The sequence below is a fragment of the Abrus precatorius genome, unplaced genomic scaffold, assembly GCF_003935025.1.
Source record: "Abrus precatorius isolate BTA unplaced genomic scaffold, Abrus_2018 Scaffold8, whole genome shotgun sequence".
In the NCBI taxonomy this organism is placed as follows: Eukaryota; Viridiplantae; Streptophyta; class Magnoliopsida; order Fabales; family Fabaceae; genus Abrus; species Abrus precatorius.
The window spans coordinates 7830722-7891669 of NW_020874428.1; the positions used below are offsets into that span (position 1 = coordinate 7830722).

Genomic DNA, 60948 nt, shown 5'->3' on the forward strand with positions numbered 1-60948 from the left:
TCTATCCTGGAGGTCAGGTTGCCCGATAACTGGAGAGGTTTAACGTTAGAAAAGTACGATGGAACGACTGATCCAGGAGAACATTTGGATGTTTTCATAGCACAAGTCAGTTTGTATACAGAAAACGAAGCCCTATGGTGCAGAATTTTCCCTACTTCTTTTCGAGGACCAGCTCTCAGCTAGTTCACCCGACTCCCCACTTTCTCCATCAACTCTCTTGCAACCCTTACACGGCGATTCAATCTACAGTTCGCCACAAGTCGCCCTCACCCCCTCACATCCCTAGCACTCGTCAATATCGCCAGGAGAAAGGAGAAACACTTAGAGCGTTTTGGCAAAGTAACTCTTTCAATTCATAATCTGGAACCAGTTGTGGCTATGCATCACCTCACAACTGCCCTCAGACCAGGTCCTTTTGTTAATAGCATATGTAAGAAGCCACCCATGGACCTAGATGAATTAAGGAGTCGGGCAGCCAAGTATATGCAAATGGAAGAACTAACTGAATACCGGAACCAAATCCATGTAGAAAGAAGGTCTAATCCAAGAGAGGTGGACAAAAGACAAGCCCTTAAGCCTCAACAAGAAAACAACGTCAGGAGAAATGAGGTTGAGAGGCCATTTAGAGGCCCCAAGTACCCCTCATATACTACCCTCAACACCAACCGATCTAGGGTACTTGACCAAGCCCTCGCAACTGAGATATTGAGCATGCCAAGGTGTGCTAATACCCCCCTCGGGCATACAAAAGTAAATTGTGCCGATATCATCGAAATAGGGGCTATACCACAGAAGAATGCATGGCCCTTAAGGATAAAATCGAAGATCTGATTAAGGAAGGGCACCTTCGAAGGTTTGTACAAACAAGTCCCACGGGTCATGCTGAAAGAAGTACAGGTCGGTATCCCCCACCCTTGCGAAGCTATGAGGATAAACAGACCAAACGACAATAGAGCCGGTCAAGAGAGCCTCCTGTGAGGCGATACGCGGAACAGGAGAAGTACCTGAAACGGGTTATTAACTCCATAGCCAGTGGATTTGCAGGTGGAGGACCCACAAACTCGGCCAAAAAAAGACATCTGAGACAAATTCGCTCAGTCAACAACGTATCGTTGGGTAGGAGAATTCGGATCCTCCCATCACATTCAATGACGATGACTTTCAGGGGATAGATCTAATGCAAGATGACCCAATGGTTATAAGTGTCGATATCCTCAATTGCACCGTCAGAAAAATGCTGATCGATCAGGGGAGCACGGCCGATATACTCTGCTGGAACGCATTCAGACAACTGAGGATACCGGAGGATGAACTCAGAGAGTATCACGAACCACTGGTCGATTTTTTTTGGGGAACGGGTAGAAACCCGTGGTTGCATAGACCTGTACACATCCCTCAGGTCAGAAAATGAAGGAAAACGCATCAAGGTCACCTACCTGGTGGTCCACGCGAATACTTTGTACAACATTATACTCAGTCGGCCATCGCTTAATAAATTGAAAGCCATAGTGTCTACTCCTCACTTGGCTATGAAGTTTCCATCAGAGAGAGGCCGAATCGTTATAGTCCATGCTGACCAAAAAACAATGAGAGAATGTTATTTCGCGAGTCTGCGCCTCAAACCATTATAAAACTATAGACAAGACGTCAATATCGTATCCCCTCGGCCAGAAGAGGACTTGGAGATCGAGCTGGATCCTAAGGTAGACGAGGGGTGTCGGATTGAGCCCAATGAAAATAAGCAGTATTTCCAGCTTGGACCAAAGCCTGAACAAGTTACTTATCTGGGGGTCGGCCTATCTGTACGAGAGAGGCAAGATTTTCAGAAAATATTGCAACATAACGCTGACTTGTTTGCCTGGTCAGCTTCTGACATGTCGGGCATAGACCCTGTATTTCTCTATCACCACCTATCGGTTTATAAGGGGGCCAGACCGATAGAACAGAAGAAAAGGAAGATCGGTGGCAACAGAGCGAAAGCAGTGGAGGAGGAAACTGGTAAGCTACTACAGGCTGGCTTTATCCGAGAGGTTAGATATTCCACTTGGTTGGCCAATGTAGTTATGGTTAAGAAAACAAATTGTAAATGGCGAATGTGCAAAAATTTCACAGACCTCAACAAGGCATGCCCAAAGGATGCATATCCCCTATCAAATATTGATACCTTGGTGGACGGTGCAGCCGGTCACGGGATACTCAGGTTTTTAGATGCTTACTCTAGGTACAATCAGATCCGGATGTATCCCCTAGATGAAGAGAAGATGACGTTTATCACAGACTTGACAAATTTTTGTTATCGAGTAATGTCATTCGGCCTGAAGAATGCAGGAGCAACGTATTAGACGCTGATGAATAAAATTTTTGAAAGACAAGTGGTAAAATGCATGGAAGTATATGTGGATGACATGGTAGTTAAATCTACCGCCTTGGAACAACATCTTACTCATTTAATGGAGGTATTCGGGGAGGCCAAGAAACATAGGATGCAGTTCAACCCCGAAAAGTGTACATTCGGGGTAGCCGGTGGCAAGTTCCTTGGGTTTATGTTATTCGAAAGGGGAATCCAGGCGAATTCGGATAAGTGCCAAGCCATCATCAAAATGACCAGTCCTCAGAATGTCAAGGAGGTCCAAAGACTTGCCTGTCGTATTGCTGCGCTAGCCAGATTTTTGCCCATAATGACAGACAGGTCTCGACCTTTCATTAACCAACTTAGAAAATCCCAAAAATTTAGTTGGACTGACGAATATGAAGCAGCCTTCATCCAATATAAAAAAAATTTAGCGGCACCATCTGTGTTGACAAAATCTAAGCCCGAAAAAGATATGATTATTTATTTGGTCATGTCAAATAATGCCATCAGTCCGGTCTTACTACACGAAACACCCGAGCCGGCCCCCATATACTTCATCAGCCGAACACTCCAAGGCCTCGAATCACGCTATTAGCTAATGGAAAAAGTGGTGTTGGCCCTAGTCCACACAACTCAAAGGTTAAGACATTACTTCCAAAGTCATTGGGTAGTAGTACGTACGAATTGCCTAATGGCAAAAATTTTGAGAAAACCGGAGTTAGCTGGGCGGTTAGTGGCATGGGCAATTGAGCTATCCTAGTTTGATATCCACTTTGAAACTCGAGGTCTTCTTAAAGCTCAGGTACTGGCAGATTTCGTCAATGAGTTCACCACCCAGAAGCAAGCCAGCACAAAGATATGGAACTTACATGTAGAAGGTTCGTCAAACCGACAAGACTGTGGAGCAGGAATAATTTTACAAGGACCGAATGCCGTAATGATTGAGCAGTCCATTCGGTTTGGATTCAAAGCATCCAATAATCAGTCCGAGTATGAGGCACTACTGGCCAGCCTCAGGCTAGCAAAGGATATGGGCGTCAAATGCATCATGTGTTGGAGTGATTCTAAGGTATTGCCGAACAGATCAATGGCACTTTTCAGGTGAAGGACTCGGTTATGCTCCAATACTACCAAGAATACAAGAACATACAAGAGGAGTTTGACGAGATACACGTTCGTACACACCTAGGACCATGAATGAACAGGCCGACAAGCTTGCTAAACTAGCGAGCCAAAGGAAACCAGGGCAATTACAAAGCGTCATTCATCAGGAGATCCATCAACCCAGTATTACTAAACAAGAATGTATGGACATAGAGAATATGCCTCAGAATTGGATGACTCCAATCGTTCAGTATCTGGCCAACAACAGCCTGCCAAATGATCCGGCCTCGGCTAGGAAAATAAGAATACAAGCAGCTAAATATACCATCCTCGGCAAAGACTTGTATAAAAGAGGAATTTCAACACCCATGTTGAAATGTCTTGATGAGGATTAGGCCAGTTACATAATGAGAGAAATTCACGAAGGCATATATGGGACCCACTCGGGGTGGACGAACCATAGCAGCCTAAATTTTGAGAGTCAGATACTTTGGCTGACACTATCCAAAGACTGTGACATCTTTGTAAAGAAATGTATTCCTTGTCAGCAGCACGGTCGTCACATACACAAACATGCCGACACCCTTCACCCCATCAGTTCTCCTTTGCCCTTCACCATTTGGGGAATGGACCTTCTCGGTCCTTTTCCCTTGGCAAAAGGGCAGTGCAAATTCCTGATTGTTGCCGTAGATTACTTTACTAAATGGATCGAAGCAGAGCCACTCGCCACCATCACGGCCAACAACATCCAAAAATTCACCTAGAAAAATATTATCACACGTTTCGGTCTCCCTCATGCCCTGATCACCGATAACGGGCTACAATTTACAGACCGGCGATTCAATGAATTCTTAGAAGAGTTGCATATTAAACACAGGGTTACATTTGTGGAACATCCTCAAACCAATGGACAAGTAGAGGCTGCAAACAAGGTCATTTTACATGAACTCAGGGGATGATTAGGTTCAGCGAAGGGGGAATGGACCGAAAAGCTGCTCGAGATCTTATTGGCTTATCGGTGTACGCCACAGACAACCACAAAAGAAACACCTTTAAGGTTGACTTATAGTACTGATGCCATGGTGTCGGTTGAAATAGGAGAGCCATCATTTCAAAGACAACAATTCAATGAATCAGCAAACGACGAATCCCTTGCAATTAATCTAAATTTACTGGATGAAGCGTGTGGTCAAGCAGCAATAGTCGCCGAAGCTACCAAAAGGATTATGGCAAGGAAGTTCAACTCAAAAATCAATCTAAGACAATTCTACGTTGGTGACTTGGTGTGGCGAATAACAGGGTAGCACATCGAGACAGGCGAGAAGGAAAATTAGCTGTTAATTGGGAAGGCCCTTTTCGGATAATGGAACGGCTTGACAACGGGTCATACAGGTTGGAGACACTGGAAGGGAAGCTAATACCGAGGACTTGGAACAGCACACATTTAAAGCATCACTTCAATTAAACATTTGTAATATGTAATCGGTGCACTCTTTTCCTCACCCAGGGTTTGTCCTCTTAAAAGAATGTGAAAAGGAGTTTTCCTGTGAAGGTTTTTAACGAGACACATTATCAATAAAATATCTTACACCTACTTAGTTGTCTTAAATTATTTTATCTCCCTCCCGAGTACTCATACTCGACCAAGGAAGAATTATTTATCACATTCCCTCCCGAGTACTCCTATTTGGCCAAGGAAGAACTATTTATCACATTCCCTCCCGAGTACTCCTACTTGGCCAAGGAAGAATTATTTATCACTTTTCCTCCCGAGTACTCCTACTCAGCCAAGGAAATATTATTTATCATATTCCCTCCCGAGTACTTCTACTCGGCTAAGAATGAATTATTTGTATCACCCTCTCCCGCATACCACTAGGCTAAGAACGACTCGTCTATCGCATTCCCTCCCCAGCTCTATTACTTGGCCATGCCTGAACATATTCCTAACGAGTACCTCTACTCGGTTCAGGTTGTTAACAACCCCCCAAATACTTAGCCAAGATCGAATCCATTTACTCTTACTAGGTCAAAAGCGAAACCTATACCGAGTGCCCCTACTCGATCAACTATTCCAACATTTCGTTAGCAGTTAATCACTTAACGGGTTGACGTCAATATTGCTTATACATTTTACTAGTCGGCTCAAGGCAATTTACAAAAACATTAGCGTTCAAACATTACTATTCAGCTCATAAGAAAATTCAAGAAAACATTGATATTCATTTGTCGATAAGTAATACAAAAAATTAGGCACTATCGGCCCACAAAAAAAAAAAAAAAACTATAACCCCCCTTCGGCGCCCTGAGGAGGCGGGGCATTCTCTTCACCAGGGTTCATAAGTTGACTTGGGACCAAGGCGTCGGGTTCTACCTCCTCATCCACTTCATCATAAGGAAGAAAGTTCCCACCAAAGAAGTCTCGCGTCAGGTCAAAACTGAAGCCCGATGGGATCTGGCAAAACTCAAAGGCTTGGTAGACAGTGTGACTAAAACCGGCTTCGTGCTCAGCAGCAATTTTTATGTTACACTCGTTGGTCAGTGCCTTCAGCTCGGTTTCAGACTTTTGCTTCTTCCTATTCACTTCCAAGCTCTTCCCCTCCAACTCCGAACTCTTTGCCTTCAGCTTGGAGTCTTTCACCTCTAGCGCCTCCTTGGCCGCCCGCAGCCAGTTACCCATGATATAGAAGTGCTCTTTCAACTGAGCAACTTCTTCCTCCAGGGACTAATTGGTCTCGACCAAACTTGATCGGACCTCTTCACTTTGGGCAAGAGCCTGTTCGGAGGAGACGAGTCAGCCTTGGACCCTTTCCAACTCTTGCAGGGGCTCCAATGCGAAGCTGCGTACCATCGCTATGGCCCGTGCCTAGAACTTGCAATACCATTGCCAACGAGTCCTGTGGGTTTGCCTATTTATCAGGACTCGTGCAGACTCTGATAACGAGTCCGGACACACCATTCGGTTAACCCGTAAGCCTTCAGCAAAGAACAATTCCAGTATGGTGTCAGTCGGTAGGGCAGTGGGGGTGGAGGAACCTTCCCCGCCACTTGACTCGGCATCACGCGCATGCTTGGGTCGCTTCTCCTTCTCTACTTCCTTCTCCTTGCCCTTGTTTTTTCTTTTCTTTGCCCGGCCTTCGGCAAGAAGTGGGTCTTGAGGCGGAGAACGAGCTTCAGTTACGAGGGGCAACTAATCTATTACTAGGTGTCGGTGAACCCAAGCTGGAGTACCCTCAGGAGCCTTCAGCTTAAGACCATGCCGATAACCCAATCTGGCTCCTCTCTATGCCATTAACCCTGCAATATATACAAGACGAGTCAATACAAACTGACGCTCATGCGCAACATACACAAATATATGAAACATACCATCCAGATCCACCTGGGGTTGGGGGGACTTCAACAAAAGAACAAAAGAGCGGGCAGGGAGCTCCCTAGGTAGAGTCTTTATATACTCCAGCGCCGACAATTCCTCAGTCGACAACATCTCCTTGGGATAAACGTCATAGCGACAAGGTACCCGGGTCCAATGAAAAGGAAGAGAGGTCAGTTTTCCTTGCAAAAAAATATTTTTTACCTATAGGGTTTACGGTCACCTTAAAGTAACCAGTTTTGAAACCCTTAAAGGATGTAGTATAAGGTTTGAATAGGGGCAACTCGGCCTGCCTTATTAAAGACACACACTTCGCCTTATCAAATGGACGCGTACAGAAAAAATGCAAAAATAAACTTACGCTAGGTTCTATGTAATGAAATTTACAAAGAACCCTGAACGCTTGCATGGCCTCCTGAAATAAATATGTGAACACAGGTGTTAATTATTCTTAACCAATAAAATTTAAATACCAAAGGTAAATGAAGAAAAATTCTTAGTTTATGCATTACACACACAACTTGCTCAATTTATTAAATCCCTCCTATTATTAATGTTTTCTAAAAAAAATATTTTTTAAAATAATATTTTTTATATAAATAATATTAATTTATTAAAAATATTTTTTATTTAAGTATAACTTTTCCTCTTCTCATAAAGACTTCAATTATTTTTTTATTGCATTAAGTATTGGTGGTATTTGATATTAGTTTATGGGTATTTAAGTGTTAATATCATCTAGCTACTTGAAAATTAATAGTAATATTAATGAAATTGATTATTTAGTTTATCATTATTACAGAAATGGTACAATTTGATTATCTTTATTTATTTTTTATTGAAATTAGTAAATATTGAAAAAAAATTCTTATGTTTACTGAAGGTAAACTTTATAAATAAAATAATTAATTTCTTCTATATATATTTTTTATTGATGCAATTTGATATGCTTCAATTTTAAGTTTATAGTATTAAGTAAAAAGTTATACTTACATGGATTAGGTCAAATCTACTTTACTAATATTAATGGGCAGCATGATGAAGAAGCACCGCACATAGAAATTAGCAACATGCCATGGGATTTCTGCATGCATTACTAAGATATGACTTTTTTCAAAAAAAATGTCATTGGAGTTTTCATGTGTTCATAAAGTGTTAATTTTTCAAACTCATCAATAGTGTTTCTAAATAATAAAAAATCGCTAATGATATTTTTATACTAGTAAAAGTCATCAATTACAATTTTTTTTTTCTAATCATTAGCTATATAAATGGGTTATTGTTCATTCTAATTTGTGCCAAATTGCTATTGTTCAAGTTTTAATTTCCTTTGAGGAAGAAAAATGAGTGAAAATATATTAGTGTATTGTAATAGTTATATTCTTACAAATAAGAGAGAAGGTGTGATATTGATATGCGAGCGACTAAATACATTTATATATTTCATTCAATATATTATTTTGAGAGCTAAAGAATTTGTTTTATTAGAATATTGGAGTTCATAGTCCAAAGATAGTAGAGAGAATCATATATAAGTGTCTAATATCAATTTTTAGAGGTTTTGTGCAATACCATGTAATTTCAGTAAGCAATAACAATAATTTTAAATAGATGTTTTGAATTCATCACTAGCAATAACATCACCCAACTCCTGAGATTGAGTTGTATATTATTTTTAAAGAAGTTAATGTAGCCTTTAATAAGAAAGGTGAGGACGTGGAGTTTGAAGTAGAATGAGAACAAAACTTTAGTGAAAAAGTGATGACTAGGACTTTGAAGTAAAATATGAAAGTGTTAATGATAGTGCAAATGACAATATAGATGATGATGAGTTCCATTTTTCAAACCAAGAGGTAGTCAAACATGTTGTTGAGGAGCCATAGTTGATACATGCTTTAGATCTTGAAGTCATGCACGTGGCCAAGTTTCTAGAATATGCAAACTTCAATATGTAAAGTTATTTTTATTGTAAATAAAAATGCAATTAGCTTTATTTTAATTCTTTTGTCTTTCTGTTTCATAGGTGATTCTAGTGTAAATAGAAAGTTGTATGTTGGAATGGAATTCAATGATAAAGAAGTTGTTATACGAGCAATTAAAAGTTACAATTTATCAAAAAAATAAGGCTAATAAAGTGTTTGAATTATAATCAAGTACATTTTATTATAAATGCATTACCTATGGCATAGATTGTAAATAACTTGTTCAAGCTAGTTTGACAAAGAATAAGTACTGTTGGGAAATAAGAAAATATAATGGCCTGCATACTTGTACCAGGGCTCATATTTCACATGTTTATAAAAAGTTAAATGTAAAAACAATTGCAAAAATGTATTACGACAATGATAAAAGTGGACCTTTCTATAAAAATAAAATATGTGATTATTGAGGTTCAGTCTTGATATAGATACACGACAACATATCGAAAAACATGGATGATAAAACAAAAGAGAATTGAAAAATTATTTCGTTAGTAGGAAGCATCATTTGAAGCTTTGCCATAGTGGTGTGTAGCAATCTGTGATGTTGTTCGAGGATCAATTGTTCAATTGAAAGTTGTAAAGGCCTACCATAATGATGAGCTGATTTTTAATGTTTGTTGAAATTGGGCAGTCGTAACAATACGACAAAAAATAATTTAAAAAAAATCAGTAAAGTTGTCATCAAAGTTTATCAAAGAAAATCTCGAAAAAACTTAAAATTTGATCTTTAAAACCAAAAATTGATTCGGTAGTCATTTATGTGTAGAGAAGGTATTAACACCCTACAATATCGTTTAAATAATGTTTACTTTGAATTAATTGTGTAAATTTATTATAATTTTGAAAAGTATTTATTTAAATTTTAAAAAATAAGTATTGCTATTTTTATTTTAAAGAAAGAAAGTTTAGTTATTAAAATATTAAGTTATATCTTAGAAAAGGAAGAAAAAAAATTGAAAATTGTTTTGACTTGACGGGTCTGATTCTTACTCCTACGTATCTTTAGGTGCAATGAGAAACTCAAAGTTACGTAGTTCTATCTAAAAATTATGAAGTTAATTGATTAAAATTAAGTTTAATAAAAGAAAGTTCATTTTGAGATTAAATTAATTTATAAGATAATATTTAGGATATAAGATAACGTGGTTATATATGTATCCTACCAGAAACAATACAAAATGGTGAAGAAAGATCACACAAGTATATTACAAATCGTTAAAAAATATTTTTATTTGTAAATAAAATATTTAAATTTATATTTAAATTATGATTAATGTTGAAAGAGAATTTAAGATAGCATAAGCTATACAAAAATCTCTTATAATTTTTGGACAATTGAAGATAATGTAAATGACACGTCGATGTTTTAAAAATTTGTATAGTAAAATGAAAAAATGATTGGTTATTTAATTTATCAAATTTTGAAATATGACTTAAAAAAATTAAAATATGAAATTAATTCCGTTTGATGAAAAGAACAAATATATTTAAATTGATTAATAAAGATAATCATTTAATGAAAAATTAAGATATCATTTGATAAATTTATATTGCATGAGACTTAAGGTAGCATTGGTACACAAAAGTTTTGATAATTTATAACACACAAAGGTAGAATTGTTACCCAATGACGTTATTAACTGTTGATTAAAAAATATATTTAATAAAGCATATTTAGTTAATTAATAAAATAGTTACTTAATTAATTAAATTTATGATATGATAAATTTATTTAAAATAAGTCTTATCAATGTACAAGAAGCCACACATCATGTTATAAGTTAGTGTAAACACTTTATTTATTTATTGTTTTGTAATTTAAAAAAAAATATAATTTATTAATCATAGAATAAAAACTAATACATAAATTTACATCAAATTATATTCACTTTGTGTATAAGTAGAACAATGACTATAATAAACGTACTAACAAGATAGGCATATGATTAAACAAAATAACATCAATAAAAATATCATGGAAATTATAATAAAATATTAAACTTTTAACATTATTCTTATCCATCTTATTTAATTAACTTTTACTATTTTATTATTATTTACACTAATAAGAACATTTAGATTTATGAATCCAAAACTTATAAAAATGCTAAAGTGAAAATAACAAAAATAAAATGAAAACTTAATACATAATCATTTAAAGACCATTATCTCAATGACATTAAGAAATCACGAGAGCAACCACTAGTAAGATATATATAACTATTCATAATGTATTATTACTGTTATATTATTATAACCTTTTATCAAAGTAAAATTGAAATATAGAAACAAAAGGGAGAGTGCTATATAGTCTAATCCTTTACCGGTGCACATGAAACTTGAAAACATGGATTTGGAATCTACAAACGTGCCAGCGGGAAAAGTAAGCCTTGTGGCTAAGAAGAAAAATCAGATGACAAACACATTGCCTTGCTTACGATTTTGAAAATCTATTTGTTGTTAACTATTCTTCAACAGCGAAAGTTTTTGAAGATTGGAGAAGAAAACTCTTTAATAAGCTCTCCTCTCTTCCTTTTTTGTAGTTTTTTTTTCTCTTTGTTGTTCAATGTTCTCCTCTCCTTCTTTTTTATATTCTCCTGGAGCAAACTTATTTTTTTCTTTTTTTTTTTCTATTCTTTCTCAGGTTGCTTTATATATTTTTTTGGTGCCTTTACTCTTTCTTTGTTGCTTTTTTTTTTTTTGTGATGCCCTCCCATCAATTTTTCGAGAGAACCCCTCTTTATCTAGTTGTTATCCTCTTTTTCTTTACAGACCCCATTCTCCCTTACCTCTTCCCTGTTACACCTCTTTTCATGTCTTTGTATGTTTATTTTTGCATATGATCCATACCCTTTTACTTTCGTTCATACATGTTATTCTTATTTTGTGTAATTTCAATCTTAACTAAATGCTCGCAGGCGACAGGAGCTTGTTTGCTCCGCATTTCACAAAGCTCACTTTTCTTTTTGCATTATTTATTTAAAATAAGGAAGAAAAGGGAAAAAATGTGTATTCACAGTGTTCAAATATTTTGTCTAAGTGTTTTGTAGTTTTGGTCTATGCATTAGAGCATTTAGACATTACAAACTACTTGTGCAAGTTGATGGGACACATTTATATGACAAATATAAATAAAGCTCTTTTGGTGGCAATTGCATAGGATGACAATGAAAATATAGTGCTGGTTGGTTTAGCTATTGTTGAGGGTGAGACAATATATTCTTGTCATCTTCTTCTTGATAATTTATGCAAACATGTTGTGACCGAAGATGATGTTGGCATTATATTTTATCGTTATGAGTCAATTAATGCAGCAATAAAGAGATACAATGGACTATGGAAACCTTTTAGAGCATTCCATATATATTACATTAGATACATTACTACTAATTTCTTGTGGAGATTCAAGGTTCCATATTTGCATAAACTTATCGTTCACATGGGTAACTAATATTTTTTTGAATTTTCTTTATTAATTTTAGTGTGAATATTTTTTTATAGAAAATGATACATGAATTATGTTAAATTTTCATTTCTAGGTTATTCGAGAATCAAGTATGAATTTGATATTCATTATAACCGAATATAGGAAAGTGCACAAATATATACATACTAGCTTAATGAAATTTTATGAGAAAAGTGGGTTCAAACATATGACAATGGATATTGACAGGGTCACATGACTTCAAACATAATTGAGTGCATTAATTTTGTCTTAAAGAAAGGTCACAATCTTCCAATCACGGTGTTTGTTAGGGCAACTTACTTTTGAATAGGTGAGTTATTTGCACAAAAAATTAATAAAGGCATATGCATAGAAAAAGGCTAAACACATTTTTCCTAAAATTGTCACGACTCAACTTTAATAAAATGAGAAGGTTTCGAGAAATGTTCGGGTAGCTCAATTTGATAGATGATGACATTTCATGTGCAAGACCTTTCCAACAACCAAGATTATAAAGTTTATATGAGACAAAGGTATTGTGATTAAGGTGACATGCAAATCAATCAATATCCTTGTCAACACATCATTAGTATTAATTGTAGTCAAAACATTGATTGACGTGCTTATATGGATAATATCTTATGTATGTGATAAGATGGTGCCTTTTTGCTGTATGTTTGTCGCCTGCATCCTTTAATTGAGGTTGGATTTGAGGAAGTGTTGGCAACAGAGGTTGGTTGGATAAAGAAAAATTGCACATTGTTCTTTCATTTCTCTATGAGTTTTTGACGTGACACAGAAAAAAAATGGAGAAATGCTTGACTTGAAAGTAACTAAAGATAAAGTTGCAAAGAAAGAGGTTGGTCTGCAAAGGAGAAAGAGAGAGTTTTCTTGTGTTGGAATTTTGGCCTTGGATAAAAGTACTGGTGCTTGGTCTTCATTGGGAGGAAGTTCTCTCGAGAAACAAAGAGGAAAAAGGAATAGAGAAAAAAGAGCAACAGAGAGAGAAAGAGGGGAAGTAAAAAAAGATTGAGGAAGACAAAGACCAGATAAAAAAAAAGGAGAATTATAAAATAGGAAAAAGAGAGAATAGCATTAGAACTAGGAATGATAAAAAGTCCAAAGTGGAAATGACAAAAAATAGAGACAAAATGTAGAAGATCAAGAGAAAAATTGGAAAAAAAAATAAAAGCAGCAAGGAGGAAGAACTCAAGCACACATAGTGATAATCGAAGAGAAGAATATCTCAGAAGTTGGAAAGTAAGCTTAGAACCAAGTAATTTACTTTGATATCATAGTTTATGATGCGCTTTGTGTATGATAAATCATTGTTTTTTATCTTTGAATCATGAATACAGGTCTAATATTTTTATTTTTGAATCACGAATACACTATATCCATTGTAAAACACAAAAAATTTAAGAAATTCCATTACAAACATTTATCGTAGTTATTCAATCTTTGAATACAATGCAAAAAAGAAGAAGAAGAAAGAAACCAATTACTTTCACTCTTGGTGCAAGTTAAGAAAATTACCTTTATTTTGTATCTCGCTTCTTCTCCCTCTTGTCATTCACCGAACTTAGAATCTCATATCTTTGCAGTTGAGTTCATTGTTAAGACCAAATTTGCAATCCGACCTTTGATTGTCACTCTCACTTTCTTTGTCTCTTCCCACCCATTTTTGTCTTCATCTAATCTTTCTTTCTTTACCCATTTTTTTCTCTCTCTCTAAATCAGCACTACAAACTACCATCATTAATTTATTGAGCACCTCCTAATCTTCGTTATTCATGTCATTGTTAGCCTCTTTAAAAAGTGCATCCCATATTGTTGTAAAGTCGCTGGCCGCTAATTCATTTTCTTACTTGACTCTATTCTTTATGTTTATTTCAAATGCTTTGTGAAACAAAACTCTAGAACTTCCTTAGATATTTACTTTTCAAATTGTATTTTTATGACTTTTTTTGTTGTAATGTTAGAAATGAGATTTAAGCCCAACAAATAAATTTGAATATGTGAACCATATCTCTAACACACACACATATATGTAATATAAAAAAATAAATTAAAAAATTAGCTTAATTTAGACAATAATACAAATAAAAAATAAAAAATTAATAAATCTTTTTATCTCAAATTGTAAATTTAACATTCATCTTTTAAAATTTAAATCTAAGTACCTTTTTTTAATTTTGGTGGATAACCATATTTTTTTTTACTTTCCTTTATCTTTGTAAATAATAATATTTTTAAAAAAAATATCATCTCTAATATAATATTCATGTATTTTATTATTTATTTTATTTTATTTATTTATTGGTACTATCATCTTAATTATTGTTTTATTCTTGTATGACATGAATGTAATTTGGTATTTTTGTTTTAAAAAAATTGTATTTTCTTTTAATTTCTGTAAAAATAGTAAATAAATAAATAAAATTCATAAAACAATTTATAACGTAAAAGTGTAGTTTCTCTATCATCATACGTTATAAATTATTAAAACCTATATGTACCTGGTTTACCTTAGGTTTTATGAGATAAAAATCTATCACACTTTAACTTTAATTAATCAGATAAATATTTTTAATAAAAATATGTTTATTTTAATTATTAAATTGTTCATTGGTTCATTGAATTAAGTTAGGAATTATTTTCATGTAACAATTTGGACACTAATGTATAGTAACTTTACCCTTACATGTTATAAATTATTAAGACATATGTGTATCAACGTTATCTTATGTCGTATACATTATCAATGTATTTTAAAAATAAAATCTTACTTCTAAAATTAATAAATTATATATATTTTATTTAATTATATATATATATATATATATATATCTAAAAAATTTTCTCTCAAATTATCCAATAATATAAAAATTTATTCCAAAAAATAAAACAATATTCATCCCCATTTAATTATATAATTTGTTAATCAATTAAAGTATATTTTCTTTTTTTAATTATTTCAACTTATTAATTAATCAAAATATATTATATTTTTTATCCAACATAATCTATTTATGAATAAAATTAAAATTAATTCATTTAATTAAAGCAACGATCTATAATGCCAAAGTGTAGTGTCTCTACCCTTTTGCATTGTTTATCGTAAGATAACATGTATAATTACGTTATCTTGTATCCTAAAATATATAAATGATTATTTAAATAAATATATATATAATTAATTTTAAAACAAATTCTTTTAAATAAATCTTTTAAAATCTTATAAATTTCTAATTAATAAAATAATTCTATAGTTTTTAAGATAAAACTACATGACTTTGAGTTATTTATTGCACCTGTAGATACATAAGAACATGAATTAGACCTGTCGAGTCACAATAATTTTCAAAGTATTTTTTTTCTCTTTTCTAAGATATAAATTAATATTTTAGTAAATAAGTTTTCTTTCTTTAAAATAAAAATAGTAATAATTATTTTTATGAGTTAAATAAATATTTTTAAAATTATAATAAATTTTCACATTTAATTTAAGATAACTGTTATTTAAACGGATGTTGTAGGGTGTTAATAATTTACTACACGTAAATGACTTTCGAATCTACTTTTGGTTTCAAAGATCAACTTTTTAAAATTTTTCTGAAGTTTTCGTTAATAAACTTTGGTAGCGACGTCTTTAATTTTTTAGAAAACATTGTATTCCTAAAACATGCATGCAAGGTACTTAAATTCAAAATTTCTTGTAGCATTTCACTCTGCAACTTATTGTTTATGCATGCCAAGAGATTCCCTTATCAAATCAATGTCATTTTTCTTATCATTGTTCATGTAATATTTCACGCTACAACTTACTATTGCATAACGACTTATTGTTCATAATGTTACAAAACACTATTCTTCTTTACTTTTGCTTATTCAGGTTTAAATGTGGAAAAAAAATGACAATGGTGTTTTTACATTAGCCATATTATCCTAAATACACCTTACAACCTATATTTTGTATATCATCACTTTAAAACTCATATTAAAAATAATTAATCTAGTTTATGCGTACCACAATAATTAATTACATTTTTAAAAATTTGATTTTTGATCAAGTTCAATGGCTCGTGTGATCCATGTAGCCTACCTCACTTAGTGAACTAACTTTGTTGTTATTATTTCTTTATTTGTGGAAGTAAGATGTCGGATAGTCAGTAAATTTCTACAAGTTGAATATATTTGTTAGATATATGATGAATTGGTAAACTGTTGTATAATGTTATTTTTTATAATAAATAGGGGTATAATCTCCAAGATTGAGATTAACATCGTTCATGCAAATAATAGAATGAGAGGAAGGTATTCCAATAAGTATCCATAGCTTGTAGGAATATTATTTTGCTTCAAGGTTTACCACAAATGTAATGCTCTGAATTTTTGTAATATTAATTATTGTATTTATATAAATCTAAATGCATATATATATATATATATATATATATATATATATATCTGTGTGTGTGTGTATGTGTGTTGACTTACTTGATAATGATATTTATGTGTATTAAGTATATGGATGTGTGTATGCATGACTGGATAGGGCTGAAATGGGTTAAGTGCCTAAGTACAGGGTGTAATACTAGGTTGTTCTCGCTGCAGCGAGAGTATTCTCGCAGTAGCGAGAGAGCCATGGGAGGAAGGACCAAAACTGTCGCCTTCTCGCTGTAACGACAAAGCGACAGTTTGGGGTGCACTTCTGGGTGCAGTCCCGCTGTAGCAAGATTCTGCAGAAACCAGAGTGCAGTTTTCTCTGGTTTTTTTGCTGTAGCAAGAGGGCGTGTCGCTGCAGCGAGAGTGTCGTGACCAGAAAAGGATTTAAAGGGAGTTAGGGTTCGGGAAGAGTTATTTCTCCCTCTCTTTTTGAAATTCCTTTGATCCTTTTGTTCCTAAAGCCCTATTCCACCGATTAATTTCCTCCAAAGCTGTTTGGGAGCTTGATTGAAGGTTGAATCCTTGTGGGAAATGCTTGGAGGTGAGTTTTAATGGTTAGGGTTCCGTTTCTCATCGCCATTTCTTTGTTTCTCGATTTTTTGGAGTTCTCCCATGTGTTTTAGGTTGAAATCTGTGTGGAGAGCATGTCCGTGGTCAAATCCGATTGTGGGTTTTTCAATCTGAGGTAAGGGAGGACTCTATCTTACTTTTTTGTGCATAAATTGTTGATATTTTGCTTAATATTGTGTTGTGACTAAGTTAGTGGGTAGGAAATTGCTGAGAAATGTAATGTTGGTCATGTGTCGTGATATGTGAACATTTTGTGTGTTGATCTAAAATTGATGGATTTGGATTATATGTAAATGTTGTGTGATAGAATGAGTATGAGCACTTGTGACGTATATTTGAATGAATATTATGAAAATGTGGGTCCAAGGACCATGTAATATGAACGATAGCTGTAGGCTACGTGCCATGTGCTGTGAATTGAATATAGGATGCGTGTCGTGTGTAAGCATGACTATTGCATACATGAATGAAATATGTGTGAATGAGCGTGTTAGTGCCGTTGTAATGTGCTGTGAATAGTTCAGCGATACATTGGGGATGTGGAAGATGAGGACAATAGGAATACCTTGGGGAAGAAGGAGTGTTGGTGACACCGCCTGCGGAACGGGTGCACCATAGGCCACACTCTCTTTCTGACTAGACCTCTGACCACTATCTTTGCTGAGCGACCCGTAACTGCCCACGTGGTATCCGTGAGGCGAGGGTAACCGACGACCATTCATAGTGTAAATCTGTAATCACAGTGCCACAGTAAGTGTAGCTGATATGCGTATGCATGGGTTCGTGGATTGTACTTATGAATGTGAAATGTTGCCGATGCTATGAGTGCATCGGTGTTAAATTAACATGAGTTGTGTGATAATGCTGCATGTGATTGTATTTGTTTAATGTATTGGTAATGTGCTGGAGGTGAGACTCTATGCTGACTGTGTGCTTTTGGATAGTGCAGAGTACTCACCCTTACATTCATTTTTCAGGTAATCAAGATGATCAGCACCGGACTCAATGAAGGGACGGATGGACTGCTATAGGACATAGAATTTATTTTAAAAATGTTGTAATTGAACTAGTCCTATAACAGTTATTTGATATAAATTTGTAACCCTTCACTTATTTTGAAATCTTTTATGAAAATTTGGTTATCTGATTTGCGAAATTATTATTTAATTGAAATTAAAATTAAGGTGTTACAACAAACCTATCTTCAATAATATTGATATGTTTGACCTCAAAAATATGATCTCCAAACCACCTTGCAAACAAAAATACAAGAGTAAGTTGTAATTCAAAATTATATTAAAGGATTATTATAGTTGATATAGAATAGTTAAAAAACTAAAATAAACTAAACAGAAAAACTTTGAGGTTTAAGATGAACCGTATGAAAAACTTAGAAAACTAAAATGAACCATATTAAAAAGTTAACGCATGATGAAAGTAATACATTAGCAACCACCATTTAAATTCAACTTGTAATTTTTATAACATTTTCTTTATATTTGACAATATATCTCTGGTCAACAATGATATTTTTTCTATTCTCATTTCATCTTTCCATTAGATACACCTTTGTGTCTTCCATCATAGTAATAATGAACTTTTGTCTAGGTACCATTATGATACTATTAAATGTTTCAGATATATTGTTTATAACCACATTAGTCTTAGATTGGAAAGAAAATTTTGACTTACTTCAATATCTTGGTGGAATCTTCATAAGGTGTTTAAATGTCTCTTCATTAATGTTCCTAATTTCTTTCATATGATTTTTCTACTCTCATGAATAAGTTGTCGTTGCTGCCTTTCAAATAAGCTCTTTTAGATGTTTACATGGATATATCTTTATAAAATTACTATACATGTATCTTACACAAAACTTTTTGTTCTACTCCAACCAATAACTCCTCAATGGCTGGCAATAGTCCCTAAAATAAAAAATACAAGTAAACGTCATGCATATGAGTAAACCAAGATGAGTGCAATGGTCATACCTTCTCTTGATTAGACACAAAGATAAGTGCCCTGTACACTGGAACACACTCTTAATAAGAAATCAATAACTCTAAAAGACAGTGCTATGAGTCATTATTTTCTCCTTCCACAACTGCAAATGCTAACTACAAATGCTATTGGCAACATTTGTTCATTGGGATCCCTCCGTATATCAAGCAAAATTTTTCCATCATAATATCCTTTCAGAAAATAACCATCCAATCTTATGATGAATTTACACTTTAAAAAACTCTCATTGTAAGCACAAAAATAGACATAAAATCTTTCAAAAATAAAAAAAGTTGTCTTGGAAAATTTTCACCTTCCTCAATTGCATAATTAATTTGCTCAATTATCAACTTTATAGTTGAACCAGAATTTGACTCCTTAACATCTGACAATAATCATACAACCTTTTATATTACTCTTTAAAAGACTCATCAACAAGGTTTATTGTTTTCTTCTTAGCTCTATGTGCTTTTGACTTACTATAATATTCCACTTCCTTTATACTTCATCTTTAATGTCATTCAACTTATATTGAGATTTTCTCTTATACTATCTTGTAATTTTTTACTACCAAACTAAAGTTAACAAATTCACCCTATACTTCCTATTGCATGTGTGTTCATCTACAATTTTTCTTAATTTCTAAGTGTCTTTTCTCGGTAACTTGACATAAAATTTCATCCACTTGCATATTCACCTTTACATACCACTCTTACTCTCTCATTATCATTTTTTTGAATCTTTAAGTCTCTAACAGAGTGAATAATATATGTCTTCACAACCTTTTTAAAGTCTTCTCTAGATGCAAATAATGTGCTTAATTCTCATTTGTAATTAGTCATCATTGATGGTATTTTAAATAAATTAAATTTGTTTCTATCTTCCTCCTTATCAGACTCTACATCCTTCTCTAATCCTTCACCATTGTAATCTTCATCAAGATCAAAAGCATCCTTACTTGTAGCAAATGTCTTTGATTAGCATAATTAGAACCAACCTCAAATTGAGATTCAACTTAAAAGTCATCAAAATTGGAATCAATATGAAAGTCCATAGGAGTTATTTTTTTTTCTTTTTTTTCTCACTTCTTCCTAATCTTTTGGTTTTTTTTCTCTATTTTATTTTTATTTTTTTCTCATTTTGACTACCATCAACATGCTTTGTTTGATCCTTATTTTCTTGTTCCACTTCAACCTTATAATCCATTTTAATATTTTATTGTGCTACTTCTCCTTTAACACCCATCTCACCAACTAGCACCCCACCATTATTCATGGAATAATCAAGTAATAAAACATAGTACATATCTCAACTTATGAAATTTCATGTACTACATACAACTTTATTTTTTCATAACACTTAGACACTTTAATCATCTCCATAGCTCCTTTATCATCTTTTAGTTCCTTCAATTCATCAAGACTTTTTCCACTTATTTTGTACCATATAATATCAATCATATTATATCTTCATTCATGTACCTCATCCAGATACTCAAAATAACTCCTAAAATCTTCTTCATAGACTCATATACATGTCTCACCTTGAACATACTTAGTCTTTGGTGACTTTTCAAACTTGTCACTATGGTGAATTTCTATGCAGAATTTATCCATTTCCTATGACCCAAAAAATTTAATAACAAAAGAAACTTAAATTTTAAAAAGATAAAATCTTTTAAATATTCAACAATGTTGTCACCCTATAAGCCAACAAAATCCAAATAAAATAATATACTCAACATATGCAAAGAATTTAGGGCATCTCCAATGGAAATTTCTTGAAAGGGCTTCTTCCTACATTGAAATATGTATTTTGTAGTCTCTACATTGCCACGTCAGCATTAAGCAACTCAAACTCAAATTCACTCTAATGGTAAGAAACCCCAAGAGTTGGGCGCATCATACGGAGGTCCCACCATGGAGATGAGATCGCACAGGAGAAGAAATTGTTCCTTATATTAGGAACGCATTTTCTGTTAAAGAAACTATAAATGCCACGTCAGATTGCTCCAACAGTGAAGAAACGCAATGTTTCGCATCTCGTTTTAAGAAACTGTGCACGAAACGGCCGTTAGAGATGGCCTTATTTCAGAAATAGAAACATTCTATAACATTAATGTTCACTTCCACTTCAAATTTCTAGTCCTTTGCTAGAAAGAATTCCTTATTACACAAAATATTTTTGCCTTATGAACATATATTTTTCACTTTCAATATTTCAAACTTCCTCTAAAACATAGTGATTATAAACTTCAATGTCACATAAAATGTTTCTGTTATGTTCTATAACATAACTAATGGAAATGATCAGCGTGAAAAAAAAAACAAATATTTGAGAACAAAAATAAAAAAAAAAAGTTAAAAAACTAAAGCAAACCATACCCAAAAGTTAAAGGAAAAAAGGACTAATTTTGTTCATTAATTATTAATTAAATTTCATTAAATAAAGAATAAGATTCAAATCTTGCATAATTTTGTCTTAATTTGTATATATTATCCTATGGAGTAAAATAACTTTATCTTAAGTAAATTAATAAAGTTATATCTCTGTGTACAAAATTTTAGAATAATTTAAAATTATTTGATATTACATTCATGTTTGTTAAAATTAATATAACCTACATTTTAAATATATAAAATAAAAAATATTATTTGATTATAGTCTTATAATTGTTCAATTTTAGTTATCATTCATTAATTAGATCAACAAAAATTATAAAAATTCAACGCAGGTAATAAGATATATATATATATATATATATATATATATATATATATAATCTTATTACCTGCGTTGAATTTTATCAAAATTTAGAAGTTATACGAATGTAATCAAAGATTTTGAAATTTTATATAATTTAAAAGTATATATTATATTAATTTTGACGTATATAAATAAAATATTCAATAATTTTAAGTTAATATATAAAATTTTATAAACATAATTTATATAATAAAATTTTTTAATTTAACAAATAATTTTAGAATAAAATTATTTTTACAGTTTAATTAATAGTTGATCTTTCTAGTTATCTCTTGCAAATTTAGATCGTCTCCTGCCAAACTCTCTGTAGCCTCTCCAGTAAATTTTCAACCGTTAATTTGTATTTTAAATGATTATATTAATGAAAGAAAGTGAATGAGTATAAAAAAATATACTGTACATGGTGGACCATCCATCTTATAGAATATCTAAATCTATCTTTGACCAACCAAATTTTAATTTACATTATAAAGTCAATCACGACTGATCAATGCCCACGAAGATTGGTCAATTATACTTTTTACAAATTTATCTATATGTTTGGAGATTAATTCATTTCATTAACATTAACTAATTTAATGTTAATTATCTAATCACTCTAAAATCATTGACCAATCTTTCGTAACATTGCTCAATCTTACTGCTAAATACCAATACGAGAATATATTGACCAATCTCTTTAAACTGATAAATGTAATTAATCAACCATTGTGATTTGGGTAACAGAAGGTAGAGTGTAAAGAGAATTGGATAGATAGCATCTCAACAACTATCTTATGTTCATGAACAAAAATGGAAAGAGTAACACATCAAACATACAGAAGAATTAATGGCATAGGGATAAGTAGTACAAACCAGACTTTCAAACCAGTGTCAACATAATTGCCTACCTATGAAATGCAATATATGATACTGAATTTGATTCAAACCGTAATTTTGGATGAGTCAACATTAAATAATTAGAAACAAAAAAAAAATGAATAGCAAAATTAACTTCTTTTTTTTTTTGGTAATAATAGCAAAATTAACTTGAGCATATTTCAGGGTCGGCGACAATGAGCCTTGCACATATGGTGACAATCATAGAAACAAGGTCCTCCACAATGAAGAGGACAGTTCAACCTCATGCCTCGACACCTTGTTCTTGCCATGCATTGTGCAAACTCACCCAAACTATAGTCTTCCTTTGAGGTGTGATAGTGCTTTGCACCCCTCACTACATGCTTCCCTTTACCATGACTTCTTGGTTCCCCTCTACACCCCCATTTCCACCAACCACCCCCTCCTCCGCCCCATCCCCACCCACTACCACCTCCACCACCACCCCCTCCACCACCTCCTCCTCCACCCCACCCCCATCTAAACCCTCCTCTTCCTCCTCCTCCTCCTCCACCACCACCACCTCTATAATACCAAGTACCTTTGCTTGTGTTGTACACAACTTCATTGAAGGAACCATTAATGTGCTTTCCATTTAACTCTTTGTTTTTACCTTGATGGGAGAGAGTTACCAAAGTGGCGTTGACTTGACTATGAGCAGTGCCATTTTTCAATCCGTACGCTTTGATTCCAACAATTTCCACGGCAAGGATTAAGAAGAGAACCCCAAAATTTCTCAAGGGTTTCATCTTTTGACCCACGACAGAGAATAATGAATGCTGAATATGTAGTGGTTGTGACTATTCAATTAATATATATGCTGTGCAACCAACATGGTCGACGCTTTATGCCCCCACTTGATAGGATCAATAAAATATTCCAATAACTTTAACTCTTTGGTAGTAAAAATTGAGATGTCTTAGAATTCACTTTGTCCCCACAGGAAAATATCGTAGCAATGAGTTGTTTAAACACCATGCTGTCCCCCACACAGCAATTCCCCACTGACATTGCATGCGTTCCTCTCTTTGCTTGGAATATGGCTCATGGCACGGCCTGTTACTCTAATTATATTCTGCCACAACTTGCTCCACTCTCCAATGGGAAGCAGAAACAGATCGAATTTCATCGAAAGATGCATTACAATGCTTAACAAATCTTTGATAACAGCTTTGAGAAGTCACTTCTGAAAGTTGCATGCATCAGATAAGATCAAAAGATATATCTATTATGTGCATAACAAAAACTTTACGACAATAATTGTAGCAGTTGAGATTTACTAAAAGTTTTACAATTATTATTGAAAAAAGAGAATACCCGACAAAAAATGTCGTGGCTTGTTTAATTAGGATAATTAAACTTCTGCAATAATGCAAAGGGTCATTCCCGGTTTAATGAAAAGGGTTGTTCAAATAAATTGGCGCCTCTTTTAGTATACAGTATTGGTCTCTTTTTTCAATTTTTGAGAATTGATCGATAAAGTTCCCATGATTAAAGTCATACCTCGAAAATTTATCCAAAAGATTGTTTAATATGATCTTTTAACATTCTTAAATTCAAACTAGAGATTGATCAACCGAAACTTTTAAATTTTGGTTCAATTATTTTGACCAGATAAGTCGTAGGTGTAAGCGAAATATAAATGGGTTATGTGATAACATAATAAGAAGTATTGGAACCAAAGACACAATCGGCTTTACAGTCTAGCCAGTCTATTCCCTTTGATTTTTTCAAAAAAATCACCCTCATATGAAGTCGATCAGTATAGTCTTCAGCTCATAAGGAAATTTCCGCTAAAACAACTGAATATTGATATTGTATGCATTACTGTATATAGTTATCTCTGTCTTTTGCTTATTTTTTATTTTTATTATGCATGCATTTTAAAAAATACACTCAAAAAGCAAAAGAAATTAGTTGTCCCCAAGTTATTAAAGAACCAATTTTGTTCACCAACAGAATAACCAATATCCATGCATCAAGTGCAAACGACAAAAAGTACTCCGATAAGAATGGACCCTCATAAACTTATGTTGCATATTAATATGCGTCCTACCCTTCTTTCTTGCTATTGCTTGGCCTTTAAGCCTACGACTCTGGAGAACGTATATCACAAGACGTAGTGGCGTAGTAGAGACGGATGGGAATGAAGGCCATATATTCACTCTTAACATTATTGCAGAAAACATGCTTCATGCCTCCGACCATTCACGTGATATCCATTATCAAGGTAACCCAACTATAATGAAAATTTTGGTACAACAATATATGATGCATCAAGTGACTAGAAAAATAATAATATTTGTAAGTCCCTAAAATAAGAACCTTTGTATCCCTACAATATTAATTCTGGTGTCAGAATTCAGAAATCAGTCCTAATACATATCCAAGACTTGTTTGCTGATTTTCGAACACAATATTGCAGAGAAATGGTGGTAAAATTAAACTATATATGAACAGTAAGTTTTGTGAACATTTGCCCCTACCTCGCTTTAAATACGAAGGTTAAGTATCTTTAGCCTTAAATTTGTGGTACAAAAAACTCTCGACCACACTATAGGAAAAAAGGCTTTTTACATGGATTTTATATCAGATGTAGATATAGGTGATGTAAAAAGTGTCACTTTCTATCTCGGTTATTTATAATAACCAATATAAAAAATATTCTTAATATTCATCTTAGTCAATAGCGTCAGTGTTTTTCAAGTTCATTTTATTTGTCGTATTGATTGTTTATCGTGTTTGTTGTGTTCATGTGTTTCATTATTGTTTATTTTTGTTTGAATCTGAAACATAAAGAAGATGCAATTACTAAATAGTTTATTAAGGAAGAAGAAACAACAAAAAGTGAAATAACAAAAAAATGAAATAAATTAAAATAATTGATGTAACAGAAAAATCTTTGCATGTTCGTTGTTCACCTAGCTATCAGAACAGAAATTTCAGAAACTTAAGAAAACTCTGTGTTCGACTCTCTAATTTATGCTATTTTGTTAGAGCATATCTGAAAATTTAAAATTTAAATTGATTTTACATCGTTTCTCAGAAACAATCGATGTAGAATATACATTTTATATCAGTTGTAAAAACAACCGATGTAGATAAAAAAATTTGTAAAAATTTTTAAAATGTTACTATATTTTTTTTATATCAGTTATTTTTACAATCGATGTAGAAAGTACTTTTCACATCTATTATTTTGATAACTAATATAGAAAAATTTACAAAAAATTTAAAAATGTCACCACATTTTTTTCTACCTTATTTTATAAAAAATTGATATAAAATTCTATTGTTAAAAGTGTTTTTTGTACTAGTGCGAACACGCAAGTTTCAAGTGCCTAATCTCCAATAGTATCTTATGAACTTTCAATAGGACGTGAAACAATATAATATTAAAAGAGTAAGGATCTGTTCTGCTATTCACTAAGGCGTTTCGATTCTTTCCATTCAATTTAATTATTTTTTAATAGTCTTTAAACCTGCAACGACTGCTTGTAGTGAAAAAAAAAATGAAGTTAAATATTTCAACTGTGAATTATTGTTGTTTCTAAACCAATGTTGCTTTACAAAATCAAGAAAAGAAGGGTTGGCTAATCTAAAAAGTATTTGACATTTTTTTTTGTGATTAACAAGTAAATAAAAAAGATTATAATTTATTAATAGAGACAAAATTTATAAATGCACCTAACGTTGATTTTGTTAAAGCTATACTAAATTTATTGAAAATGAGAATTGACATTAATCTTTTATCATCTCCAGTATGTGGAATGATCATTTGTTTATATGCTCTATGCCTAAATTCCCTTTTTATAGACAAAAAAAAATGAGAGTAAAAATATCATAAGGATAAAATAATAAGAGCATGTTTGTTTTTAAAAACAGTTTTCTATTTTTAAAAATATAATATAATACAAAATTTTATATTATATTTTATTTTTAAAAATAGAAAACTGTTTTTAAAAGGAAAGTAAATATGCGCTAAAATTTGAGTCAAATATAACAAAATCTCTTTTATAATAATAAGAAAGTTAAGAATTTATTTATAAAGGCAATCCCAAGTTTTGAATCACGGTGTAGTATCAAAATTTAAAAATAGTCTTTAATTTCTTATAAGAATCTTATGTTTGTTAGGTAAGTATAGAATAATGCTGTTTCCAGTTAAAAACAGAATATTTTCATAAGAATTTTTTTTAATTCACATAAAATAACTTTTTAATATTTATTCTTTCATGGTAGGTTTCGAGGGTGACCATTTTGGTTTGTAGGTGGCATTGGCAGAGAGGGGGGGATGGTTGCTGGAATAGTAATGAAGGCTCGGTTTGGAGATGATCTGACAGTTAGCGTTCATGTTAAGGGGTTTATGGAGGATGGGTTGAGGATTACTGATTGGCTGAAGCTCTTAGTTTTATATAAAATAGTGAAAAACACTTGCGGATAACCAACATCAGAACTAAAGTGATGAAAAATTTGAGGTGAGATTAATTAATACAACTAGATATTAAAGTGATCAATGGTTATAGTTTCAAGTATAATACTTAAATTGTCACTGATCTAAACATGGACAAAACTCCATTTCCCATTTCATCAATTCCTTTTCATTTTATCTCATTTTCATTGCATTTCATCCTCCCTTCCAAACAATTGCAAGTTAAACAGGGGGTTCTGACATCCTCACTTGATAATCTAATGGCAAATACAGTGAGTATTTACAGCTTGACAATGTACGTGCTTGAAAAGTGCACAACGTTTAGAAGTATATAAAAGGCAGTGGCAGTGGAAAAATTGAAGTGTGATAACCTGATATTTATATATACGAGTTACATAATCTAGTTTATGATTCAAGGACGGCTCCTTCTACAATCTTCCACCCTGGACCTAAAAAAGACATCTCATATCTTGTTGTGTAAGTTCTGCTGTTAGAAGAGTCATGTTGTGGATGACCAACCGCAGTGAGGTGGGTTGACTCTTTGAGAGTAGTTTCCACCACAGCACGGCGCCCATTCTGTGATATAGTCACACTATCGATGTTGAGGTCCTCCAAGCAGTAGTCATAAGACCAGCCACGCTCTGCAATTTCAGCTGCGCGCTCGGTCCATATTTTCAACATCTCCCCGTCCAAAACCTATCAGATTTTAATTTTCAGCAAAACATCATACAGAAACATCAAAATAAATCTTGTTGTATAGTTGATTAGAAATTTCTCTATGAAAAATATGAATGAGAGTTTGAAGAAGGGGGAAGTGTCCTTGACCCACAACAGACACAGAAGATTTTTTTCAATCACATAGTTTGGACTCCTAGAATATAGTGTCCTTAGGAGCTTTCTATTGGACCAGGTCATTTCAGGGCAAGCAGATCATATAATAATTCACCGCATAACTGCTTCAGCCTTCGAGACAATTGCCAATAAATAAAAAAAAGCAACGAAATTAAAAGAAAATATTTACGGATGGGTACTGGTTCAGGAGAAAGAAAAGCCTACAAATAAAACTACTATAAAATACATTCAGAAGCTGCTTCTCCATACCCGATAACAAAATACCATGCCCACATGTGCTAATGATATGATGGTACCAGGAGGAAGAAGAGAGTGAAGAAAGTAAAGGAGAATAGAGGAGGGAATAAGAGAGAACAAGATCTAGAGAGAAGAGCTCACTCACAGCCTCACTCCTTCCTTCTCAATCCATGAACCCACTCATTCCCTCACCTTCCAAAACTCCGAAAGAATAGCCAAAATGGTATCCCGTCATACCAGATAAGGGTTTAATAGAAAAACAATAAACAGCATAAATATGCATTTCATTTTTAAGAAGTTTAATTATAATCTCTAACTTTTTGCAAACCAGTTAAATATCCTACCTCATGCAATCTTCCAAGGCAATGGTCAGGTCCAAAAGCTTGGGATTTTATATTTTGCCACTTACGAACTAGAGCTTCTGCAACCCTTGCATCCATTTTTGGTAGTTGCTCTCCTAATTCATCATCTCCCAAGGAACCTGTGCAGTAATAAGAAATTATTGCATGAAATTTACAACCAAAATTTGGATCTAACGCAAATGCAACATTCAGATTATTGATAAGTAACGTTCCAAATTGCAGATGTCTCTAACAACCATACCCAAGTTGAAAGTGTCTGATGCCATTGCTGGGTTAGTCATCTTGCCAGACATGGGTGAACCATTCCTAGCAGGTAAAAACTTCAAACCAACCAAAGTTACAAGTCCAATTACAACACCAGCACACATGATCTTGACACTTGCACTTTTAATTTCATCAGTAATATATTCAGCACCACCCATCACAACAGTATTTTTTATTCCAGAAACATCAACATTGACTGAAGTATCAAGATCTGAATATAACAGAGGATTCTTGCTTTCAGAAAGGCCAAAATTATCCTTCTCGTCATTTTCTTGATGTTTCACAATTTTATCTTCAGAGTCTACAGGAAATACCTTCTTCAATGCATTTATTACACTAGTCTGGACATGGCTAATGACAGCAGTAGCCTCAGCTCCAATTTTTACTATGGCGGCAGCCGCAGCTAAGGGTGAATGGCCAACAGCCTCCAGCCTCTCAAGATATCTCAGCACAGTAGGGTCATCATAGTAATCTCCAAGCTTGAATTGTGTGTCTTTAGTATCTCTAAACCTGGGAAAAACCACCTCCATCAACCATGTCTCCAACAATTTACATAGTCCAGGAAGATCACTGTCTTCGTCTCCCTTTGCATTTTCCATAACAAATTCTATAATGGATGGGTTTCTATAGGGAGAGTTATCAGTATCTAATCCCAACCATGACCGACATTGATCGAGCTCCCCAACTAGCAGTGCACAAAGGCCCCTTTCTAATGCAAAATCAAACTCTCTCTTCTCCTTGGGAGTATAGACAGAGGGAACGTTGCTCATAGTTGTAACTTTAGTCTGTTGAAGTTGTTGAAATAAGTTATCAGCATCTTGGATAAGATGTGGCTTTTTACCCACAAAGGCTTGTGCAACCAGTGCAAGTGCTACTCCATACGCTTCAAAACTTTCAGCTGGAATATTACTTGGTGTGGCTACAAAAAGTTCAACCTTCACAACAAGATTGAAGGTAAGAAGAAAATGATAAATGTAAATTCCTTACAAAGAAACACCAAGAATAAATAGAAAATTATATAAAGAAAAATACAAAATTTATTTCCAAAACCTGTTCAGCCGCTGACATATGTAAGAATGCCTCATTCATGAAATCTTCATGGGTGAAACCCCCAGCAATTGCTGCTGCTCCCCCTCCTCCAACTGCCCACAATATGTTGCGGACACCAAGAAGACCTTCCTCCCTCCGTGCCCGATGTTCATCATCAAGAGGCAAGGCTAGAAGTTCCAAAACACAACGTGGGGTTATCTCTTCTAGAGTCTCATCTATTTGTGCTTGTAAATCTGGAGCTAGGCTGCTTGCCCCTTCTTCCTACATGATCAGGTAGGTTATTGTACAGCATATTGCAACACAACTACAACATAAAAGAATTCAAGTTATGTCATATAGGCATCAAGTTACTGCACAATAATTACAAAGCAAAAAAAGAAAATTGTAACATTTTTTTGTAAATCCTTTTCATTCAAACTTCACCTTCTAAGATCATTATCATCTATACAAAGACACAATCGCTTGCTTCTTACATGCTTTATCCTACAACAGAACCAAATTGGTTTATAACAGCATCAACATGACCAAAGCCTAAATTGGAGTGCAAAATTGTATTGAAAGAATAAAAGGGAGACCCAACTTACAATGTTCCCACCTAGTTAGGTCTAGGGATAGTAGATGGACATAACCTAACCCCTGTAGGTGGAGAGTTTGGTTCCAAGATTTGAACTTGTGACATAGAAGTGACAAGGCAGCAGCTTTACCATTGTGCCAAAACATGCCCCAAAAGAATTGTAGGGAAAGAATGGACAAATTTTTAAATACACGTGTTCTATAGCTACCTTATGTTCCTCCACTACTCAATTACTCCGTCCACTAGCTTTTAATTGCCATTTTAGAAGAGGGCGTTGCATTCCCATTTATCTATCATTTAAAATGTTAAACATAACATTAATTACTATTTTCTCTATTCTTCATCGAATTCTTAACTATTTTACACACTTATCATAAACAAGTCAAGACTAATGTCTAATGGTAAAGAGAATGTTAATGCAACAAATGAGTAACTAAAAAGAGAAATAAACAAGAAAAAGGTTACCAGCATGAGGAATTCAAAAAATAATTTTAATATAGACAAGGATATTACTTATCAGTGCCATATAAACTGCGTATCAAAGAAGTTAAAAAGATAATTGTAACATCAGAACAACTTCGTTCGCCAAATTGGTGCCAACTATTCCAGACTCGGGATATAGGAACGGTTAAAGCTCTTCCTTCACCCCTCCCCGTGGATGTTTATTACCACAATTTCAGCCTGTGCTGCCAACTAAGCTGCCCTCGCGGATATGAGAACAACTATTTGGTATAAGTATATGACAAATTGGTTATTTGACTAATTAAGCGCAAACGAACATCCACGGTGGTAAGCAGAAGTAAGAACTGCTGATATCCAATAAAATAAAACCACTGCCCATAAGATTCGAGCAATTTTACAACTCGTTCATAATCTTTCTCTTCTAACATAAACGAGGATATCAATTATCATTACCTTAGACAATATTTAAAAAGGAACTAACAGAATATATACCATATACTACAACTCTACAAGTGTGAATCACCTGCAAAAGCTTCAATGCCCTCTCGAGCATTTCACAGGCCGCAATGAAATCAGGTGGCGAGAAAGCCATAGCGTCCCTTGAGAAATCAACATAAGCAAGTGCCATAGCCAAAACAACATCTTGCTTAAACGACTTGGGTAACCTCTCTCTAAGCAAACCCTGTCCAATATCAAGCACAAGCTCGGTCTCTCCAGCTTCCTGCAACGCGCACAAAGCTCCAGGAACCTACGAACCACATCGCTATTTCAATTATCACTGAACAAACCACAAATTAACAAAAATAGAAAAGAAAATGAAATGAATTACCTTGTCGAAAGGAATTTGAGTGAGAATGGTAGCGTCTTGGTCGTCGAGAAGGCCTTGATTGTACTCTCTTCTGGAAGCTGGATCGGCTAGGGTTTCACAAGCGGCTTGGAGGATTTGGCGCCGGCTAATTAACGCGTCGTTGCTGAATGCGTACTGAGGAGGCTTCGAGAATTTGGCTTCATAAGCCCTGCGAATGCCATCGCCGAGGAAATGCGTTTCGGCGCCGAGGACTCGGTACAGGTCCAAGGGGATCGAGACGTAGCGTTCGGGAGGGTCCAGTCGCGGAGGGAGGGAGGGGCTCAGAGTGGCGGTGGAAGAGCCGTCGCCGAGGAATTGGAAATCGGAGATGAGGCGTTCGGCCCATTTGCTGGTGGCGGAAGTGGCGGAGAAAGAGCCGCCACCGCCGCCGGCGAAGGAGGAGGAGGAATGGAACTTGTTAGGTTTTGTAGGACAGTGTATGAGCCGCGGAGTGCATAGACCCACGCCAATGCGAGGCAGCACCGTTTCCATAGTGCTTAAACCCCTCCTCTCTCCTATCGTATCCTCGCAATGAAAAAGGGTTTTCGACTATTTTATATTTTTTCACTTCTACGTTTAATGTTTTGATTTTATGTAAATATCATTATAATGTGAATAAAATGTAACTCAATCACTCATTTTCGTTCTCCTCAATATGCTATTAACTAGTGTAGGCATTGAGGGAGCAGTGTAGTTTTTACATTTTATTTTTTTGTCTAAATTTCATTTTTTGTTGAAACATTGATACAATAGTTACACCCCTTACTGGGCTCGTACCTTTTTACGTGGGTCCACTTAACGGGCTGCAATTGTTTTTTGTAATGGACACTTTATAGTCCATAGATGTGTCTGTCCAAAAAAAAAAGTTGAAACGCATTTCCTCGATATGTACAGTTAAATCTTAACTAGTTCGGTGAGGGTTGGTTTGGGTGATTATTCATTTTTTTTATGATCCAAGTTTTAATATTGCTGTGGAGTTGGTGTCGCTAGATAGCTGTTTGATAAAATTGAATCATTTGAGTAATGATATTCGTTGCTTTATTGAAGGGCATGATGGTGTCTATACAATTTGTCCCAGCGCTGACACGTGTTCCATTCATCCTTGGCTTCAGCCCGCTGTATAATTGAGTGTGAATCATTATTTCATTTTGTATGTGTAGAATTGGACAGTTATCAAGTAAACACCTTTCCATTCGTTTATATTATTTTCTTTGTAGTGTATCACTTGTGTTTGCACCTGTACCATTAAATTTGTTTAATAAATAATGCCATATATGTGATGTGATATAACTGTATATTATTTTGGGACTGAGGGGACACAGTAAAGCATAAAAAGGAGGGCCTAATGCCCCATGAAACGAAGATTTGGGCCTTGAAAGGATAGGGAGTGAATGAATAGGCTCCTCTATTCAACACTCCAACTCCATTGTTTATGATGGAGCCACTCTTTTGTCTGTGGCGAGGAAACAACAAACGCTATTCGTTTAAGCCCCCAAATGCAAAACTAATTGAATTGACCCATGGGACGCCATTTGATATGATTGCGTGGATTGGGTTTGGGGCTTTATAAATTCTTTTGTTACGTCGTTCTGATCTATTGTTACATTGCCCTTACTTCATGGATTCATGTACTAATCAGTCAATTTTAATTTTATTATTAAACTAAAAGCGGATCATATCTCGTGAAACCAATCGATGATGGAACATTCAATTCAATACATATAAAGCTTTCTCATTTCTTAATATTCGCTAAAGGGGTGGCACTTTTTCTTTTTCTTTTTCCTTTGGTTCCTAAAGTTTACCAAAAGAATAGTACAATAAGAATAATATTTCTTTCGGCTAAGCCAGGGTAATAATGCGAGTCTCTAACGGATGCTTCGTGGGCAACTCAATTCCAAATACTTTAATAGATAATTTCTTTCAAAAGGACAGTGAACTCGTCGTGGATCGTGACCCTAACATGATCCAGTAAATGCAATCAGAATATGGTATTAACTTTATCCAATAAATAAATACCAAAAACCCCAATTGTGGGGTAACAATATCAAAAGCAAAACGAGTCTCCCTTATGCTCTTTTTGCATAAGAAAGTGAAGAAAAAGCTTCAAACCTTTTCGGGAATAGAGCAACAAAACCAAAGTGAGAGAGAAAGAGAGAGAAGGAGAGCATCAAGTCATCAGCAACATACACGCTATTCTCCAAGCAACCCCAAACGCTCCTGCAAATACAAACAAACAAAACCCAACACCAGAACAGAACCCACGTTAAGCTTAAACACTCTCAACAAAACCGAACCATAACCAATGGCAACAACAACGGCTATTTTTCTGTGGTTCCTCGGCGTGACAACCTTAACATGCGGCGCCACCATGTCGGAGATGGAAGCCTTAACAGCGTTCAAAACAAAACTCGACGACCCACTTGGCGCATTGGAAGGGTGGGACCCATCCACGCCATCGGCTCCATGTGACTGGCGTGGCATTCTCTGTTACCAAAACCGAGTTTTCGAACTCCGTTTGCCTCGTCTGCAACTCAGTGGTCCACTTAGTGACTCGCTCTCGAATTTGTCTCAACTCCGCAAACTAAGCCTCCATTCGAACAACTTCAACAACTCTATCCCTCACTCGCTTTCACATTGTTCCCTTTTACGTGCAATTTACCTTCACAACAACTCTCTCAGTGGAAAACTTCCCTCATCACTTCTCAACCTCACAAACCTTCAAGTTCTCAACGTTGCTTATAACTCTCTCTCCGGTTCTGTCACCGACAACATATCAAATTCTCTACGGTTCCTAGATTTGTCTTCAAACGCTTTCTCTGGTTACATGCCGGGTAATTTTTCTTCCAGCTCTCAGCTAAAGCTGATTAACTTGTCTTATAATCGTTTCAATGGTGGAATACCCGTCACCGTTGGAGCGTTGGAAAAGCTTGAGTATCTGTGGTTAGACTCTAACATGCTTCAGGGGACTCTGCCTTCGGCTCTTGCGAATTGCACCTCGCTGATTCATCTAAGTGCTGTGGATAATGCTCTTACTGGGTTGATACCTTCTTCTACGGGAAACATGGGGCAGCTTCAAGTTTTGTCTTTGATGCAGAATCGGTTCTCGGGATTGGTACCCTTTTCATTGCTTTGCAATGTGCACTTGAGGATTGTTCAACTTGGCTTCAATGCGCTCACGGGCATTCCTGAGCTAAAGAATCAAAATTGCGTTAGTTTCTTGGAGGTTTTGGACCTTAAAGAGAATCACATTCGCACTGCAATGACTGCATTGTGGTTTAATGCTACCACGTTAAGGGTTCTAGATCTTTCTGGAAACTCTTTGTATGGTGTGTTGCCGGTTGATATTGGGAATCTCTTGGGGTTAGAGGAGCTTAGGCTGGCTAGGAATTCATTATCTGGAAGAGTTCCTTCCGAGATTGTTGAATGTAGGTTGTTGAAGGTTCTTGATCTTGAGGGGAATAGGTTTTCTGGTTTGGTTCCTTCTTTTCTTGGTGAAATAAGGAGTCTCAAGATGTTATCTCTTGGGGGGAACATGTTTACTGGTTCCGTTCCCAAGAGTTATGGAACTCTTTCTGAGTTAGAGACGTTGGATTTAAGCAATAATATGCTGACAGGGATGATACCCCAAGAGATCATGAAATTAGGCAACATGAGTGTTTTGAATCTTAGCAATAACAGGTTTTCAGACCAAGTTTTAGCTGATATTGGGAATATGAATATGATGATAGCTTTGGAGGTTCTTAATTTGAGCCAGTGTGGGTTTTCAGGAAGAGTTCCTGCTACTTTTGGTAATTTGATGAAACTAAAAGTGTTGGATTTTAGCAAGCAGAGGCTTTCAGGTGAGTTGCCAATTGAGCTTTTTGGATTGCCAAGCCTGGAGGTTCTTTCACTTCAAGAGAACCGTTTATCTGGTGCTCTTCCTGAGGGTTTAAGCAGTTTGGTTAGTTTAAGGTATCTCAATCTCTCATCCAATGCCTTTGTTGGCAACATTCCCACAACCTATGGATTTCTTCAGTCGTTAGTTGTTTTCTCAGTGTCAAACAATAGTGTTTCTGGTGAGATACCCACTGAGATTGGTAATTGTTCTCAACTTGAAGTGCTAGAGTTGCATTCAAATCGTTTGCATGCTACCATTCCAAGTGAAATCTCCCACCTTTCTCGTTTAAAGGAGCTTAATTTGGGAGATAATAGATTAACAAGAAACATCCCAAATGAAATTTCACTTTGTTCTGCTTTGACTTCACTCTCGTTGGATGCCAATCACTTGAATGGTCACATACCAGAATCCTTGTCAAAGCTCTCAAACCTGGTGGCATTGGATCTTTCTTCAAACCAACTCAACGGAGAAATTCCAGTTAATCTTTCACGCATTTCAAGTTTGAAGTATTTGAATCTATCCAATAATAATCTCGAGGGTGAGATTCCACAACTTCTTGGTTCTCGATTCAATGACCCTTCTGTGTTTGCCATGAACCAAGGGTTATGTGGAAAACCTTTACATAGAGAATGTGCAAATGTGAGAAGGAGAAGGAGAAAACGGTTGATAATATTCATAGGCGTGGCATTAGGCGGAACATTCTTTTTGTTGCTGTGTTGCTGTGGCTACATTTTCAGCTTATTAAGGTGGCGCACGAAGCTTAGAGAAGGGGTAACAACACAGAAAAAAAGAAGCCCCACTAGTGCAAGTTCAGGAGGAGATAAAGGAAGAGGGAGTAGTGAAAATGGAGGACCAAAACTAGTAATGTTCAACGGCAAAATCACTTATGCAGAGACATTAGAAGCAACGAGAAACTTTGATGAAGAAAACGTGTTAAGTAGGGGAAAACACGGTCTTGTGTTCAAAGCCTCATACCAAGATGGCATGGTTCTCTCCATTCGTCGTTTACACGATGGATTCATCAATGAGGCCACGTTCCGCAAAGAAGCAGAATCATTAGGCAAAGTGAAGCACCGAAATTTAACAGTTCTACGCGGTTACTATGCAGGATCACATGATGTGAGGCTCCTTGTTTACGACTACATGCCCAATGGGAACCTTGGAACACTGCTTCAAGAGGCTTCACAACAAGATGGGCACGTGCTGAATTGGCCAATGCGTCATCTCATAGCACTAGGAATTGCTCGTGGCTTGGCTTTCTTGCACTCGGTGCCAATAGTTCATGGTGACGTGAAGCCTCAAAATGTTCTCTTTGATGCAGATTTTGAAGCCCATTTATCTGAATTTGGGTTAGAAAAGTTAACCATAGCAACCCCATTTGAAGCATCATCATCATCGACACCAATTGGTTCATTAGGGTATGTGTCACCGGAAGCAGCATTGACCGGTCAAGCTACGAAGGAAGGTGACGTGTACAGTTATGGTATTGTGTTGTTGGAGATACTAACAGGGAAAAAAGCGGTGATGTTCACGCAAGATGAAGATATAGTGAAGTGGGTGAAGAAGCAATTGCAAAGAGGGGAAATTTCGGAGTTGTTGGAACCTGGGTTGTTCGATTTGGATCCTGAGTCTTCCGAATGGGAAGAGTTTTTGTTGGGTATCAAAGTGGGTCTTCTTTGTACGACACCTGATCCTCTTCATCGACCATCCATGAACGATGTCGTTTTCATGCTCCAAGGTTGTCGTGTCGGACCCGAGATCCCTTCTTCTGCTGATCTCACAACACTACCTTCCCCTGTTTGATTACAAACAAAAAAACTAATCATTGTTTCTTTGTAATTTACGTGGAATTTGATTTGTTGTTAATTTCTATTGTGTTAAATTATTATTATTATTTTGGTTTTATCAAAAAGCGGTTGTTAGTTTCGTTGTTTTACTGTTGTTGATGGTGACGAAGCGATGGGGCTTTGACTTTGACTACAGTTCTGAAGTTGCGTTCACGAGAAAACCTAAAACTAAAAGGTTGTTTTCCCGCCAAAAGAATAAAATCTATTACCAGATTATGTTGCCACGTGTCGAGCTTGGAGGGTCGTGGAAAGTGACCGTTATTAAGGAGCTCGTTGTGGAAACAGTTTGACGAATATGTCGTTTCGAAACTTATCGTGCTTTCATGCAGCACAAGCACAACTGTTTGATAAACTTTTTTTTATCTATATTTACTAAAATATTATTTAATAAGCTGTGTTTTTTATATTTTAGAATAAATGTTACTTCTATACTTTTATTTTTATAATCCGAACTATGAAGTGCATAAAGTATGATAATTTGAAATGAATATTTCATAAATTTCGTACAGGGGTTTCCCTGTTCGTGTGGGAATTCTCTTTCTATAGGCAGACTCATCGGAAAATGGGAAGGGGTGAGAGAATCCATGAATCTGTCGTTTTTCAATTCAATTATGCTACGTACACGTCATGATAATATATTTACACTGTTGGTGTTAATTTGATGAGAGATCATTCATGCGCCCCGAATTTGAATTTGTGTAAAGAAATAAAAGAGTAGTTTTAGGATGGCATATGATCATACGATTAACTGTAATCAAATAACAAAAAATATGCATGTATAAAATAATTTGATAAACATGTATATTATAAAATCAAGCAGTCGTTTTTAACAGACTAACTGTAAAACAATATGTTTGGTTCTTACATAAACCATTCCGTTTTAAGCATGCATCTTTTTTAATATGAGAAACAGTGAAAATTTCGAGGCTGAGTTTTCCAAATGCACACGGTTTAAACAGTGGGTGTGTATTGGAAGTGGTGATTTATGTAATGTGGAATAGTTTTGTGAAGCAGTTATCTCTTTGCACGAAGGATGTGTGTGATATTATAAATGGGTCCTATCAGTAAATGTCGATATTCCATCTGAGGGGGGGAATTATAAAAGGTCCTATTCAGTGGCAGTAAGAAGGTGATGTTTGTGTGAATAAATTGAATAGGGTGTAAATATTGCATAGCCAAAATAATTAAAAGCTGCATTAATGTCAAGTGCTTGTAAATTTGTCCCAAGAGATAATAAAAGTTAAATTTGTTCTGAGAGATAATAAAAGTATAATTGAATTTGGTCCCCACAATTCGCAGATGCGTCCCCGTCAAATTTAAGTTCAGTGGCAGTTCCATGTGCTTTCTGTGCGTTGGGAAGTGCAGGAAAGAAATCGATAATTATATTATTCTGAATATGTAAAAAGTAAAAACTAATAACACTATTTTTAACATAATAACTGCCTATATTATCTTTTAATAATAAAAAGTGCTTCTTGAGAGGAATTAATTAGTGTAAGAATATCTTTTGAAAGGAATTAATTATCATAGTTTTCATTTAACACTCCGTAAGCTAAAACTGAAATTATTGCGTGCTTAGAAAGCATGTAAATGTAAAGTTAATACAGAAATTATAAATAATAGCATTCAAATAAATGTATACTCAAACTGTATCTTTACATAAAACTAAATATACTGTTAACGAAGTTCGAAGAGTGTCCTTTTGTTGTTTGGATGAAACGATTTTTTTTTATTGCTTTGTAGTTTCGTTTGTTTATTAGGTTACATTTTCTTTGATTTTAATTTTAAAAAAATTAAATTTAAAAAAAAAACTTATCAAACATAGGTTGATATTTCGATATAATAAAAAGGAATACATACTCTAAGAGTATAAAAAAAATTCGGTTTCATTACATTTTGGAGGGCATTCAATCAAGACTGTATTCCTCAAACATTTTTCCCTCTCATTTGCAACACTTCGAAATGGAAAGATATTGAAGAACCTCTCTAAAAGAGCAAAGAAAATTGTGAAAAGAGGAAAAATTAGAACAAATCATAAATATATTTTTATTTTCATTCTATTTCATTACATTATAATCATTTAAATATTATTTAACTAAATTATATATATATATATATATATTTATAAATCATGTGTATTCTCTACTAAAAATAATCATATTTTAGTCAGGTAATACTGCTATGATGACTCTTTTTTTTCTCCTTGTATGTTTATCCAAATAATAAACAAACAATAGCGAAAAAAAAATAGATTTTTCTCTTTCATTTCATCTTCTCTTTATTTTTTTCTTTATTTTTTATTTGTTGTTTTCTTTCTTCATACAAAGCACAAAAAAAAAAAAAAAAAAACCAATGCAAGGTTGCAACCATAATTGAAAAATAATCGACCAAAGCTATAGCATAATACATGCATATATAAATTATATTATGTTGCTGAAATAAATTTCATTAATTTTCTTAACATTACAAGTGCACATTTTATCCAAAATGTATCCTTGAAATATACATGCACACATAAACACAGAGTTTGTGTTTATAACGTAGTTGATTTGAAATTTCCATTCGTAACAAAAAAAATATCTAATAACAAGTTTTAATTACACGTTTTAGTAAACAAATTTATATTACAGATCGTTTATTCTTTGAATTGCACTTGCAATTGTAAATTTCATTTAAGCGTGACTAGGACCTGGCTTGATTTAATAATGGAATTTAATTGATAAAAAGAATACAAAATTACACTCTATGCAGAGGTTAGCCCTTCAGGAAGGGATTCACTGTCGGGATCAGGTCTAAAAAAACCTTCGACAAGCATAAAACACAGCTGAATGGAAACCAGTTGGGTTGTCAATGAACACAAAATGCCCGGCCTACAACATGTAATGAAGTTTTGTTAATACAAATAAAATATCGCAGTGGCTTCACTGTGTAGGGAAATGAAATGGAGAAAGTATTACCTGGGGAACCCTAATGATTTCACATGGAACCTTCATATGCTTGCGAGCTTCTTGGGCCCCTTCATAATTCATCCAGTCCTGAAAACCATAAATGAAAGTGGTGGGGACCTTCCACTCTGAGGCACTGTGAAACCAGAGAGAAAAATGGAGGTTAAAAATTCACTGTCAAGACAAAAGTACATGTGTAGTAAATCAAGTACAAGAGGAGTGAATAATTTGAACCAATACAGAAATAAAGTCTTTCACATGACCTAGGCTTTCCATAGTCATAGTCCGTGGTCAAACCTTCACAAGTTTAGAATTTTGGATATTGTTTACCAAAAAATTAAGAGTTTTGGATATTTACAAAGAATTTTCAAATCATAGAACGCTTCAATTTGCCTTATTGTCTCGTTCTCAATTTTTTCTCGGAGTAACCTTCCGTTTTTCTATTCAGTTAAATGCTAGTTGGACATTTGCCAAAATTGTTTTTGGTTCCGAAGAAACAGGCTTCAATACAGCAACCAAAAATGAACTATGCACTTATAAAACAAGTTGTCCTTCATCATATATAAAAACTTGAATCAACCCACCAATGCTACGACTTCAACTACACATTGATGAACTATAAGTCCAAAAGGTAGTCCATCTAATGAGAATGAAAGAAGGCACATTAAAAACAAAGGCTTAAAAGCATTGAAATAACTTCAAGGACTACTAACAAAAACAAAGACAAAAAAAAAAAAACTTAAAAAAAATAGTTGTTGTCCTATTTAAAAGAGAGTCCAATCCTATTTAAAAGAGAGTCCAATTTAGAGTTAAAAGATCTCAAAATGGTCAATTACATATTCTGAGAGAACTTGTATTCCAATATATTCCATTAAGATTTAATTACTATATTTAGTTTATTTATTTTAATACTACTCATTACTTATTTTAAATTTTTATTTAGAATAAAATATCTTGTTATTTTATTTAGTTTATTTAAATTTGAATTTGTTGTCACAAGAAGCCCGTTAGGGTTATGTTTGTATTCATTTACGAGGGTTAGACATATATATGTTCTTGTATACACACTTTTAATTAGTTTTGAACATAATTTGAAATTGAATACTCTTGTAAAAGCATGTGACTCTATGTTCTTAAGTGAGCCAATTTTTCTTAATCTTATCAAGAGGTCAAGATTTTTGTGACAATTGTTCTTTAGCTTATTAATTTTACGAAAGTAACGTCATTTTCATCTCTTTTTTATTTCTACTTTTACTAATTTTCTTTTTTTTCAATTTCTATTTGTGCCTTAATGATTTCATTTTTGTTTTATGAAATTCAATTTAAAATCGTTTAATTCGACAACACGGATTATGATTGTTATCACCATTACATACATACCATCATTTATGTTACAATCTTCACTCATTTTTCTAGTTATCTCTTTCATTCTTTGTTCCCTCTTATCAGACAGGATAAAACACATATCGTCTTTATTTTAATTTCTTCATGACAGTTTCATATCAAGTTAGCATGAGAGAACAACACTCATTTTTGGACCAAGCTGGCCTCAGGATTGGATACTAAACAAGTACTTTTTAACCAAAACTGTGTGTCTGAAGAAGCGTATACTGATTTTGCATCATAAATAGAATAATAAAAGGAAAGATATATGAAGATCATTGTATACTAGAAGTAATTATCATTTGGCATCAGAATACATCGTTTTACTAATAACAACCATTCAGTTAAAGACAAACTTTGTCTTGAAGTAGAAGTGCAGAAATGAATTGTTAATGCATTTATCAACACATCGGGAGAATGATCACCAAACCTGTGAAGAAGAGGTGACCTCGGGAGTGCTCCAAATGAAAATAAATATTTTAAGCACAGCTCACCACTAGCTTTGGCTGCTAAAGTATGGTAAACATAATCTGCAATAGCAAAAAAGCAACCCATAGATATATACCCTTACGCTACTAAAAAAAATTCACTTTACATCTAAACCATGTATTAAAAGGTTATCTGATGTCATCATACCTGTCAGTAATCTCGATTCAGATTCTGTCAGCATTTCCCCAGTTGTATGAGTAACAAACCTGGCACTTGTATATTTACGGACCATATCAGGACCCCAAGGACCTAAACCTCTGCCATAAAAAATATGTAGAAAAATATCAAACAGAGGCAATACTATATAAACAAATGTTTAATGTATTGAAAAAATCACTAATAAAAAAGAATGATTGGTACAGCCAAAAAATAATAATAATAAAAAATGCACTTATACTTCCTTCAATTAATCAGGAATCAGGAATCAGAACCCCAAACCCCCTCTTCACAACAAACTGCCACCCAACATATTTGATAGGAATATTACCGATGCATGGTTTGCATCCCCAGTAAAAGACTCCATATGCCAGTAACTAGACTGAACAAAAAGTTCCATAAAAAATGATTTCATCTTCGACTTAGGAATAATATTTAACACCACCCGTCATTCAATAAAGGGACAATATGAATTTAACTCAATTTGCTTGTCTATTTAACTCAATAACAACGCCATTAGAAGAGATATTAAAGGCAATGAATCAGAAATACTAACGTGAAAGTGTAAATAAATATATTGTGCATATTATCATTAAATATGAACTTTCATTTCCATGACAACTAATTTGAAAAGATTTTTAAGATTAGGGTGTTCGTGCATCCAGGGGCCACCACAACATTATAATCCATAATCATAAACAGTAATCAAAACAAATTTTTGAAACCCAATCATTTGTAGATCATTTCTCACGTAGTACACCAAGGCAGGCAAAAGAACTGAAATAACAATGGAATAGTTTTTATTTTCTGATTTCTCCATACCTTTCATTTTCGTTGCTTTGCTTCTATACATAATCATAGTTTAACCGAAAAAACACAAAGATCTCAAGGCAACCTACACTCTCATTTAAGAAAAATGATAAATTATACATAGAAGAGGATGGAAAAAAATATGGATACCACAATTCTACCTGACGATTTTCTGAGGTGTAAAATTAGATTCCCATATCTGGTTCAAGATTGATCCTTTCCATGTTGATAAGAACTTTGTAATTCTTTCTGATTCTGACGAAAATCCAGCAGGCCCCACCAGAATCAAGTGCTTTACATGCTCAGGGTGCTATATACAAGTTTTAAGATATACATCAGAATAATAATTAATTTGAAAAGAATGCCCAAGTCATTTCAATTTTCAAACCAATGCAGAAAGAAATTCACCTTAAGTGCGTATTTGGAAGCAACATAACCACCAAAAGAATGCCCAAGTAATATAAAATTGCTCAAGTTTTTGGCCTTTCTCCACTCCTCAAAAGAATCAATGAACCATGCCTCAGTTTCTGTAGCACCAAGAAGAAATTTAGCATTTTGCCACAGTAACTTTCAAGTTAAGCAACAACATTAAACATTCCCAAATCCAAATTAACTCGGGCATTGACCTTCGGTGCTTGTGCATGTAAAGTCAGGCCTGCTAGATCCTCCCCAACTGCAACAAAAAAGGTGTAAAATGAATGAGTAGGCAGAAAACACTTGAAATTGGACGAAGAGAAGTAAAGCTTGCTCACCCAAGTTGATCAATAGCAACGACTCTGAAACGAGAGGAAAGGGCATCAAAATTGCGGAAAAAGAAACCCTGAGACGCTGCGTAGCCGTGAACCATTACAAGCGTAGGAGAATCATCCTTACTATCAAATGTAACAGTGTTAATAAACCGTGGCTCATTGCTCGATGAACAGAACCATCTAACCCTTGACTCGGGTGGACCACAACCTATATTAACCTGTTCTTGAACATACGGAGTCCTACAAAAAAAAGTCACAAATTCACAATTCTACATATGCAATATCAATTTGTAATTTCAGATATTGGAAGGGGAATTTTTAATTTAGGGTTAGTGAAATGGGTACTTGACAAGAGAAAGAAGGCGCTTCTCAGCATTGATAATGTGGTCGGTGGAAGTGGGGATCCAACGTAAGAGAGAAGGCCAGAAACGAGGCGTAGCAGAAGAGGATTCCAGGTTGCTTTTTCCGATGTCTTCTGCCATTCTCGTTAACCAACGAGACCGAATTGTGTTCATGAAATAACTAACTTATTAATTGTCTCTGTTTTCGAATTTCGAACAGCGCTATTGTGTTGATGAGTTAGTAATGAATACGATCAGAACAATGAAACAGAAAGCAGAGTAGTGAAATGGAATGGGGTTTTGACTAATAAGACGTAGCAGAAAACAAAAGAGGACCCGCGAAGTTGGAAATAATTGAAAGACCGTTTTCATCACACGGAAGAGGAAGAAGAATAAGAATGTGCCACAAACATCTGCTTACGTGGGCAATGACGCACACTCTTCAAAATTTAGTTGCTATCCTTTTATAAACGAACAAATCCTCCAAGTAAATTACTCTTAATCATTCATTACTAAATTATTATTTTTTTAAACTGGCCCGTCTACTGATGTTATTTCACTCGATAACTAATCGAGTTTGAAATATAATCGTGGATGCCCCAAAAAAATTAGTGTTTGTATATTTAAGTTTTAATGAACTTGATTTTATAAAGTTAATTTTTTCTAAAGAGAATTTAAATTAATATAATTTAATTTGAAATTTTTTTCTTAAAAGTATGCTCATGATAATAGAAATTTTTACAGAAAAACTATTAAAAATTACAGAAATAGACTCTAAAGCAATTTATTTATTCAAATAGACTCAAACATTGTAGCAAAATCTTGTCACTCAAAATTTAGTTTTTAGAGACTTGATTTTTTTTTCGTTTTTAAATTTTGTTTTATATTTTTATATAATAAAATAAATATTATTATTAAAATTATATTTATATATTTATATTTTGTTAAAATAAATATTGAGAATATGTTATTCTAATAAATATTTATAAATATTTTGTTAATTATATATAATAAAATAAGTTTTATTATTTTAATTATGTTTACATTTTTATTAGAATTTATTTTACATATTTAAGATAATAAATAATATTTTTGTTTTTCTTATTATATTATTTAATATAATTTTGATTTTTTGAAAATGATATTAATATATATTATGAAATTATATTTTTGGTTATTTAATATTATATTTTAAAAAAAAATAAAAATTACAATAATAATTTTTTAAGTTCGATTTCGACGTAGTTTGAATTTTTTAAGTTAGTAATCTACCAAATCATAAATGAATTGCAACACGGTTGAGATTCATGTTGGATAGTTGAACAAAACAGAGTTACGAAGCATAGTAATAGCAACCGACGCGTTTGATATATTGCGTTATGCACAAAGATCAATACTGAGAGGGTAATATTTTCAACCTTGGGCAACTCCAAATATATTACATGATATCACTTAATACTCTATTTCTATTTTTATATTGGAGAGAGAGAGAGGGAGGAGGTGGGAAGGCATTTACCAAATATCAACCTCTATCGAATGAGAATATAAAGCATCATCAAACTCTGCAACATAAAGCCGAAACCGTTATAACAAGATGATACAAGAAAACAAATGAATTGAATATTACAATCTTGAAGCCGTAGCATATCAAAAAATATAACTTTGTAAGCATCACAGAAATTGTCAACAACCAATATTTACAGTATGTGCAACCAATATGAAGAGAAATTCATAAGCTTGAAGATTGAGTGGAACATAAAAACTGCCTGCAATGCCAAGACAAAATGTACTCACCCCTAGATACACCCAGTGGAATTTAATTTCCCTGGCAGCGATATTTTCTAATCCAATATTTCATATTGCTGGCATGAAGACAGTCTGCAGCAGAAACAAAAAGCAATTGAATCATAACAAGGCCATCCGGCTCAACACCAAGTGGGGTATTGTTAGAAAGGTCATAAAATTAAGAAAACAGAAAGCACCTGAAAATTGGCTGTGAAGGCAAGAGTTGCAAAAATCTTTATCGGCCTAGCAACCATAGAAAGAGGTGTAAGCAATAATTAGCAAAGGAGAATGGGAGAATGGCCAACACAGAACACTGACCAACGGATTATACTCAACAATTCAAAAGACTTTGGCTGTTGGGCATCCCATGGCGCAATCCTTTGAAGCATAATTATATCTAAATAGAAGGGCTCATTTGCCAAGAATGCGACGTTTCTATTTAATTATAAGTACACACTTCGAAGCTGACTCAACTATAGATAGACAGAGTGCTCAGACGGGGTGCAACACAGAACACACAAGGGAATGGAAGGAGAAAATGCTTGGAGTAACCAAGTATCTTACAAAAGCTGGCATTAATTCTTTCCCCATTTTGGAGAATGAAAAACAAAAAAGTTAGTAAATGATGTTAAATAAGAAAAATGTTTCTAGGACATTGAAAATGGATATGTATGTTTGTCATCACTAGAACAATCCTAAGCTGTACAAATAGAAGAAATTGATAAAGTCATTTAATGTCTTGCCCTTCAGAAACCCCTTTAATAAAAATGGGGCCTATGTTTTCAATCCTCGGAGGTATGAACCTCAATGAAAGACGATATATTAACCGATAGATGAATGCAACCTGCTGTCACCTTCAAACCTGCCAATTTACTGGTAATCCACCAGTAGTATTTAGTATTCTGTCCAAGGCTGCTAGGACAAGGAATTTCCAGAGTCCACTTGATTTGAATCGATCAAGTTTTATTAGTCTTTTTAATTGCACCTCTAGATCATTTACACAGGTAGATTGAAGTGCTCATACAAGACATGCCCATTGCCACCAAAACTGTGAGAACTTAAGTAGGAAGAACCAAACTTTGGCCACCCTTACAACAAAGTACAGGCCATTCCATCCAACGCATCAAGATTTCACATCAGGCTTTGTTGCCATGTGTCTCTCAATCAATATATCAACAAAGGATCGAATCTGCATGACAGGCATCCAACTAAAGCTAGTGAGAAAAAATATATAGTTAAAAAAAAATGCCAGAAGCACGTTAAAGACTTCAATAGCTCAACAATCATAAAAAGAGAAAATACAAAATAAATAATCGATTTATTTTGCAGCTAATCCCACCCCCCCCACTGGCATCCATGCAGTAAATCAAATCATGTCAACATGAGTAACATGAATAACATTCTGGAGGAATGTATTTTGCAGGAGATGTGCCACAGGTTAAGTGATCGACCTATGATATGGAAAATAACAAAATTACCTTATTCTTTCGCTTGAAATCTAGAAATTCATGAACAGTCATGGCTTTTTCTGCATCTGTAGCTTGCTCCATGACCTGAAACTTATACCCAGAAAGTTAAGAAATGGAAGAAGCCCTTATTTCACTTAAGTGATGTTCTAGATTAGTTATTCCCTGTAACCTCCTACCTACCAAATCTCAGTAACACTTTCAACTTAGCAAATAGAAAACAAGAAAAACAAGGTGAAGGATAAAGATTACCTTTGTTGCACTTTTCTTCATTATAGCTTTGTATCCATCCTTGTCTAGTTTCCTTGCCTTATAAAGGGGCATAAGTAGTGAAGCAACATAGTCCACAACTGCCTGTTTAATATGATCTGCTCCTCGGGAATGGCTTTTTAAGGCCTCTTTATTTACAGTAACATGCGAAACAGAGCTCTCATTTGCAATACCTTCACGTTTCCAGCTGGGTAATTTTGAACAGGCATTTGAATCCTCCTCATCCTTCAAATGAATGGTTGGATTAGAAAAATAAGAATCAGCTGCAGCTGCTTGTGATTGCCATCTCTCTATGGCATGATAGTCTTTTATTGCAACACCACCAGCCGTGTCAATCCAAGCTTTTGTATATATACTGCTGTCCCCAGCAACACTTTCTCCTGAGTGCTCTCTGAAATTCAAATGGCTGGCAATCTCATTTGAATGACTCTTCTGTGAAAGATTATCAACTGGCATTCTGGAATTATCAAGGTTAACACAAGCAGCTGAGAAATCAACTGACCAGTCCCTAACTCTGCAATTCCTAGAATCAATCTCAGAAATACAATCTTGCCTTCCAAAAACACCACCAGTCCATTTTTTTCTACTATCACACTCATCATTTTGTGAATACTGCTCACGTCTAGCAAATTTGTGGAATGAGGGTATCTTTGGAAGCTGTAAGAGTGTATTGCACCTGGCTTCTGCAGACGCATATGCCTACAAAGACCAAGAACCACTGAATCTTTCAACAAACATGGAAACCAAAAAGGGAAAGAAAGCATAGAATCTATCGAGGTAGTAAAATACTATTTGGATATTTTGCGTCACTAAAGCACTTGCCAAGAAAATGAACATTTCAAGCGAAAATACATTCCCAGAAAATGATAATGTCTCTATTAGTTAATGTCCTGGGAAGATCCACACTTTCCTACAATCCCACCGCCCTAGAAAAACAAGGGGGCAGATGAATACAAACAAAATGCTTATAGATTTGTAAAAAACACATTCAAGTTCAACAGCTGAATTCTGCTAAAAAAAGAAAAAACTAGTTTACTGATTACAGCATACAAGAGCATGGGCTGCCCAATATAAAGATGACACAGATGGAATGGTGAAAGCAATATTTAGAAAACAAAGCCAATGGTCCTTTGGCCAAATCTGAGAAGTATGCACACTAGCAGCCCAACACAGTGACATGGAAAATCTGAAAACAAGGAAACCACACAGTATAGATAAATATAACCCTCCTGGGCAAGCTCTTGCATTTGAAATTTTTTTGATGTCAGACAAGATTAAAAATTATATAAATTCATATGTAACAATACACAAGCATGTGAAAATTTAATAAGCATATTAAACACAACTAAATTATGTCTAGTGAATCAATGCTCAACACATGTTCAGTACCATCAAACATGTCAAATAATAAAAATTTAAAAAATTTGTCCCAAAAAGAACTTTATAGAGGTATTGAAGTCTCACATGTATGCCACATCAAGTGTTTAACACAAGTTGCAAATGAAATATGGTCCCTCTCTTGAAGGTTTTGTACTTCATTTACCCAGATTTATGGTGAAAACAATGTGACAATAGACAAACCAGGAAGGAACCACAAGAACATTAAAGATCTTAAAAGCTAAATGCACTTCAGTTTAGTGTTAAATGCATTAAATGAAAAGTTCCCAAACTTCAAAAAGCTATTATATTTTTATAGAATATACAAATAATATACAGCCTTACTATGGTAAATTTGACCATAGGCTATTTCACATGTAATTATTTAAAAGCCAATATTGAATATAACTTGTAAAAGGAAGAGCACTTAAAGAAATGAGGAAAAAGATTTGCAACCTTTGTTTGAGTCAAAGTCAAGCCAAGAAAACTGCACCTAAAATTTCACCATATTATGAAATATAGCGCAAAATGATATAAGGGATAATAATCAGACAATTCAGCTTGTGACTATCAACTGATCTTCAGAAACACCAACCAATAAATTCATGACATTAAAGCTAAAGTTTCAAGGTAAGCAAACCTCAGCAGCAGCAAGAGCTTTAGCACGGGCAGCTTCTGCAGCAGCTATAGCAGCCTGTTCTTCCTCAGATATAGCATGGTGGTTATCTTCCTTCTCAGTAACTACTATGTCTATCGAATCTCTGGACCTGGAAGAACTGACCTCATGCCTTGAGTCATATGTTGCTTGTTGTCTTCCTTGTTTGTTGTGCAATTTCTTCACATGTGCAGTGGAAGGTGAATTGCTTCCAGCAGATGCAGGATTCAGCAAGCCTCCTTTATTCTCAATGGCAGTATGATGTGTGCTCAGAGGTGGCTTTCCCAAGGCTGAATCTTTAACAGATTTTCTCTTTGATAAATCTATTAAAGTTGTTTGTCTTGAAAATTTTAATCCACCATTAGAAGCCTTTTCCTTGCGGAAAACTTCAAGCCATACATTGACCAACTGGCTTGCTATAGCACGGATATCACGGCTAGTATGTACACAAACTTTTTCCTTGACTGTTTTCCCCATTCCTACACCCAACAACAATAATAAATAATCAAGGGAAACCGTAGACTTATTTCCTCATGACTCTGTCTCAGCAGAATAATCTACAGGAGCATAAATATATCTTCTACTTGACAATTCATACATGATATGAATCGAAAATCATAAGAAAGAGATAAACTGTATTTGACATTATTCTAAAAGTATATCTTATATACAATGGTACTGGAAATATTTATTCTTATCTCACCCAAACCAGGTAACATCCAGTTAACCAGCTATTTCTACCTTAAATATTTAGATAAGATACAGCACCCAAATAAAAAAACATAAATTCACACATTTGTATGTGTATTGTAAATTCCAGCAATCAAACAATAAATAATAAATAGCCACCTGATAAGCGTACAGCAAGTAAATCGGTTGAAACACGCACAAGAAGACGCAAGCAATGCCTCAAGAGTTGGGTACCATCCTTCCCCATTGAGTCCTACGTTGAGATATGAACTATGAAGGACATAATCTAAGAAATTCTATAACTGCAAGATTAAGATGCTTATCTTTCTAATAGTAAAAGTGGATGTACTATAAAAAAAAAGACATAGAAAAACTTGGAAATAATGCATCAAGTGATATAATACCAGTATCCATGAATTGAGAATGGTTAGCCCCTCTTTACTTCCAGCAAAAGACTTCAAGCTTCCAACAGGAAGAGTTAGCAATTGTTTGGCCACGTGCAAGCGCCCAGCAGTGCTTTTTGCATTGAAGAACATTTCCCTTAACAAAGCTTCCCTAGTAAAAATTTGAGCGCCATCTAAAGAGTTCTTGTACATTATGTTAGAAAGCTCTACTGCATCAAGTCTCTTTATTATATCCCTAACTTCATCCCTTTCTGTGTCTAGCTGTCCCCGTGCAGCTTCCAAAGCCTCCACCTCAGCAATATGATCATTTCCAGTGTTCAATATGTCAATAATGCGAACAGCCTCCCGTAGTCCACTCATCATTGCACCACCAACAGTATCAGGGTGCTCTTTGCAGGTTGCTTCACCAGCAAAAAACAAGCAGCTATCAACCGGTTTCCCTAATATATCATAGTCTTCTCCCGATGCTCCAACAGCAACGTAAGAGTAAGCACCATAGCTAAAAGGATCCCTGCCCCAATCAGTCACAACATATGCAACAGGATCAGGAACTGAAGCCTCCCCAAAAAGTTTACGAAGAACCTTCAATGCATGGTTGACATGATCAGAAGAACTTAAACTTTGACCATCTATAGCTGCCCTACCAACCACTAATGCTATAAGGACAGGAGCCCCAACTGTTTTCCTGACATTCCAGAACATAAAGCAGTGACCTCTTTTTCTTCTCTCCTCAGCCGTTGCCCCAAAGTAGTCCACAGCATCATCCCAAAACACACTAGGAAACTCCAAAACCACTTTGTTGAGAACTCCAAAACCAAGACGTTGAACAGAAGAACATTTCCACTGTGGCAAAGGTGGGGAGAATTGTATAGTTTCAGCCTTCAAACAGCCAAGTGGAACAGTAATTAGGACAGCATCTCCAAAGAACTCATTCCCATTCGATGTAGAAACTTTGACTTTGTTACTCTGGCCAGGTTCCTTAATACCATATGACACATTTGTTACGACATGGTCCAAGTGAATAGTGAGTCCTTCTCCCAGAGACTCAACAACATTGCTGTAACCCCCTTTGATCATACAATGAGCTCCCCCAAACCCTCCATACACATCATCTTGATTCCAGTAGGGAAGAGAAACTTCCTTAAGCAAAGCAGCACAACCATATTCTAAATGAGCAAAGTGCCAATCCATAACCCTCCTCTCTTGAGGACTCAAGATCTCCTCATCTAATTTTTGTTCCATGGTACTGTCCTTTTTGGAATTGGATGGACTATTGGCAGAAATTTTTTGTTCAGTTTCTTCACTGCTTTCAGAGCGTGCCATGCGGCGAATCTTCAGGGCATATTCTAAACCATCTTCAAGAGACATTCTCATTGCTTGTTCACCTTTCTGAGCCATAACCAATACCATATCATCAAGAAGACTATTGTATTCAGCTTCCAACACTTCATCCATATCGGCAGGGACTTTTTCTCCTGTCACTATGTCATAAAGAGGGCAGTCACTGTTTAACACTGTCAACTCAAGGCCCAACTGAGCACAAACCAATGAGGAAGGATCTGGTCTTCTCTCAGTGGCCACATCAGCCTCAACACCAGTTATAATGCTAGCACCAAGATCCACAGGGACAGAAAGAGATGAACAATCAGTAAATACACGACCTCCTATCCTACTCCTAGCTTCAAGTACAGTTACAGGAAATCCCTGACGCTGCAAGTGACGAGCAGCAGTTAGCCCAGCAGGGCCTGCTCCAATAACAATTACTCTCTTTCTAGGCTCTAAATCAGACTGCAGATGATCAGCTATCTGATCACACAAGGCAGATTTAATACAGGTAGATTCATTGTTTCTCTCTGTCGCTACCAGAGAAGTCAATCTGCAATCAGGAAACTTGGAAGAAGGAACAGAACTGTCAACCTTGACAGGGATGGCTCCATCCTGAATGCCATCATTTTCCTGGTAAGCATATTTTTTACTTTCCTCCTGCTGTGTCATGTTTGCTAAATCCATTATTGCTTCGTTAACATGCCCCATGCCTTCTGTAGCTTCAGTAGCAAGCTCATCATAATCCTTAGATAGACCATTGTTAATCTCATTGGAAGGATCTGACATTTTAGTCTGGCCAACGATAAAGGAAACTCCATCTTCAGAATCAGCCATGGAAGCAGCAGAACTTTCTGCAAAACCTTTTTCTTTAACCAGTTTATAACAATGCCTTGCTCCACTTTCAACATTTTCCTTCTGAGAGGCAATTCCAACATTTATATAACCCTGCCAAAATGATCTCATAACTTAAAGTTCCAATTTTACCAGCAAATAAACACTGATATACTGTTTATTTTATTTGCCAAGAAAATTAATTAAAACTCAGTAAGCCTATGTTTCATAACAGATTATTTCTTTAAAATAAGCTGAATTGACACACTAAATATGCATCCATATATTTAGTGAAAAAAGATAAGGAAATGAATTGAAAACAGATGGCTATATCCTAATGAATAAACTTACATATTGATCAAGAAATGCATAGACATCCCTCATCAGAGAAGTACGAGGACTTTCATCCTCAGAATGAGTATCACTAACTCCGCATTCAGCAAGAGGCAAAATACGCGTGACATCTCTGCTCCAAAGACTTAAAATCTGATTTCTGCAATGCATTAAAATAAACGAGGCAAAACTTATTACAATAGGCTTCCTAGTTTTAAAGAGGTTTAACAAAGTGATGTAGAACAATCAAGAATACTCCTCTAGGCAAGATATTTCCTTGATAAACCTAGGACTCTTCTACGACAAAGCATTCCTCCAAATCAAATATCATATACTACTTGAATTAAGAAAACTCAATATCAAATAATAATAGATGTCTCAAAAGCAAACACTGAAGAACTATTTAAAGACCAACATTTCCCAAAGACCCTAAAAAGTTATTCCTGTTCTAAGCTTGAGTAAGATAATCCAAAACAGAATAAAATCCCTAAATAACAATAAATAATCACAATACAAATTTTTAATCCTGAAATTAAAAGCTGTATATAAAATACTGAAATGAAAGTATAGTATACAGCATATCCCAGTTTAAGTAATAAGTAACATAGCACCTATGAAGCTGCTGCCATAGTTATAGAAATTGTACTGTTCGAATAGTGAAACATGAGTCAATATGATTCATATCTCGAATGATATGAATCAAGTTGTGAATTAGAACGTGGCTTGAATTGCCTGAATCATGTGATTCCAATAAAAAATGGCACCAGAAACGATGACCCAAGGCAGATTCAGTCCTTTGTCGGTTTTATAAAACAGAAGTTGTGAAGGCACCATTTTATTCTATGTTTTGGAATTAACATATATTAATTATAGTCAGTGAGTGATTGGATGCCTAGGTGGTTTCATTTTCAATTTCGATATACTGAAAATATCATAATTTTTCTTTCTATTTAAACTGTTCAAAGACAGTCATTCTCCCAAATTTCAAAATTGAGCACTTATGATTTTCCATTTCAAACTTCAATATTCATTTTCCGTTTTGATATACTGACTTATGATTTTGTTTTATATTCCTATATTGAGCACTATACATTTAATAAATTATTTATGACAATATTTAAAGTCATTTTTATCGAGATTTTGAATGTTACGAATCAATAGATTAACAATTCAAGATTCGAAAAATTAGCCTCAACGATTCACAATTTGAATAGTGATTCAATGACTTGGCTTATGCTATATGCTCATATTGAAGGTTCTAAGACCACCGTTTTACAGATTTTTGAAAGAGAATCTGAAGCATATAAAGGGAATAAAAAAAAAAAAAAAAACTAAATCCCATCACCAAAAGAAGTCAGGAGATAGCAGCTTATCAAGAAAAACGAATGACGATGATATTGTGATGTTGCATAACAAGTAAAATGTTAAGCAAAATTACAGCCAACTTCTGAATAAAACAAGTTACAGTAGTTAAGGGTAGCAGACTGTGTATGACGGTAGATGTATCCACGATTGACAGTCCTGTCAGCAAAACATTTTTAAATATAGAAGGGGAAAAAAGTGATGAAGTCTACTTAATTTTGTCTATGAAAAGCTACTGTGAAAAAAAATTTTAAGCAGATAGAAGAGGATAGGGATGGTGATGTCATGACCTATAAGAAATAAAATCACTGTGCAGAGGAAAGGAAAACACAGCAACGTAATATACAATTAATCATCCATTTCCATATGAAAAAAAGGAGATAAATTCAGTCCAAATTGTTTATAGGGTGTAGGCATCATAAAGTTTTCCAGTTCCAAGCAAAAACAGGAGGAAGGCCCTTGCCCAGAACAATAAAACACAAACATCAAATTCAGAACCAGAGCATGGCCAAAGAGAAAGAAAATTAAACCAACAAAAAGGCATCTAACCAAATGTATGTGTTATTGTGTTTATCTTTCCCTTTATTTTCTTTTCCAATGACCACTAACAAGTTGCTCATCTGCACAATTAACAAGTGAATCTAAAACCAGAAACATACAGCAAGACTTCAATATCCTAATTTTCATGGTTAAGCAAGTAAAACAACGTAATGAATGCATTCAATCACCAGTCACAAAGGATAAAAAACAGTTCTCTATATTAGAAGCACAAGACACAAAACACCCAAAATATTGAAGAAATAAAACTCAGCATTGCAAAGGGAAAACTGCAACCTTTTAGAACACTTGGAAAAAAAGCACAATTGAAGAAAATGTAAAGGCCTGTTTTAAAGCTTAAATACCTGCAATCCAAATATTCTTTGAGACCACCTTTACGCTTCAGAATCTCCTTAAATTTTATTTTCTCAATTGGACCAGCTTTATGGGCTTTCAGCCCAGCTGATACTGCTACAACTGCAACATTTTCAGGGTCTTCAACAGTATTCAAAGAGGACTCATTCTTCATTCTAGTTCTAAGAGTGCGATCACCATCTACAACCTGACTTTCATTTAGAGCTTGATCATTTATTAAAATCTCCCAATCAGCATCCCCCTCATATGTCATGTCTCCATGTTTACGCATTTTGGCCTTTCGCACTGCCCGTGGAGTGCCTGATATCTTAGCTTCGTTGTCAGCATAATCAGATAAAGAGGCATGGTATTCTGCATAGTTCCCATTTTCATCTGGAATTGAAGATTGAAGAGAGGATCCATCAGATTGAATTGGATCTAACACCAAGCTGCATTTCAGAATTGATGCAGTAGAGTCTTTTGGAATATTGCAGGCCTCTAGAGGTTTATCAAGGCGATTTGAATGTGCAGCTAATTCAGATTCATTGGCTTCATTAGACACCATAGAAGATAAACTACCACTTACAGTTACATAATTTCTTTTAGGTGAAAAACCTAAAACAAAATCTTGCACTTCAGCCTTTGTATCTAAACTATTATAATTGCAGAAATTTCTACCAGAAACAAACTCAGTTTCTGATTTTCCACCTCCATCTACTTCCACATCGCATCCAGAGAACTTTAGAGCTCCATTTCTTGAGGATTCCTGGAAAACTTTTCCATAAACCATATTATTATTCTCATTCAATATATTTTCAGTTGATTCAATCAAGGGCTCAGTGTGACCAGAAGTTAAGATATTTTCGTTCCCCATAGAAGTAGAAACATCACAATCTGAAGCACCATTACACACTTGTGCTAGTTCATCAGTCAATCTATTTTCAAACTCTCCAACTGCAGCAAACCCACTTACCCCTTCCCCCATTTTTGAGAGAGAGGCAGTATCAATTATTTCATCATGTGATACGGAAGAACACTTATTTAAACCATCACCAAGAACTCTTTCTTGAAACACAACATTTTGGTCAGAAGCACAACAAATATCTTCAACTTGTACACAAGCCAATTGCTGCCTATCTCTATTGCAGACATTGATCAAGTGAGAGGGATCACCTAAAGGTCCTTCTGGAGTGCTCAAATCACAATTGGCTTTGTTTGTTTCCTCTTGAGAACAGTCATCACCACACTTTTGATTATCCATAACACATACCAAAGAAAGTGGACACGGGTCAGAAGCTTGAGGCAAAGCATCAGTGGTCATGACATTCCCCATTACCAATTTCGAGAAAGAAGCAGATCTAGATCCACTTTCAACCACAGAATCCGCAGCTTCCACAAAACTTTCAGAGCCAGGGCTCAACCCACTATCCACATTCTGAATCACCTTTCTCTGCTTTGAACCCAAAGAGGCGCGAGATTTCCTAGCCGAATTAGATTGTGACTTATGGAAAATCGCAGACAAGGAATCTTCCATATGCTGATCAGAAGAGTGGTGCATCTGCATGTCATCAGCAGGCAAAAAGGCCACACCTTTCTCATCCTTTGAGGTACTCCTAGATCCCAAAGCAACCAAATCTTCATCAGACACAGCATGAGCCTCAACCTGAAGAGGAACATGCAAAGAACTAATTGTTCCAGTTGCTTTGGTGGCCCCAGATCCCTGATCTCTCTTTGGACCCTTCAACCTCTTCCTAAAACTAGCCAAGGTATCATCCATACCTCCCAAATCCTCCTTTTCCCTAACAGCATCACCACAAGACCCCTCTAATACCAAACTAGCCTTCTTCTTAGACCTCTTTAGCTTCAAAATAGACCCAAGGGGCTCGTCATCGTCGGAGTCAAACCCAATTTCCCTCTTGGATCGCTTCTTTTTGGTCCCAGACCTCATATCCTCACCGTCCATTTTGCAGCCCTAGGTTTTCAACACAGATTTTGGAATGATTCCTTTAAGCCGTCGATTCCCACTTCTCCATCACCAGATTAATAACCCTCGCGCTTCAATGCAAATAATCGAAATCCTAATCGAAGAACCACAAACAGTATTGTATCACAGGGAGTGAGGAATACAAAGTTGAAGCAAAAAACGATAGAAAAACCTACACACACACTTTTGAAGAGAAAACACATATTGAGAGAAAGGTAAATGTACGCAATAGATACAAAGATAGGGGATTACACACCTTCGTTCAGCGGTGGCGTTCTCTCTTGAATCTCTTGTTCTACGGAGGGGGAGAGAGAGAGAGAGTGAAGTGCGCACGGTAACGAGTAACGGCTTCTTACGGCAAGGGAAACGTTCGCTCATTAACCTGAACGACTGAGGAAGGAGAATAATAAAAATGGGAAAAATAGTGGTTCATAAACTATATTTCTTTTATATTTTATATTATGTCAATGTAAATTTCTAAAATTTATTTTTTTATTAATAATAAACTAACAATTTTTACGTTTATTTAAATATATATTAAATATTTAAATAATAAATTTTTATTAAAAATTATAAGATATAATGAAATATAATATATCAATAATACTAAATATCATAATTTTTAATAAAAATGTTAATTTTATATTACATATTATTAACTACACGTTAAAAAAATTTAATGTAATACACTTTATTAAAAAAATTTAATTATAAAAAATATAAGTTACAGTTAATATTATTTGTGTGATATCAAAATAAAATATTTTATATTTTTGTTATATCAACTCTTTTAATAATCATGGCGGTATAACTTGCTTACTTATTTATTTATTATTTTTTATCTAATTAAAATTTTATAATGGTTATACATTAATTTTCAAATAAATATTTTATGTTCAAAATAATAATTTTGTCAGTAGATATATATTTAAAAAATTAAAATGTTAAAAAAAAGTTTTATAGGTCTTCGACTATATATCCTAATCTAAGCTCCTAGGTAATTTTATATTTTTAATGTTTCACTTAAAGTTAAGTTAAAAAATATATCAGTCATAAATGCCTAGTCATGCCAAAGTTTAAATAAAATGTGACATAAACTTATTTCTAATCAAATTTACATATTATTAAAATATGTTTTATATTTTGATGTTTTTAAATTTGTTGAGTATATATATATATATATATATATATATATATTTATATAAATGAAATCTATAGTAAAATTTAAGCCGAAAATACCAATCACAATAATTTTAATAAATAATATGAGAATAAATTGTATATTTAACATTCAATTTGAGAATATTAACTCAAATAAATAAATTCAATTTACTAATATTAACTTCTATTATACTATCAAGTTATATTAATTTATTAAAAATTTTAAACTTTTATTTGTATTAAAATTTTCACCTAATGTGTCTTAAAATAATTTTTTAACTTAAAAATTTAAATAAATAATTGTTAAGTATAATTTTTCTTACATAAAATAAAAAAAATGTATGAATATAAAAATTTTTATTCAATACAAAATTGTATATTATATATATATATATATATATATATATGTGTGTGTGTGTGTGTGTGTGTGTGAAACAAATTTTCTCACACTAGTCTAATTCTAAAAGCTTTTATACTTGATTTAAGTCTTTCATTTAGCTTATATCTAATGGTCAATAAAGTAATAAATTATAACATGTTATATATAAGTTAAATAAAAGGCTCAAATCGAGTATAAAAATTTTTAGACTTACAATAATATAAGAAGATCATTCTAATATATATATATATATATATATATATATATATATATAAAATTAAAAATGACATTTAATCAACTAAGAATTAGTAAAAATTAACCAAATTAAATAAAGTTTACACTATAATACTCCATGTGAAGATAAAGTTGAGAAAAAGAAATTGAGTAAATTCATTTCAGTTATAAAATTATAAAGTATAGAAATTATCACAAGTTTAGTAAAGAAGTAGCCAGTGGGTAGGTAGAATTAACTACCACAAGTCTAATAAAGTCATTAGCAATCTTTTCTTGAGTGAAATGGCAATAAATTTTTTATATGTTTGGACAATTAGAAGTTAGATATTTAATTTATTAGTTATCATATAAAATTGAGATAAACTATATATTCATATTAACTTTCCAAAGAATATATGCAACTAAGTTAATTCACTACCAACTCTAGCAAGAACTTGATATTTAGTCTTTAAAAAATATCAATATACAACATTATACTTTAAAATTTTTCAAGAAATAAGTGAATTTCATATGAAAACATGATATCCTAAAGTGGATATACGAAAGCTAATACAATTTTCCTTGATCAACATCTACTTATGCTTTGATGTTCAAGGTGCAATATGATGAGAACAAAATGTCTTGGCCAATGGAACCTTTAGGAAACAGTAAATAATGGATGGCATATAAATAAGTTGTTCAAGGTTGAAACATGTATTGGCTAAGTTTGTTGACCACGTAGCCTATGACATGTCTAGATATGACAATTTAATATTGAGATTCATAAACGTTAGTTTGAAGTCAGTAAATGTTGTATCATCTAACAAACTTAAAGTATACTTTCTCCATGACAAATAGATGTCTTTCAACAAATGACCCAACTTTAGACCCAAGAAATATCATAAATCTCTAATTACTTTTAATTTAAACAATGATTGTAATTTCTATTTGACTTGATCAATAAGCACAATAATGAGATCTACAACTATAATATTATCAACATATACCAAGATGGGTCATAAAGGAATAATTTGATGATGTAGTAGACAAATAATAATCACATTTGGATTAAGATACATGTTTAAATATATAAATGAATTTGTTTAATTTGCACACAAATTACTCCCTGAATGTGAAAGCTCAAAGCCGCATCCATGTATACCTCTTCAAAGAGCTTATTATTAAGAAATGTATTATTAATATCTAGTTGACACTAGTAATCTTG

At 34.2% G+C, this 60948-nt stretch overlaps 4 protein-coding genes and 1 pseudogene across 8 annotated transcripts; 1 reads left to right on the forward strand and 4 right to left on the reverse strand.

Annotated features, from left to right (window-relative positions):
* Window positions 1-23083: 23083 nt before the first annotated feature.
* Window positions 23084-23671, reverse strand: LOC113874164 (abscisic acid and environmental stress-inducible protein-like). The gene has a single exon (XM_027512385.1). It carries the CDS (start codon window positions 23669-23671, stop codon window positions 23084-23086), a length of 588 nt encoding a protein of 195 aa, XP_027368186.1.
* Window positions 23672-27480: 3809 nt separating this feature from the next.
* Window positions 27481-32539, reverse strand: LOC113846139 (protein ACCUMULATION AND REPLICATION OF CHLOROPLASTS 6, chloroplastic). Of its 2 annotated transcripts, XR_003501638.1 has the most exons (7): window positions 31982-32539; window positions 31676-31900; window positions 30117-30377; window positions 29044-30001; window positions 28785-28921; window positions 28181-28314; window positions 27511-28047 (listed from the first exon to the last, which is right to left on the reverse strand). XR_003501638.1 is itself a non-coding variant. In XM_027474081.1 (6 exons), the coding sequence occupies exons 1-6, from the start codon at window positions 32489-32491 to the stop codon at window positions 27757-27759; spliced, it is 2382 nt and encodes a 793-aa protein (XP_027329882.1). In that variant the 5' UTR covers window positions 32492-32539; the 3' UTR covers window positions 27481-27756. The 2 variants fall into 2 exon arrangements, 1 of the variants encoding a protein (XP_027329882.1); XM_027474081.1 differs by lacking the exon at window positions 28181-28314 and having other exon boundaries at window positions 27481-28047.
* A 1762-nt stretch (window positions 32540-34301) lies between these two features.
* LOC113848465 (probable LRR receptor-like serine/threonine-protein kinase At4g36180) lies at window positions 34302-37679 on the forward strand. The gene has a single exon (XM_027477987.1). The coding sequence runs from the start codon at window positions 34302-34304 to the stop codon at window positions 37677-37679; it is 3378 nt and encodes a 1125-aa protein (XP_027333788.1).
* Window positions 37680-40336: 2657 nt separating this feature from the next.
* LOC113847302 lies at window positions 40337-44993 on the reverse strand (annotated as a pseudogene).
* A 1202-nt stretch (window positions 44994-46195) lies between these two features.
* Window positions 46196-58358, reverse strand: LOC113846105 (lysine-specific histone demethylase 1 homolog 3). 4 transcript variants are annotated; one of them, XR_003501631.1, is made up of 10 exons: window positions 58227-58358; window positions 55998-58064; window positions 53752-53893; window positions 51244-53514; window positions 50999-51092; window positions 50135-50628; window positions 48100-48816; window positions 47860-47934; window positions 46579-47570; window positions 46196-46474 (listed from the first exon to the last, which is right to left on the reverse strand). XR_003501631.1 is itself a non-coding variant. In XM_027474010.1 (10 exons), exons 2-10 carry the CDS (start codon window positions 57947-57949, stop codon window positions 47505-47507), a joined length of 5688 nt encoding a protein of 1895 aa, XP_027329811.1. In that variant the 5' UTR covers window positions 57950-58064; window positions 58227-58358; the 3' UTR covers window positions 46618-47504. The 4 variants fall into 4 exon arrangements, 3 of the variants coding, with proteins under 3 accessions (XP_027329810.1, XP_027329811.1, XP_027329809.1); XM_027474010.1 differs by lacking the exon at window positions 46196-46474 and having other exon boundaries at window positions 46618-47570; window positions 50135-50329; window positions 50453-50628; XM_027474009.1 differs by having other exon boundaries at window positions 46199-47570.
* Between the last annotated feature and the right edge of the window lie 2590 nt (window positions 58359-60948).

Coding starts and splice junctions, on each gene's coding strand:
- LOC113874164 (XM_027512385.1), bottom strand. CDS start 23,671: ATGAAACCCTTGAGAAATTTTGGGGTTCTCTTCTTAATCCTTGCCGTG.
- LOC113848465 (XM_027477987.1), top strand. CDS start 34,302: ATGGCAACAACAACGGCTATTTTTCTGTGGTTCCTCGGCGTGACAACC.
- LOC113846105 (XM_027474008.1), bottom strand. CDS start 57,949: ATGGACGGTGAGGATATGAGGTCTGGGACCAAAAAGAAGCGATCCAAG. Junction 53,894..55,997: donor AAAGAATATTTGGATTGCAG/GTATTTAAGCTT, acceptor AATGCATTGCAG/AAATCAGATTTTAAGTCTTT. Junction 48,817..50,134: donor AAGCTCTTGCTGCTGCTGAG/GTTTGCTTACCT, acceptor TGGTCTTTGTAG/GCATATGCGTCTGCAGAAGC.
- LOC113846139 (XM_027474081.1), bottom strand. CDS start 32,491: ATGGAAACGGTGCTGCCTCGCATTGGCGTGGGTCTATGCACTCCGCGG. Junction 30,378..31,675: donor GGGCATTGAAGCTTTTGCAG/GTGATTCACACT, acceptor CTGATCATGTAG/GAAGAAGGGGCAAGCAGCCT. Junction 28,922..29,043: donor ATCAGACACTTTCAACTTGG/GTATGGTTGTTA, acceptor ATTACTGCACAG/GTTCCTTGGGAGATGATGAA.